The sequence below is a fragment of the Lepisosteus oculatus genome, chromosome 29, assembly GCF_040954835.1.
Source record: "Lepisosteus oculatus isolate fLepOcu1 chromosome 29, fLepOcu1.hap2, whole genome shotgun sequence".
NCBI lineage: Eukaryota > Metazoa > Chordata > Actinopteri > Semionotiformes > Lepisosteidae > Lepisosteus > Lepisosteus oculatus.
The window spans coordinates 1,160,863-1,218,936 of NC_090724.1; the positions used below are offsets into that span (position 1 = coordinate 1,160,863).

Here is a 58,074-nt window from a genome sequence, read left to right on the forward strand (position 1 = left end):
AACCATTTTCAAACAGTAGTAAGAATGCAGAGAATTTCAGAGAGAGATTCTGTTATAAAGCTGGCAAACAGTTTATTATACAAAGAGAACAAGAAGTTAGGTTAGAACACATAAAGGAGCTGTATTCTGTGTGGGGTTTTTTTGTGTGTGTCTAACAAAAATCTCCTTTAAAACGCTTCCTGTGCTGACCTATATGCCAAGCAGTCCTGTTAATTACATGATATGACTAAATGCTTTTGCTCTTCTGCTTCAATGTTCATAACAAAGCAGAATGTGCAAAATGAAGCAGTTGCTTCATTGTTCAGTGCCCTAGATTGTATTTCAAATGGCATCCTTTAATGTACAGCCTTGCAGTGCACTTTTAGTGTAGTGTAATAAATCTGTTCACTTCTGTGGTCTCTGTGAATTAATTTACTGTACTATTTATCCCGAGTTTAATCAGAACTGTCCATGTTACTTTATTTAAACATGAAAGGAAGGAAAACATATCAATAACAGCAGGATCCGGCACAAACACCCTATCCGTGACAACACTGTACTGTGAGTGGAAGGCAAGTGAAGAGCAGTTGTATTTAAAGGGGGTACTGCAGATCATTTATGAACTAAATTTGTTAACTTAAGCACTGATGAGATTCTTGGATCAACTAAATACCACAAATCACATGAGTCTCCTCTCATTTGCAGATGTTCTTTTGTTCTAGAATGTACATAAAGAGAATGAAGTGATAATATGCTGAAATGAAGCAAATTACATTTGTGAATTCTCCTGTTTTAGAGGTCATATCCAATATGAATATTAATATTAATGATCTTTTATGAAAATGTCACTGTGCTATTTTCTGTAAATGTGATTTAAAGATATTTTTTCTATTTGCCTTAACACCATTTCACCAGTCTTACTTTGACCATTCTTCTTTCACAGAGCTTACATGTTAGCTTTTGTCTTGCAAATTGTGCACCAGGACGTCAGTGACTGATAACACTGATTAAAACTAAATCAGGGAATGGAGGGTGATAGAAAAAATGCCTCTTCACCATCCTTCTGAAACTGAAAAGAAAGCTTCATGTAGAGAAACCCTTGTTTATGAGCAATTGAGTATGGATATGTTTAATATTGCTTTTGAGCTGCCTGTTTCAGCTCCAGTCATGCACGTCAGGCACTGAAAAGGTTAGCAAAACACTGTGTAATAAAATACAACTGGTTCTACACACATTTGATTGCTTAATGGCATGGAACATATCCTGTCAAGGAAATGGGCAGTGAACAGAATAATTTCTTTTGTTCCTGCAAATGATTGTCAGCATATTATATTAAAGTGTACAGTATCTGAGCACACTCAGTCCTAATGCAGTGTTAAATTCCATTTTTTATCTTAGTGTTTATCTAACGATCCACTGGACCAGAAAGAGAATTGGACAAATTTATCAGTTTCCTATGCGGTTGTGGTTGACCGAAGGCAAACCAACTGCTGATACTCTGATGAGATGTGGCAAATATGTACAATTCATCTGAATTAAGGATGTTACTAACTGCACTCAGTTAACTCAGAGAACAACCACAGCAACAACAACAATATTGAAATGTATTTTACTTGGCACTTTTCATCTCAAGGGACAGAACAGGACTTTATCATAAAACACTTATCTTACAAACTCAGGATAATAATAATAATAATAATAATAATAATAATAATTGCTTACACTTATATAGCGCTTTTCTGGACACTCCAGTCAAAGTGCTTTTACAGGTAATGGGGACTCCCCTCCACCACCACCTAAACTACAAACCGCTTCATACAGTATTTCTTACTAAACTGAACACACTCTGAATCTTATTTACATTTCTTGTTTCACTTCCTGCAAAAGCTGTATTTCTTAAGGTACTGTAGATAAGGGAATGAGGCCCATCCAGGTGGGGCTGCACATTGGTGGTGGTGGAGGGGATCCCCATTACCTGTAAAGTGCTTTGAGTGGAGTGTCCAGAAAAGCGCTATATAAGTGTAAGCAATTATTATTATTATTATTATTATTATTATTATTATTATTATTATTATTATTATTATTATTATTATTATATCTGATAATATTTCACCTTCTCTGACCAGGCCTCTGACCTACCCTGGCCAATGTTTTGACACCCAGGAATGCTTGTTTCTGCTATCTGTCTGGATCTCACAGGCCTTCTTCATTCTCTCTTTGACAAGTCCTAGATTTGTGCCAATTAATATAACACTCAAACTTCACCATCACCAGCACTTGGAGGCTTGCTGTGAAGCATGTGAGAGAACTTAACTACCTGTAGGTGGTGCTAGCTATCCCTTCAGGTGCTGAAGTTTGAAGCATGTCTAAAGTAAGGTTTGATGGGTGGGCAGATCAGACTAGCTTGTCTACCCTTTCTCTATGCAGATATAGGAGTAAGTTCTGTGAACCAAAACATATCAGAAACAACTGTTGATTCTAAAGTAGGTACTTACAAAAAATAAAATTACAAAAGAATTATCAAATTAAGAACAGTTGCAGTTTAAGAAGGAATCAAGAATTCAACTGGGATGAAAATCGAACGGGAGAAAAAAGTGATTTCTAAACTTCCTTAAAAATGTTCCTGTCTAGCAGACAAGTACAGCAGATCAAATCTTTACATGTGCGGCCAGCTTTTGTTTTTCTGACGCACTTCAGTCTATGTGCTGTGCTCTCCAGATGTTACAGATTTTTTTTATTGCATGGCAACTGCAGTTAAGAATTTATGCAGAAAACAAACCTGTTTTGTATTGAAAGTTTTAAGCCTTAGTTTGTTTTTATTTTTAGTTTCTTTAATTCAGACCAGTGCATAGTGTTTTTCAAAGAACTGTGATGAAGGTGCTTCTAATTTACCAATAATTACCATAAAAGCTCAAAATCTGATCTGTGGGACAGCTTCATGTTTTTAATCCATTGTTACGATGTGTCTTTCAGGACCCTATGCAGAAAGCACAATCCGGAAGGGAGTGAACAGACAAGGGGGGGAAACGAGGAACTGAGCTGGTAGACAAATGATGAAGTGATGAAGGTGCTCGGGGGGGAGTGGTCCAGGCAAACAAGTCTGAAGGGTGTTCGTAGGGAAATCCGTGGGGCAGCAAATGTCCAGAGCCAGGTGATCAATCCAAGACGAACAAGATAAAGTTAAAAGCCGGAGCAGGATCCGGCGAAGGGTCGGGGAGAAAAAGGGGGAACGGGACCAGGCGCTCCAAGTCCCGGACTCAGCTGGTTCGCACCGCCGAGAGGAGGCGATTTCCCCTTGAGCCGCAGACGTAGGGCGACTCGGTGGTGGGCGGGCGTCCGTGTTCCAGTGCAGAGCCCGGAACAGAGTGAACATCTGGCTTTTAAAGGTGTGCTGGAAGAGGGAGCAGGTGCAAAAATCAACTAAAATGTGAAAGAGCCGGAGCGCCCTTGAGGGGGAGGGATTACAATCGTGACATCCATCAATAAATTATTTAACCCATAGCAGTCAATGGACTTCAGTTTTACACTCTCAAGCATGTTACACTAATACTTGGTTAGGGAACAGAATATGGAAAGGTTTGCATTTTTAATGCTCTACCAAAATATTAGAGAATCCTCTAAAATCCTGACATTGAGCAGACACTCAAACATGGATTGAAACAGCAGATTTAGAATGTTAAGCTTCAAATGTTAAGTGACAAGTATCTGAGGGATAACTAGTGCTTCTCACTTCTTTTCTGTTTATTTAAATTTAGCATTTTGTATTAGGCTATGTACTTTCTTGATGGCTCTTGTTGTAAAATTGTTCATTATCAGCTGTCAGACATAAAAAACATTGTGACCAGACTTTTACCGGTCATTTGTTTAGTTGCCTTTCCAGTCCAAAACTGGGAAGTTGCTGAGCCTAGTAAACAACGGAAATGTTCAAATTTTCCATAAAATGCTTCTTATTGCTATCATCTGTATTACTGGACTGAATTAAAAGAGCAACTGTGTCAACTACAACAGCTCCATCTAATTGTTTTACACACTGAGCAAACTGGAGTCCCATGAGCGCAAAGCCAATGTTGTGTAGCCCTGTGTGAACTTATGTAAATAGTTTTAATATGTTGTTTAAGAAGAATTGTGAATATAAAGGTAATGTGAATATGTTCAGGTGAAACCCAAGTTGCATTTACTTGACCCAGTTGACCTACAAGTACAGTATGTACTGTGCTCATTGAACTCAAAAACGTCTGAGACTGCATGTTGTGAGAGCTGGGGTCCAAAAAAAAAAAGAAAGATGGGGACCGTGTGACACTCTAACAGAAATAGATTGGTTTTCAAATATTGTCAATTTGGGATAGGACGTGTATTGAAATTATGAGGTCTGACAGTGTGTAAAATGAAATATATTTTCATTTGAGATACTGAAACAAAACTTGTGCTCAAAACAGATGCCACTCCTACAATTTTAGCCCATAAGAAGCAAAACAAAAACAGTGTTATCACAATGCCAGTATCTGAGGCAAATTAAAAACAGAGATGTTCAAGAATCCACCTGACAGCAGATTCTTTCCAGTACAATCATATGAAAACTAACCACAGGTATTTTTATCTGATGGGAATTACAGATACTCTACACACCAGTTGGAAGTGATACAATATACAGTATACAGTCTGTTAACACATCAAAAGGAAATTTAAAAACCCAGTATCTATTATTAATGGCATGTTTTATGTTCCTAGGATACCAAGAGCACTTATTATTTTAACTGTACTGAAATTACGTGACCTGCGTGTGTTAAGTAATGGGTCCTCTTTGCACATTTGATGTCGAGACAACAATGCCTTTATCAAATGTAGCATAAACATAGCTCACTTATCCGTGAAGTTGTTAAAAACAGACCCAATTCTCACACAAAAAGTATACAAATATAAACAAATAGACCTGTCCCAGAGAAAAAGAAAAACTGAAAATTCTACTGAAAATAAATACAGCAAAATGCTACATATGATCATGGAATCTGTCTTGCTGTTAACAAAAATTCTAATATTGTAAAAGAAATATCGTAGGAATAGAAATGTTTGATTCAGTTTGGTTGACATTTTTGGGGAACTAACATTTCATTTTTTTTTAGTAAGATTTTTAAAATAACATTTGGGACGACTATCAAACATACTTGCTTTTTAATCATATCCTTATAACGTGTACATATTTAAAAGTGTGCATCTGTTTCCAGATTTGCAGGGGTGTTTCATGCTTAGCAAAATTCAGATAATTAGCTATGCCTAACAAATAATACATGTCCTAGGGTGTGAGCTTCTGTGGTTTTACCTGGAATTATGTCTCTATATGTTGTTCTGCTCCTTTTGCTTCTTAATTAAACTCAAATATGTTAATTGTCAGTGACGACTGCTTACCTTCAACTTTTAATGTCTCAATTATATCCCTCCTTCCATTTTCTAATCTGCATACCCAGTGCAGGGTAATGGGTGTTGGAGAGATTTTCTCTGTATTCCTCTTAAGATACAAAAGACACTCAGGAGTCAGCAAGTGCAGCAACTAAGCTCTTTTTTTATTTTTAGTGCACGGGAGTTACGTTATTTTCAAAGTACTACCTCTGTGTTGGATCATGGTCGTCTTGCATCTTACAGTTGTTTTTCTATCATTATTATTATTTTTGAATTATCAGTGTCCTCTCAGAGCCACTACCCTACAGTTTACTCCTGTTTACGTGTTTCTATGGTGATCGCTTCCTGCTTAGGCCTGCCTGTCACAGACATTACTTCTTTAAAAAATTACAAGAATTTGTCTCAAACAATCCAAAGTTAAACATTTTCAACAAATATACAGTATGTGAACAAGGCCCCCCAAATTACAGTCCCACCCCAAAAAGGAAGAGCCAGAGCCCAACCAGGAAAGCACACAAGTGTCTGGATGCTAGTCATCACAGGGCACACACTCACACCAGGCCCAATTTTCCCAGACGCCAATGAACCTCCCATCATGCCTTTGGACTGTTGGAGAAAAACTGAGAACCTGGCAGGAACCAAGAGGAATGTAACCCAGGGCCCTAGCACTGCAAACACTACTTTTAAGGTAAAATGATCTTTTTGGAAAAGAAATATGCATGTAAATGTACATAGCTTCACAGCCAGTCAGAATCTGTTTTGGAAAATTGGAAAATGTTTGGAAATGTTTATTTTTATTTTGCTAATTAATACAGTTTTCCACTCACTTGCGTGGTACTTCAATAGTAGTAATCACGTTGGCGGATTGAGTCAGTTTTAAAACAGGATACGAGTACCTTCCTCAGACAAAGGAGTTGCAGGCTAGCCTAAGAAGCAAGTGCAATACCACCCAATCTGCATCTAGGGGCCCCAAAATGGCCTGTAATTCCTGTGAACAGGTTCTCTGGTGTCATTTATTAGATTGGCGATGGGTGGAAAGGGACTGTTACAAAACCTCCATAACTGTAGATTTACCACTTCGTACCATGATCTTGCCATACAAAGATCATGGTACAAGATCATTCATTTGAAAGATGTTTAAGGGTGTGATTACTTGGTCAAATTAAAATCCCATGGCACTTCTCTTAATAGTAGGGATGTTAGCTCTTGTGTCTTGGCTGAATTGCACTCTGGTCTTGAACAGTCTGGCCTTCCTCCTTATTTCAAATGAAAAGCAGATCCTCTCTCTTCCCCACGTGATTGTGAGGTACAGTAAAATTATGCTGTTCATAAATACAGATATTGAGCGCTGTGTGGCCGCAGTTCTCAAACTGCCAGACCTCCGCTCTCTGATCAGAAGTTTCCAGTAACTACTCTCTAATGTGTCACTTCAGTTTATCACACCTGTTTCCAATAATCATCCAGACTTGTATATACACCAGCTTCCCTCCTCAATCACTGCTCACTCTTGAACCTTGTGTCAGCCTCAGCAGCCTTGCTTTTGACCCTGGCTTGAACAGACTTCGACTGTAGTGATTGTTTCTTGGCTTTGACCCTTGCCTGGTTTTTGACTATGCTTCTGCCTAGTGATTTTGTTAATCAAGGTTTTGAAGTTTCGGGGACCACTTGCCTGTCCCTGCTGCTAGCAGGTCCTACACAGGATCCTACTCAACTATCAACCAGATTTGCTGTGTAGTGGAGTTGTTGGCACATACAGTAGGTACTGCACTTCAGTGGTGGATGAAATGGATCTCTTCAACTCTGTAGAGCACACTGGAATTCATTGGGATGAAAAGTCCTGTATAAATGCAATTACATAATAAAATTTTATATTAACTATATATTATAAATATATACAGTTAAATAATATTTTTAAATACAAGAACTAACCTTGCTGCCAATCTGTATTGTTTCTACAGAAGCAATGTCTATGGTGATTGTATTTTATTTTTTACTTGTAATTAAGATATGCTCACACAAGTTAAAAAGTGTTTAAGGGAATGTGTTTTGTAAGCAAGACATGTAGTAAAACAACTGAATATTTCAGGAAATAAGACACCCTCAGCTCATAGAATCACAAATATTTTTTATCATATTAACATCTTTAACACATTTATCCGTTGAGTTAAATAATCTTTTTTTTTTCAATTGACTGAAAATGCGCTACAAAACTATCTTTTCCATGTTAAATTCAATATAAAGTTTATTTGCCACATCAAGACAAATGCTTTAGACAGAGTAAGGTGAGGTATCATGTGGATTGCAACATTTATAAGTTGAGGCCAAGTTATGTTCTTTATTACAGTATACAGTATATGGCAGGAAGTGTTCGTTTCTTCGAGATGTCATTGCCCCTGTTTGACTTTTTGAACTATGAGGATTTTAATTATATTTACACGTGCCTGGTAGTAATTAAGAAGTGGTGCCTGGTATGTTAAATAGAGCTGGCAGCTGTCCGATTTCATAATTACATGGCAACTTTCAGACTGCTGGAGACTGAAATCGGCTACATCTAAGACTCAGAATTTATTCACAGAGTACATCTGTGTCCTCTCCCTCTGCCTCTAAATGCTTGCAGACAATTGGACAATATTTACTGTGTGTGTGTGATGTTTGGCACTCAAAAAATAATAATATGCAATATTCTAACTTTGTTTTTCTAGTGGACACATAACAGTCTCTGTCACAGACACACTCGGGTTGTCCTTCGTGTAAAGGACAGATTGCTTTTGGAAATTTAGAACTAATGACTCGCATCTTGGCTCCACTGAGCACCAGACTACTTATTAACAGTAACAACTCTTACATTACTATTAATCTTCAAGCATTACCAAGGACATTTGCTGGAGGGGTTCTACTCCTCTAGAATATTTTACTGCAGGCAAAAAATATCTTGCAAAGCTCAGAGGAGCAACAGCACACAGTTTCTGTTCATGTGCTGTTGCTGTGAATGAGGGACTGTGGGTTTTCTTTCAGTTTTTTTTCCCAATCTGGAGCAATACTTCATCTACTTTTCAATATACAGACTAAGATTCTCCGATTGGCCCAGTCCTCATAGAAGTCATTTAGTTTTGGAGACTAACCAACATTTAGCTGTAACAGATGTCTTTTTAACTAAATAAGGGACATGCAAACATACATTTGCTGGAAGGAATACCTCATGCATAATTGATAACATAAGTGTGTCACAATTAAAGGGTACCATTGTATTTTAGGTACCCATTTGTATTGTAAAGCAAGTAAAGCTGCTATATACAGTAATGCATGAAAAATTTAACAGTTAATTAACATCAGCTAAATTAAAACATAAATTCTAAACACAAAACACTCTTCTCTGTACTTATCACTTTTTATGTAATAAAATATAAAAACATTTAATCTGACTTGTTTACAGGTCAAGGGATAAACATAACTTAAACATTAATTGAAGTGGCACTTAAATTGCTAAAATGATACTTAAAGAAATCAAAAGATTGAGCATCTTATTACAAATCATGAGAGTGAAAATCAAGGACAGCACTCACAAAAAGAAACATTTCTGAACTTTGTCTTTAAATATTCTAATTTGGGGTTTGATCTGTTTCTCATCTTTCCTACAACTTACTGGTTACTTTGTGGGGGATGAACAAACATTCCAGACTCCCTAGAATCCTTCAAGTGCCAGAAGGATGAAAGCCTTCAATCAATAAGCTACTAAAAACCAAATGAGCAAGAGAGGCTGACAGGCCTCCTCACATTCGGAACAGATGTTCTTATACATTAATCTTTCTTTTTGGACGAGTAGAAAGCTGGCAACAGTCCCAAGCACAACTATAGACTGCTGATCCTTTAAGGCTCAATGTATTTCTCACTCGATAGACTTTTCTGGCCCATTGGAACCTTTTTGTTTCTGCATTGCAATCTCTGGTTACAATCTCACTGGAGGTGGGTTTTGCCTTCCAATTGCTATTTTAAAATGCTATCAGATGGAAGTAGTTATTTTTCTTTTAAAGTGCAAATAACATTTAACAAGCATTTCACCTGATGCTCTAGCTATAAGCCATATGTTCTTATAAGGTAGAAGTTTTTAAATGTTATAAACCGAGCCTCCTGCTATGTTACAATTTGTGATTGTACTTACTATTAATTAGTGCCAAAGAAGGCTCACACAAGAAGGCTCCACAGCCAAAAGTTGTGTTTCCTTTCTTCTCTTTTCAGCATGGAATAAACCTTTACTTGTTCCTATTAATTAGTGGCCATTATCTTTCTTAGTTTGATCAGTTGTCAGAGAACATACAATCAGTAAAATTATCATATTCATTACATAATAAAGGTGAGAATTAGATTTAAATGATCATCCTTTTATTTTAAACAAAAGCCAAGCAAATGAAGACAAATTTGTATTTCAGGTACAAGAATGACTCCAATAGGTTTAGTCCATGAAGTAGTACAGAAAAGTTGAAACCAGAGGCTTCAGCATCTGAACAGTACTACATTATTAAGCCTTCTGATATTGTTTCTTTATCACATACTGTACAACATGTTGTAACATGTTGTAAAATTCTGTATATACACAGTATACCATATGTATATCATATTTTAATCAACACTAAACTAATGCACTAGAATCAGTTTATACACTTGTGCCCATTTTGAGGAGAATACAACTTTTTAAAGTAAATACAGTATTTATAGAAAAGATTGAAGTGTTTATTGCAATAATTCTTCTGATTTACCTGTAGACAAGATGATAACTGATTGACAGATGCCAGGGAAGCACGGAAAAAGTACAAGTATTTTGGGAATCCTGTTTAAGATAACTACAGCTCCACCAACACTTTTAATTGGCTAATTATAGCTGGAATCCAGCAATGTCTGTGTCCTGGAGCCCTTCCCGTCTGCTTGGCAAACCTTCTGACTGACATGATACAAGGCAGTGCCTTCATGTAATTAAAGAATCACTTCATCTACTTTGGGGATTAATGCTCCATTGCAGTCTATAGCAGTACACTCATTTAAAAATGAGTCCTAACTATGAGACTGCCTTAAAAGGATAAACCAACTATTCTTCTAAAGCTAACTTCACATATTGTACATGCACCCTGTTTCAGCATATAGTGTAACAATATGCCAGTGTGAAACACATGCATTATGTCTCCTGACAATATAGCATTACATACAAACATATTAAAGAGATAAAAAAATGATCTCCAGTAAAATTAAAACACACACAGTCTGATTCCTTATGTTGTACAAAAAGAAAGGTTAGATATTACATGGCATGTTCAAATATATTTTTGAAATTGCTAGATGGGGTGTTAGACCTGCTGACCAGAAAACCAGAAATATTTGAAAACTATACAAAATGGACAATGAATTAGCTTGAAGTCTAATTAGTAAAATTAGCCATGCACTGACAAAAATCCACTTGTTTCTTGCAATAGTGGCAGTAAACTGGAGACGATTCCAGAAGCACTGGGCTCCAGACAGCTCACCAGTCCATTAGAGGACCAAGACACAATTCGGAAACCTATGAACCCAGCTGGCATTGGTTTTAATGTGGGACGCAACCAGACCACAAAGAGAAAACCCAGCAGAAAAAGGGCACTCCACACAGCAGGCACCACAGGTCAGAATCAAACCCAGAGCACAAGAGCTGTGGGCTCTGTGAGTGTAATGTAACGTATATAGTAAGCAAAAGTAATATTCTGCATGGATTTAGAAGGAGTCCTTTAAAGAATCAAAGATAAAACTCGATGAGATAAAGGCTTAGTATGATATATCTACATTATCAAAGAGTTCTTGATAACAACCCACATGATTCTTAAGAAGTGGGAAGACAAAACAAAGTATGAATCAAGCTTAAAAACTTCACAGATAACTGTGATGCGAGATTTACTTACTACTTACAGTACTATCATCTGTGATAGGGTTTTATATTCTATCTCATTGGTTTTGACTTATATCACTTCAGCTGCAAAAGATAGCTCCTTAAATGCACCTGTTTGTGTATGGTGATTTATCTTTATACTGAAGGCTTGCTGCCAGGAAATACAGAGATTGGAAGTGTTTAATCTAATTCTCCAATTTGGCTTCAGACGTGAAGTGAACAAATATAGTACTAATGTATGTCTAGCTGAATAAGGTCGGTATGTGTTTTTCTCCATTAATTCAGCTTCAAGTGGAGGAATGTTTTGCGTATGGTGTTCAGAAAGCATGTTTAACTGACAGTTATCTCCTTTTATGGACAAAGATTTCTTACATTGTAAGAAACTGCAGTAATTTCCTATATTGAAATGCGACTTATTTACTCCTATCATTGTTTTTTTAATTGAAAACAAAACCTAATTCAGACCAGAAAAAACACCCTTCAACAAGGCCCTCTTAAGTATGTACTTTATATTTTAATGTGGTAAATGACTCAAGATGTGAAATAAACGCTGATTTATTAAACTAAGCACTTCAAATGTTCTAGTAGTTCCTAAGAATGTTGGCTAATGTGACCTTCTCAGATTAGCAAACAAAAATGTTTTAGGAAGTTTTATTTTTAAAGCAATGATTTCCTATATTCATAGGAAAAGATGGGAATGACTGTCATTCATTAGCAAAAACAAATTTGTACATGCAAGTTCTCACATGTGAAATGCATTATTTAGCAGGAGCCTTGTGAAATGTGGATGCTGTGGCTCTCCGCAGATTCATCTTTACTTTCACACACTTTCCAATATTCCAAGCCACATCTGCTTTTCTTCATTTGTCCCAAAGTCTTGAGTGTCTGCCATTGTCTGAGAGTCCAGCCTGGTGGGTAGACACCTGAACACCTGCTTTTAAGGCCTCATAGAAAAAACGGTAGGATAAACTAGCCTTTAGCAGTGTGCTTGACTAGAGTAAAAAGCAGACAAATGCCTCTTTCTTATTGTTGTAGACAATTAAATATCCACCTGGTCCAAATATACTGTATATCCCTCCAATTTCTAACCACTTGATCCAGCAGAGGGTCATGCGGGGAGCCTGTGCCTATACCAGGCATGCAAAGGGCAAAAGGATAACAGTCCATTGCAGTGCACACAGCAGGTCCAGTTTTCCCAGAAGTTAATTAACCTACCAGTCTGCCTTTGGACCGTGGGAGGAAACCAGGAGAAAACCCACAAAAACACAGGGAGAACATACAAACTCCACACAAACAGCACCTCAGAAACGCTGAGGGGCAGCAACGCTGACCACTTTACCAACCTGAAGCAAATATCTCAACCTGTATTATCATCCCAACTATTCTTTTTATAGTTTTTTTTAATCTGCTGGATTAGTTTTGCAGACACCCTTGATACAGGGAAACAGACAACAACAACAACAACAACAATAATAATAATGATACACTTTTATAATTATAACCCAAGAGAGACAAAACTTCCCACTAGTCCTGTGGCCTTCACAGAGCAAAGTACCCCCATCTCCCGGCCACTCTCTCCTGACATTCCTCCCCTGCTGATCTTCCATTTAGGAAACAAAAAAAAATCCTTTCAAGTTTTCGCATTGCTTTTTGAATCTTTTAGTTCTCTTATTTTTCTGCAGTGCGTTTGTGAAATGATTATGGACCGATTGACTGATAATGTCCTTGTTGGACTCGGGCGTCTGATCTTCATCTCGGTTATTTCGGTCAGCAGACGCTGAGCTGTGTAAATAGCGCTTTATCATCTTGCAGTTCCACCGGCACTTTGCGCTTCTGCTCAGCGCTGCTGAAGTGTGACATTCATTATGAGAACATAAAAAAATACTGCAAACGAAAAGCGGCAACCCGGCACGATTACCTGGGTATACAGTACAGTATATTATGCCTAATTCATGCGAAGGTTGTATCTAGCTGTCTTCATGAAAGAAGGGGTATTAGCTTCAGCTGCATACAGTAGCTAGGTGGTTAATTTCCGAACCCACAACTTCCCCCGTTTTGTAAGCGCGTCCTCGCCTTCTGGGCCATGCGAGCCCGGAGGGATCAGAGGAGAGACGCAGAGCAGCTCGATAGTCCGGAGTCAATTTGTGCGGGGTGGACCGCTGACGTATGCAGCTGTAGTCCTGTGTCTTTAAAAGCATGCAAAACAGTTCGGCATTTCAGAGAAACCGTTACGTACTGTACACAGTAACTCCCTGTACTTCACAAGGAAAGAGGGCATTTATCGGATGTATAGAAAGTAGGTTTATTTTCCCCTTCAAACGCCTAAACTGAATTTCTTCGTTGCTGCTGGTTGAGTGGATATTCACAGGCTGTTTCGTCTTAGTAGGTAAGATACTTCTTTAAAAAAAAAACTTTTTTTAGTACCATTTGGGACCAAGGGCAGTGTGTCTGTAATATATTGTATGATGTAAAGTACATGCGAAACAATTCTATAGAAAGAAAACACAACAGAATCCAGAATTATATCTTAACCTTTAAACTGAGTTAGCTACAGAGGATGTCCAATATGCTTTTATTTCTACTGGTTTGGAGGGAAGAGCAAATAGATTCAAATCTACACAAAATCAGTAAGATTTGTTTAGTTTTAGTTTAAAAATCAATGTACCATTTTCCCATCGACACCGATGACTGAGTGTTTCATTTTTGTTTGTTCTAAAAACAAAATAGTTTCTTTTGAGATTTTTACTAGTTCATTGAAACTATTTCCTAATGCCTTGGAATGATTGCACTACAGACGATTCCATACATTTTTCACAGGGAATGAGTGCAACATGTCTGGGAGCATGCGTGTACTAACTACAAATCGTGAATTACAAGGGTAAAGCCAATTTAATAAAATCAGTTGCAAACAAGAGAAGGCCATTATAGCTTATTATGTTTTCAGTAGCTTAAGTTATGTCCAGCCATTTCTTGAAGGAAGCAAATATATCAACATATCAGCAACATAGCTTGTTCCAAACTCAAACAATGCATTGTGTGAGAAATGACTCCTGTTCTCTGCTTTAAATGCACTTCCCTTTGGTTCTCATTTGTGTCCTCTCGTTTATGTTTCAGTGTTCATTCTAATAACATCAGTAGGGTTGGACAAGAGTATCCATATCCATCAACAAGCCTTTGAAGATACTGAGCACTTTGATCAGGTCTTCTCCTAGACTTCTCTTTCCAGAACTGCAGTTGTTTAGTTTTTTTTACTTGTTACCGAAGTGTTTAAATGAGCAGGTCTGATTAAGAGTAAAAGTTACGATACTGTAGTTTGAAGGCATATCCTGACTTCCCTGGTTGATTTTATCTCTCAGTTTATCTTCTCAGTTTCAAAATGGAAAATTTAAAGTTCTGTAGTAAATCCCACTTGGAAGGGGATTACTTGTTAATGAAGAGATTAGTTTCCTTTAACCTCACTTCACAGCAGGAAACCTAATTCAGAAAAAATAATCTGCAGATATCTCCAGGTTAATCAGGCCTTGGGGATACTGTGGTCAATTTATGATATCAGTTTAGTTTCACCCTCTGCTTTTGCTTTCATTCTGTGAATTATACCAGACTTAAATAAATTCACCTCCTTTTTCCCAAAGATCAAAGTTTAGGAATGCAAGCACAGTTTTCAGTGTAATAATGATTCAATATCATGTTTTAGAATTTAAATTAAGTCCAGCAGTTTATTCTGTATTGTAATGAAGCATGAATTCTGAGCTTCTTAAACAAAGTGTTCATTGTCTTCCATCTAACTATATTGGAAATATCCAGATAAATACAAAATACTTCTGTTTTGAGTCTTTCAAAAATTGTCAATAGGAATGAATGTTACATCTGGAGGACACAATGTCAACCAGATCATCCCTACCAGAAAATGTCAGGAAGTACATTTTCTGCTGATTCTTGGCAGGAATTATGAAAATTACAAAAAGATTATTTCTTTTTTTTTTAAATGTCGACACTACATCTGAAAAAACACTAATGCAGCTTTGTTTCTGAAGTTTTGGGTCTTTTGGGTTTCTGAAGTCATTGATGGAGCCTGTGGCACATTAGAAAACAGACTCCTGGAATCTCAGTCAGTCTTTCTGAGTCAAGCCAGAGACATTCCCACTGTTTTTATCACGACCGTGCCAATGTAAACATCCTAATTAAGAGTTTAAAAAATATCTGCCTGCTACAAAGTCCAGACACTGGTGTTCTTTCTACACTGACATGCTTTGCCTGGGTAACACCCTGCCAGGGAAGAAACCTAGTGTGATATGGGTACTGTACTGTAATTGTTCTTACACCATTTGAGCAAGCTGGCCATAGAAGCTACAGTAGTCCACAATGTCCGGACACAATAACCTAGAAAGGGTATTTAAATCCCACGGCCTCCTGTTGATTCCACTGTATTTTTGTTTCTTCTTATTTATAGTCATGGTCTTCATTAGAGTGGCAACCAGCGAAATCCTTTCTCCTTGAAACCACTACAACGTTTTTGGATGATGTGTTGTTGTTTTGAGATAGAACCCAGACAGGAAAAAAGATCAACAAAAAACAAAATTAAACTCATATCCTGAGTTCATTTGTCGCCTTTTGTCTTCAGGGATTTCCAATAGTGAACCATTATACAAAACGCCTAGAATTTCCAATTTACACATGCACTGAAAGATTGAAAAAATATCAGTTTCTATATAAAGCAGTGGAATATTGGCACGGTCAAAATGGGTGTGTTTGAAACTGAAAATTGGAGACACGTTTTTGCCAACGAGTTGTGGTTATTTGGAGCTTCTCTTTCAACTTGATGTTTATATGCACTGTTTCAGAAGACAATGCGAAACAGTAGGATAATCATACTGTATCATAGCATAGCTACCTAAAACTACTTAAAAACATGACACTACTTCATTGTAAATATGATCTCAGATCTCAAGCAGGGAGTTGTATTGTACCCATACCCAGTGCAGCTAAGTGAAAATGTTTTTTTCCTTTTTTGAGGTACTGTATAAATGTGTAAAAGTGAAACTAAAAAGGAGAACCATCTAAGAACACTCTCACACTAAGGTCTAACAACATTGCCAGCAACTATCTTTCTGCAATGATTCAAGTGGGGAGCTGGGTCAGAATGCACTGGAGGCAAAAGAACAAGTAAAGGTTAATTATATCCAAAAATGTAGAAAGAATAAGCACTACTGTACATGTTGGCTGTTAAGTTGAAAAGAAAAGGGCTCAACAGCTAAAACCTTGTATTTCTTTTTTTTTTTGCTTTTCATCATTGAATTGGACTTGGTACCTTACACTGCCAAGTTAAAACAATAGTGCCTTCACCTGAGCCTGGATCACTTCATTAGCCAGCTGTTTGCAGGAGTCCCCAGGCAATGGTGCTCAATGGACAGAACACCACCCAGGTTTGGATTAAGGCCAAGGCATTCTTGGCTTTTGGTGAAACAGCAGCTTCCCAAGTGGAGCAGACATGTAGTGATGTCAGTGACAGACATGCCACTCCTGCACTCAGTACTGAACACACAAGAACATAAGAGCATTGGCCATATCCCGCCACAATCAATGCCTCAGTTGTCATATAAGTGCCGAATATGAATTTTAAGCAAATTTACAATAGTATGAACATTTCTTCTCTAACTCAATTAAGAGGGAGCTTTGCGGAGGACAGATTGTACAAACTGAGAAAAGAAATAAGACCGGATATCAGGAATAATGGCATAGGATCTTTAATGACCAAGTTGTCCGGACCTAAATTTAATCTACAGCACAGTGTCCCCAGTTACCATTCTGGGGTTTTTGTTTGGAAATTGTGCTCCAGAGAGAAGAGAGCCCATCTACTGGTCTACCAGCACCACTTACAACCCAACATGGTTTAGTTTGTTTTACTACTACACCTTGAACTTCAGACTAGAGGAGAGAGCTGCACAGGAAGAGGGAATAGAGGATTGGGGATGGGGAGTGATGTGAGGGGAGGCTTCTGTGTACTTTAGCCTTAGTGATCTCCAGTACGATGCCAGAGACCATATAATCACACAGCTTTGTACATCTGAGCATTTGGGCAGAACAAATATAAAGCAGATGATAATAACATATAATAAAAAGAATCTAAAATCTAAAAATATATTTTTGGAAGAAGAAAGTTGGACAAATTTTACATCGCAGCAGAATGTTTTTAAGGTCTCTTAACACATGGAGTTGTATCCTGACAATTACTGACATCTGTGAAAACCATCACTACTGGATTCCATTTATCCCATCCACATGTTTGTACTGTTTAGTTCGTATTATTTTCTTCTGTTGTTCAGGCTCCTGCGGTGTTGTGAGTCATCTTCTGTATAGTTAATCCCTTTGGTGTCTGTTTGTTTTGGTAGCATGGTTTTGCTATCAATTAGTCTTATGAATCACTTTTCAAACAAGAAGGAAGTGAATATGCACCAAACTGGTACAAACTTAAAAAGACTTGTTGCCCACTGCAGGCAAAATAAATTAGCACTTAGGTTACTGTAGTGACTACCACTCCTCCTGTAATGACAGACAAAATATCTCTAAAAACTGTATTATTGTACTTTTTCTGTTCTATTAATAGCTAGTATAATGGTGTTTCAGAATAAATTCTGTTTTGTTTTTGTGATTCTATACCTGGAATCACAGCATTTTAGCAATGCAAGAAGAAACAGAATGTTTGGTTCCACAGCACACAGTGGAAAGTCCGACACAAGAGAGGTTCGGATGAGAGGGTGTGCTGAAACCGTACAGCCCGTTAGTGAGATCACATCTGGAGTCCCACATACTGTAGAGCGCTAGTAGACACTTCATAAAGTGGCTCAAGGAGCAGTAGAGAACCAGCTGGAATGAGCATCGGAACACAGCTCAGAGCTGAAGGAGATGGGCATTGAAGACTTGGCAGGACCTTAATCTTAAACATTAGTAAGACTGGAAGGAAATTTAACTGGTTTGCAAAAACCTGGTTCCTAGTAATAACTTCAAAGTCATTGAAGAATAGCACAACTATTTAACTGGAAGCTTGACCATTTCTCACTGAGATCCGAAAATGCTGTGAGTGATTTATTGCATGAAATACATTACTGAGACATAACGGAGGTAGAGATGTTGATAGTTTTCAAGTTCCTGTCTGTAGCTGCAATAAATTAAATCACTATCTATGCAAATGATAAGAATAGTTGAATAAATTGAACCATTTGTTCTCTATTTATACATCTTTTGATGGATCTGCAGAGAAACAGGATATACATTGCAATGTGAGCTTCACACTTCACAAGTGAGCTCAGCTTAGATTTCAAAGCAATCTCTTCTGTAGACTGTTTGCTGTTGTGCCATAGGTTCAGAGACAGGCCCTTCAAAGACTAGTTATGAAAGTGGAAGCATTTTCACTGACCTTTATTATAGTAACAACTGCAGTCTCCCATGCCAAAATTATAAAGGGAGTTTTACTATCTGTGCACCAAAGAGCTCTTGTCTTAAATATTTACAATTTTTTCTTTTTCAGTGTAATGTAATAACAGAACACTCCTCATAACTATGCACTGCTTAATTCTGTCTGTTGTTAAAAAAAAATTTTCCATAACTCAGATAAGTACAGTAGTTCACCATGTTTATACCTTATCTTGTGGGCCTTAAAAGGCAAAATCAATGGTTCAGCAGCCATGGGTGTGCTATGATGTCAGTTTCCAAATGTGGTGATGAAGGCAAAGTAGGGATTAAAGTGCAAATTCATGGCAGATGGGTCACACAATCATGTCAGGTGAAAACTGACTGAACTTTTTTGACTTACAATTCAGAGCCCAGAATACCTGATGTATTAAGTACAGTATCACTACAGGTAAAACTATTACAAGCTTATATGAGATAAGGGTATCATAGCCAGCCATCTACAATGGGTAACAGTGAAAATGTTTGAAGAAAAAATTACTTTCATTGTTATTCAACAGAAAACTGTTGGTTGTTCAAAAACTTGAAACTTCTTTTAACACCTCTAAAATTACAATACCTTTCACATTGTAAGAAACTGCAAAAACATTGATTTTCAGTTTTCTTTCTCTGTTCAGAAAGTTCTGAACATATTTGTGCAAATAGTATTTAAGCTGTGGGCTTCAGAGCATAACAGTGTTGGTGGCTATTTTGAAAAGATATTTTTCTTAAGATATTTTCTGGAAAAGTCACCCCCAACAGCGATGGACACGAAATAGTGCTGAATCCATAATACTACAGGATTACATAATAGAAAAATGATAACAGTAGAAACAAATATTTTACATAAATATATCAGTCAGATTTTTTCTTTCAAAACCTCTGAGTAGGATAGACAAATTCAGCTGTCTGTAAGAGTGTAGGGAATACCCTTCATATCCTGATCTGAAACAACCATTTCCAGGAATGATTCCAGTATGATTAAATCTGTGTGTGGTGTAGTATGTTTGCTCTGTGTGCTCTTCCCTGCATTCCTGTGAGCAGTGAGTGTAATCAGCAGGGCTGTTTTGAATGTTTTCACTCTGATATTGTAACGGGAGCCAGTCCAGGCTCCTGTGAAGCATAGTTCAGGACCCTATGCAGACAGAATAATCCAAACGTAAGTGGAAAAGGACATCCAGGGAAGGTACAGCAGGATAGTAGGGTAGAGAGACAGGGGACATGACGACGGTGATCTGGCGCTCGGGGGGCGTGGCGACAGCAAACAGGTCCAGACAGTCCAACACGGGAAATCTGGTGTACAGTCCAAAGTCCAAAACAGGATGATCCATCCAAGACAAGACAGGGTTAAAATCCGTAACAGGAACAAGAAGTTAAAAAAAGTAACGAGGCCAGGCGCTCCGACCCCTGTACCTAGACGGTCAGGATGCTGTGAGGAAGCCTATGCAGTCAGGTCTCTCCTGGATCTGCTGGTAGGCGGGCTTCCGGGCGTCCATCTCCCAGTGCTGAGCCAGGAATAGCAACAGCGCCCGGCTTAAATAATGAGACACAAAACAGGAGGCAGGTGCACATAATCAACTAAAATACAAAAGGGTCGGAGCGCCCTGAAGAGGAGGGATCCCGATCGTGACGGATATTTAGGTGCACCAAAAACAAAAGATGACTGCATTAGAAATCCATTTAGGACGAGCAGAATCATGACACCATAGAAATTCTTGAAAACATTTCATGCATTATTTAAATCATCTAAAGTTTACTTAATATAATGATTAATATGCCTGATTAGGAGTCCTTCCCTGTCTTTTTCCAGGTTGAGAAGCTGAGCTTCAGAGAAGCAGAACACTCCCAAGCTGGATTAAGAACTACACTATTTTTTAAGATTTGTCTCCAGAAATCATGGGAACCTCATCCTCTTCAAACACTTCAGCATTAAGCTTGTGCTTCCAGAAAAACAACCCGCCTTTCAACTACACCTTGCCCATTGCCTCTCAACACTTCTCAACTGTCTTCACCACACTAGGACTGGCCTCCAACCTGTTCGCCTTTGTGGTGCTGGTCAAGTCCTACCAACGGACACAGAGTCGTTCCCGGTCCTCTTTCCTCATCTTTCTAGGTAGCCTGGTAGTGACAGACTTTCTGGGTCTCCTGGTAACTGGATCCATCGTCATCTCTTTCCACACTACCCACTTCAACTGGAAAGAGCTGGACCCAGACTGCCATTTCTGTAACTTCATGGGCATTTCCATGGTCTTCTATGGATTGTGTCCCTTACTTTTGGGGGGGACCATGGCTATAGAACGCTTTATGGGCATCAACCAGCCTTTTTCCCGCCCCACAAACATGTCCAAGAGGCGTGCCATGTCCACTGTGCTCGTGGTGTGGGTGTTCGCTGGCTGTATTGGTCTCCTACCTGTGCTGGGCCTGGGGAGTTACCATATGCAAATTCCTGGGTCCTGGTGTTTCTTCAGCATCACTTCTGAGCCCTGGGACCTGACCTTCTGCCTCATCTTCTCCATGGTGGGGCTGCTGTCCTTGGCAGTTTCCTTCGTCCTGAACACAGTGAGTGTGGTGACGCTCTTCAGGGTGTGCTGCAACCGTGAGTCTGTGCAGCGGCGGAGGGACCATGAGGTGGAGATGATGGTCCAGCTGATATGCATCATGATCATCGCATCTGTCTGCTGGTGTCCCTTGCTGGTGAGTGTTCTCCTGGCACTCTACACCTCGTGCCACAGTCGTACGTGACTGAGGGACCTGTGCAGTGCACTGCAGGGTCACATCACAATAATGTACAAGACATTTGTAGGAATCTGTGTTGATCATCAGACAAGGAAATCAAAAGCAGGGCCTTTTCAGCTAGATAAATCTGAAATTGTGTATTACCAAATAACCCCAAGATTGTATTAAATAGCCCACAAGACAATGCACTTGGATCACTCAAAATGATTTGTGTTTCGGTTTACTTAGATCAGGGGTCTTCATTCCTTGTCTCGGGAGCTTCAGTCCAGTTAGTCTCATACTGTAGGTCACCTGTGTTTAGAGACAGACTTTAAAAACCTGTAAGCTATTGATGAATCAAGCAAAAACTGTTAGATGAAAAGAAATTTAGGATTTTAATCCTAAATGATACGTCACTTTTATGATAAAATTACATTTGACTTTCCTAAAAAGATCATGTTACTAAGAGTGTTAATATAGAAAAAAAAAACACGGAATTTGCTAATTTGTATTTAATATTTTCACACACAGCAGTGCAAATGATTTCACATCAGAACCATCATGGACAGAGGTCATCCGTTCATATGAGTCAGCAAAGAGATACAAACTCACTGACTTTAAGGAACAAATCAAGTTAAATAAATGAGAAAATATTTGTTTTATTAAGGTTTCAATTTAGTAACAGAGAATACAAATGAGTATATATACAGGTTGTCCTGGATCAGGTCTAATAATGCTTCTTATTCTTACTCGTATTCTATCTTATTACAACATTACCTGTAATATACATTTAAGGAGATCTTCAGAGTTTAATTTACAAATGCAGAGAATGGTATTCTCCTTTCTCCAAAGCTTTTCTTTTCTAATGAATATATAGATTTAATTAACAATGGAAAGCATTTTATTCAGTAAAAGTTTAAGTTTAGCTGAAGGGAAATTTTTAACATTGGAATATTGTGGTATACTGATGAAATATCTTGTTCCTCTCAGAAGAAAAAAATATCTATTCTGTATTTTCAGCAAATTAGCAAAAAGAATCTGTAGAATAAAAAGACGTCGCTTTCTTAATACTTTTCTGTTCACTCACGTGGCTGAGGAAGTGACAGTGCTGGCCTGTCACATCCCCCTTACTTGCAAGGAATGAAGCAGGGTAGATGGTTCAGAAAATACATAATGCTCAGAAATTAGCTTACGCTTAGCAAACGAGACTTTTTTTGCACTCTAAGAAGAAAATGAGGGAGACCGTAAACCCCCCCCCCCTTTCTTTACAGTTTCAGTTTTTTAGTATTTCAAAAATGTTTGCCAGCAAGACAGAGGCCTGTTTGGATATTCCGGAATGTCCTGGAAGTCATAGCTCTTTAGATTTCCTTACTGCAGAGTGGAGCTGGCCAGCTCTCCCTCTCTCAGACCACTTTCCTCTGCTCCTGCAGCAGATGTGCCAGCGTGTGTCCTCCTTTGATATCCCTGTGGTTGCGGTTATCTTGCTCTTCACATGCACACAGGCCATGACAGGAAGCCCTTTATTTGTTTCATGCTTTCTTTCTTCCTCCCAATCTATGTGCAGCATGAGATGACAGTTCCACACTCCCTACATGCCATGATGTTCATCGGTTCAAACCTGTCTAGAACATTTGTGTTTTTTGTTGGTAAATATGTTACAGAAAAACAACAAAGGAATACGGGAAAGAACACAGAGAAGGACAATCACAATGATATCGGGCCAGAAATGTACTGTAATGTAAAATAAAATTATTTTTTCTCCATGAATAAGACTCCGATGAGATCTGACCAGAGATTTAAAAATCCTGAAAATAAACTGGCAAGATCAAGCCTGCAGACAGACACATTTCCTGTAAACTTGAAAAAGAGCCAGTCATTATCCTATGTACAACTAATCTCGGCACAAAAATAGAAGAATATCCTTCTTTACACAAAGCCTTGTGGGTGTGTGGAATCAGATGCTGACTCTAGCAGTTGTTGGGGGTTACTTTATATCCATGTTAATTACTCTGTTATTAGGGAAAGGTCTGGATACTCTCACAGGTGTCTGTAGTGAATAATACAAACTCAGTGTCCTAATGACTACTAAAAACACAACTGTCCTATTCCATGGCAATTCTGGTCCTTCACAATGCCTTTTTTATCATAGCAGACTGCAGGTTCTCTCTAACCCTCTTTGCTTCTCCTACACAGATCTTCATTGCACAGAATGCAATGTCAGGCCTTCTGGTAGACCACATATCCCTTTTAATGTATGTGCGGTTTGCCACCTGGAATCAGATCCTTGACCCCTGGATTTACATCCTTTTTCGGGAGTCCTATCTCAGGCGAGTAAAGTCCCAGATGACCACTGCAGCTCTGGCCATCACTTTCGAAAGGAGAAGCTTTGGTTGCAGTGCCCTTGGTCTTGAGTCATTACCTGCCCTGCTCTCATCTTAATAAGTACTGGAGAGTGCCCCATCATAAAGTCATCTGCCTTGGCTTCATTCATCAGTCTTCTCAGCATGTTTAACCTTGGCTGCATCGTTAGGCTGTCACGTTTGCATTATAGATTACACAACCGCAAAAATTATTTGCATATTCATCTCTCAATCCAACCCTCATGATTTACAAAATACCAGCCATCTTGCTCTTCATTGCTTAACAGTCTTTTGGAATAAGGTCATCTTGAGTAGCACATCTGAATACCCATCATTGCTTCCATATCCTGTCTTTTGTCAAAATGCCACATTATCATTCCATCTTTCTAATTAAAATGTTTTGTGAGCGCTTCTGTCTCTATTTTGAAGAGTGCTACTACTGAGAGATACCTCTGGTTTTAAACTGCTTTTCTTCCGGGGCCTGAATTAGCTTCTTTAAGTGCCACAGTGGAAGTAACATTTTGAGCACTATGAACACCGTTTTGTATTTGCGTGCTCAGTACTGTCTATGTATATTTCAGCTAGCTCTATGAAAGCATAACACACGCTGCAGTAACTTACAGTCTAAAAGTTATTTGGGTGGTAGCTGACAAGAGGTTAGCTATTCAAAACCTGAATCCTCAATTTGAGGACATCTATGGTAAGATAAGTTACAGTAATTGTCAGCAAAAGCTAATTAGAAAAAATTTAAACATGTCGACTGCCTAAGTATTTAGACCAGTGAACTCCATATCTGGTGGAAGCACCTTTGGCATCGATTTCAGCAACAAATCTTCTAGAGTAAGTCTCTATTGGCTTTGCACACCGGCCTGATGCAATGCTGGCCCATTTTCTTTGGCAGAATTTCTCTAGCTCTCTCAAGTTGCTTATGGGTAGCAGTTTTCAAGTCTTTCCACAGGGCAACGAAAGGACATTTGGTCATCTTGACAAGCTTTCCATTTCCTGTTGATGAGATGCAGAACTATAACATGATGCTGCCATGCTGTCACCGCCATGCTTGACAGTATCACTGTATCACTTGCAGCATCACTAAGGTGTTTGTTGCAAACCCTGTGTATGATTTAAGATGCTTGTTTTCACTTCAAGCCTCTTTTCTTACATGACAGGAAAAGTTTATACCCATAGATATATCTATAGATCTCTGCCACTGAACTCTTTCAATGTTCACTGCTGTCGTAATGGTGATATCCCAAACCTTGTCCAGGTTATGAGTTATTTATGAGTTGTTTTGAAGGCTCCTGGGTCTTCATGGTTGAAAACATCCATCCATTTCCTTTTCTTGCAACCAATAATTTATCAAATTTACTTCTTCCATGCAAAATAATCATCAAATATTAATGGATCTTACTGGAATGCAGCAAAATAGGAGGATCATGGGTGCAAATTTTACAAGAGTGCATTGTGAACAAAAACAGGAGATACTGTATTACATTGAGCCTAGTCCTGCAAGGCAGCAATGCTAACTGCATTGTCACTGTACTGTACTATGGTTCAATCATGGTTTCACACCTTACACAGATGGGTGTATTTATTCTGAATCATGAAAACCCATTACAGAATGGCGTTCGTAACAAAGCCGCATCAATGGACAAGTAATAAGTCAGATATCTCACCTTTTCTCTAATACTAACCTGCTTTAACCTTCTCCCCCCCATAGGTGTTTATTGCGCAAAAAGTGCTGTCAAATACCCCCCTCAACATCTCACGCCTGCTGCTCTGGATCCGCTTTGCCACTTGGAACCAGATACTCGACCCCTGGGTCTACATTCTTTTCAGGAGGGCTGTCCTGCGGCGGGTCTACCCCAAATTGAACAGGTCTCGGGCCTCCATCATGACTTTGTATCCCAGTTTCACCACTACACTCACAAAACTAACTCGGACATCCGTGGACAATTGATATGAACTGATTGATTTGAACTACAAAACGCAGGAAGAAAGGAGCTCTGTGAAATTAATAAGGGGTACAGTAAGAATGAGTTGTTCTTGTCAATTATACCTCCAGTCTTTGCCACCTTGCTTTGCAGTTGGTCTGTAGCCAGTTGGTATCAGTGTTACAGATGGCTGCAACTTATATGATGTATGATGTATACCTTAATGATACTAATATATATTTATGCTTATGTGGCATCTATATCAAGCACATCCCCACCTTCAAAGTGTTTGAAGCTTCGGAGATCATGCCTCTGGATGAATCACTGCTCCATTGCTTTGTGTTCAGCAGAGGGCTTATATAGAGCTTTGTCACACTGCTGGCAGGGCCACATGTGAAGAGATACCATGCAGCTGGGAAGGACTTAATTTTTCTGACATGCAACATGATGAAAAATAGATGTACAGCATGATTTTTCTGGGGGGTGCGGGGCTGGGACTTTTAGGAATTTACTATAGCACCATGAATCTCCAAGGAGTATTATGAACACCACTTCATTATTACATATAACATTTTTCCCTCTGCTCCACATAACTTTAAAGAGTGTGTTTCAGAAAACATAAGATTGTACGTGTCTACGTTTTGCAACAGATGTTTAACATGCCTGTCATTTTTTTCCATTAATAAATTCTTGACATTTTTACATTAAAAAGGTTTGACGTTTATCACTGTAAGTTTTCAAAGCATCTTCTCTCCTGCACTGTTTTGCAATTTAGTGGGTTTTTGCGTACCTTTCTTCTGTGCTTTTTATCACAGGAATGCTAAAGAGAAAAAAGAAATATAGTACCATATACTGTGTAACTACAGTGGAGAATTTAATTTAACTAGATTGGTGATAAAGAAGTGGGTATAGGATATAACATCCATGAGAGAGTGAGAGGTGGCTTTAAGAGAAAGCCAGCTATTAAGTAGAACAGCCAGTGTAAAATGAAGCACACCAGAGCTAATTTGAATAATTGATATTCAGAGAGAGAGTGAGATTCCACATGAGGGAGAAGAGCAAATAGGATAGTAGTTCAGGTGGGGAGCTGCGTCAGCATGCGTAGGCTGCAAAGGAACAAGTAATAGGTTTATTCCATGCTGAAAAAAAGAAGAAAGAGAACACAACGTTTCGGCCGTGGAGCCTTCTTCAGGTGTGTCTGTTTGGAACTGGCCACTCCCCCTGGACTAATGGCAAGTTGTTTAAGAACATCCTGGAGGAAAAGGGTTTTAGTTCGTGTTAAGCCTCCAGCATGAAAGGGGGTTGTGTTTGCTAGAGGGGAAGCCTTCATAGCAATGGATAGAGCTGGCTTACAGGCTTGTAGAACTCAATGAGTTAAGGAGGCCACAGAAACTATTGTTAGACTATACTTAGGGCTATACTTATCACAGGTTTGGACAGGTGGATTGTAGTGGGAACTTTGTTCACCAGGCTCAATGAAGTTGAAAGGGTTTGCTGGGAGATATTACTGTCTACAGGAGTAGTGAAGTGCCTGGCAAGGTAGCAGTGTATTGTCTCTCCATAGCTCAAAGTGAAAGGAGTCTAGACTGCACAGTTGGAGTTATGAGTACTCTCTGGCTAGATTATCAGCAGACAAGTCTATGGTCTCTGAGCGGGGGTGGAAACCTGGTGGCTGCTGCTGTCAGGGGTGTGAGTGGTTGCTACTGGGGACAGAGATGCATCCCTGGCCAGACAGGATCAGCTGGTCTACTTAGGAATGAAAAGACTGACTGACTAGGTTACTGAATGCTGATTAGTGAAGACCTGGTGTTAAGGAAAGATCTGAAAGAAGAACAAAGGCTGCCTTTTCCCTTAGAGGGGGACTAATGAAGCATCTAGGAGCCTGAAGGGGTTTCAGCTGCTGGATACTGGATAGTTAAAATGTGGAAATTTAAGGTGACATGCTGATTGGGCTGTTATCATGGTCACAATCCTGTTTACAACTAAAGGGTAATTTGTGATCAGCCATTCATAAGAACTTCGTATTGTTAGGTGGTGCTTAAATTTTAGTAAAATGGGCAAGTTGAAGGAAAATCTGCCACTGCTTGTGGCATCACTGTTTCAATCTGCTACTTAATACCACAAATCGGCTTTTACTGCACTCCAGAGGTGGACCTTTCTGGTTACACAACATGGGTGGCCCTCAACATCAATTTAGCTTTTATTGCTTGACCTCTGCACCGCTGCAAGTCTGTGAGAACAGGAGGCCCGCAAGCCTGTCAAGGATGGAGAAAAAGGGTGAATATTGCTCAGAATGGCAACACAGTAGCGGGGATAGCCTAGCAGATGGAAAATAGTACATGAACATTCACTGCACAAATGGTATGGCATTTTTTTAAATTCAAATGTTGTGTACAGCTGTCTAAAGTGTTTTTACACTGCTTTTCATTAGGCATTGTCAGTGATCCAGATAGTTATTATAAGAATGTAAAATGCCATGCAGCAGTCTAAATATGACCATGAACTGTATGTGTTGAGACATTTTCTTGTAGAGTTGCACCCTTTTATTTCCATAAATGCCGGCCGAGGGAGATTAAAGGAGTTATTTCTGGATCAATGGCTTTTTTCCCTTCTGTCTTCATATGATACAGTACAGAACAATTCCCAAAACAAAAAGGCAGGAGTTCTGACATTTTTTTTCCAAACCTACTGTATATGGCTTGCCTTTATGTATATCTTTAAAGCTTTATTTACTTTTATAAACGCTTCTGTAAAATTTTAAAGGTGTCATACCTAGATTAGGAGGGGAGTAATTTATTTGTCTTTGTTCTTTTAAGGTTTGAGGAAATTGCTTGTACTTTATTTGACGTTAAGAGGATATCCTGCAAATACTGGACTGGGAATAAAATGGAGGAAAGCAGTGAAGTTAACATCCTTTTTAAGATTATGTAGTAGCTTCCGAAATGAATTATAAAGTTTGTTAGATTACCAGTGTTTACGTTCTGATTACAATAACGTCTTCCTTCAATGTATCTTGACTGTGAGACCTGTCGCTTCACCCTGGACTGCAATGGAGAAGGATTACACTTCAGCTGTGGTAGAGAACTGCCCAATTCTGATGGGATTGAAGTACTGAAATAGACCTGTTAAAACAGCCTGATTGAAGAACAGCTGCAGAGAGACATTTGTTGCTTTTGTTTTCCCTTTTTGGACAATATAAAGGGTGTTATGGTGCTATTTGTCTTACAAATCCTGATGTGCATGTTCATTTTTTTCCCTGTGGATTGGAACAAGGTCATTTAGTCCATCTTGCTCATCATAGTTTCTGCTAATATGAAGATCCAAGAATCACAATAAGACATTTTTCCTGTTTTCTGCCATGATTGTTTGCAAATTTTTGCCCCAGTTCTCATGATGCAGATATAAACATCTAACAGTCTGTTATGAGAAAGTAGCAAGAGAGTCTGTGGCAACCTGGGGTCTCTAGTGAAACAACTGGGGTGCAAGGGGGGATAACGCACCGGATGGCCAGTCCATGGCAGGGCTCACTCAAACACAGATGGACAAATTAGAGACACTAACCTTGCCAGCACCTTCTGGACAGTAGCCAGAGCGTGTGAAGGATGTGACCCCAGAAAGAGCATGGAGCAGACAATCACCACGCCACTTTGGTGGCCTGTTCGATCTGTGCTTTATTGTAGTAGTGCAGGAGACCCATCGATTGTGTAGATATCATCACCAGTTTATGATAATGAGACGGCTGCCAGCTGCTGATGCAAGGCCTGTTCAGGCTCCTGAGAGGGTCTACACACATTAAGCGTCTTCCAACCTTACACGGATAAAATATGTGCCTGGATTATCAGTGTTTGGATTCACTGATTGTGATGTAAAAACATGCAGTATTTGATTCACCCTCACTCTGTCCAACAACATAAACACATCAATATACACCATGCACATTTTCTCAAGTGCATCTCGTCTCATGTGCATCTCTTTCTCTACTTCATGATTCTGCAATATTATGAACACATACTGTACTAAAAAAGCAGAATTTACATGTCTTTGTTTTACAAAGAAAATGGGTTATTGAGGTTTTTTCCCAATCCCTGGAACAATAAGCCTAATCAAGTCCAAGCAGCTATAAAAATGTCTTTAGTACAAGAAATACTTCTAATGATTAAGTGTATCCTATGTATAAACAGGAGATCTTGGCATAGTGTACAGTCCTGTATTTTAATCTAAACTGTACAGCATCAGTGGGATATTAGTGAGATTATTGTGTGAAAGGGAAACAAGCAGGATACATATGGACCGATGCAGAAAAAAGATCCCCTTTGTATTTGAAAACCAATTCCTATTTAGTAGAGCCTGCCATTTCTGTTTAGTAATAACAGGATGAACATGTATATAACATACTTTATTTCAATGTAAAACCTTCGGTTTTCATTTTGATTAACATCTGAGACCACCCACTACCTACCAACAATGGGACTACAGAGAAATAGAACCAGATGAGCTCAATGTGTCTCTGTTATCCCCATCTTTGTTTTCTTTGGAAACCAGGGGCTTCAGGAGCTAAATTCCACACGGGGCTGTCTGGACTCAGGCCGATTGTTCCAGCATCCTCCCTCCAATTAATGGGCTAATTCCACCAAGTCCAGGATATTTAAGCTTTTCTCGGCCACTGATCTGGTGCTCTATCATTGAGATTCCTTCAGACCTACGTAGTGCACTCAAGTATACTAACCTGCGTCTGAGAGGGAAACTCAACATTAATCATACCCAAAACATCCCCTGTCCATCCTAAAACTGCTCTGCCTGAGCGTAACCAGTTGCTTTCACAAACACCAGACCAGTAGTACAGTTCTTCTCTCAGCCTGTAAGATTGCCACAATCTACAAGAAATTTGATGATTTTGTATTTTAACATTTAGAATTTCTAATGATATTGAGCTTGAAGGAGCAGATACTGTAGGGTGTTTAGGTTTGTAGGCAAAGTAGGGAAAAATACAAGGGCAAACAGAATATTAGGTTATATGTAGTCTATTAAGCTTTGTGTATGTTGTGTAGAATGTAAATCAAGGGATGCAAAAATTATACAAGGCAGTTAGAAAATCCCATTTAGAATATTGTGTACAATTATGGTCATTTGTGCTCTGGAATCAGTCCGGAAAAGAGTTACCAAATACTTTCCCAGACTTAAAAGAATGTGAAATATGTTTAATCCTGGGCAATGAAGACTGCCCAAGATTAAACATATTTCATATTCAAGCATTCAAAATCCTCAGGGGCACAGACCAGGTCAACCCAGTGAAAACCCAGTCAGTATTTTTCATTACAAGCCTTTCATGTAATAAGACTAGCAACTAAGAGGTCTAGCTGTAACTAATGTGGATCCAAACCCCTTTTATTTATGAGCATTCCTCCCATTCATATTCTAACAACTTATCAGGTACTGGGTCCCCAGAGCCTATCCCAGCGAGTAAAGGCTGAAAGATGCGTTACACCCTGGATGGAACTCGAGTCCTTGGCAGGTCACACACACAAACACAGATACACAAACTCACACCAGGGCTGCTTTTCCTTTAAGCTATTTAACCTATCAGTACTGTAAGTCATTGGACTGTGGGAGGAAACCAGTGCACCCAGAGGAAGCTCATATGAACCCAAGACGAACATACAAATTCCAAGGAAAACATACAAATTCCAAGGAGATAGCACCTCAGGAATTGAAGCCATGGCCTCAACACTGCAAGACAGCAAATCTAACCATTGCACTTACATGCCACCCACAATGAGCATTCCTTCTACTCCAAAATCACAACTGTGGTTCACATAAATGTAATAATATTCCCTGATTCACACACATCTGTAAAGGCCAGTTTATAAGGAGGCTGCTGTAAATGAGTGTAACTTTTTTTAATAGCAATGTAAGAACACAAAGAAACAATTCAAAATCAAGTGCCTTGTACAGTCAGGTCTTCAAAAGATTGAGCTCACAGCAAAGTTCATAGATTAGTCTTTCATGAGCTAAATACCTGATCCAACAGCATCTACCAGAAAAGAATTAGTCGGTCAGTAACTGCAAACAGATCTTCACATTATTTTATTCTTGTGGGAAAGGGTCAGGAAACTACCATACAGCAGCATACAAAGCACAATCCCATCTTCTGTCACCCCCCTGTCTCCAAAGCCCTCCTCCCTATCTGTCATCGCTGCACAGGTGGAGACTCCCCCCTCCCCTGACCTCGGAGGACCCCGTAATTCCCCATCAGACAGCAGTATCGAGGGGTGGGGTCAAGAAGCTTTGACGTCGTCTGCTCCTGCTATCCAGCCCCACTCGTAAACCGCAACGAAGTTGGTGGTATTTTTATTAACATTCTTCAGAGTCTACACATGAATGCCCTACACTACACCATCTTGAGGTTATTAAGTTCCTTACGGAGAACCCAGTTGAGTCCAGAAATGTTCAAGTGTTTGTTTTTGCACTAAGAAAATGCTGGGAGAAATGGGCTGACAATCTCAAAAAGACCCCAAGCTAAAATACACTTAATTTTTAAAGAATCTTAATTGATTTATTTTAAAATAGAGGACTTGTTATTTTTGGTCTCTTCCAGTATTAAAAGCGTTTTCCATCTTTGATCCATCTTTGACTTCAAAGAGACAAACAACAAATTGGACATAACATTTACAAACTGTCTTTTGGACATTTGTAAATGTTATGAAAATATTGAAGTAGATTTGGGAAGAAGTAAAAACAGTAGTGTGTTCAAAGAGTTTAGAACTAAAGACTTTGTTTTCTATAATATTAACATATACTGTTTTATTTTTTCTTAAATGTTTTGGTCTGCTGATAATTTTTGGACTGTGTTCATTTTTGGTCATTTTTCTGTTCAGCAGTGTCTTCCAGTAGTAACAGTGATGATGCAAGCTGAGACTTTGGTCATTACCTCCTTCTGGAGAGCGAACTGGACACACCTGATGGCCCAATTTGGATTGATTGGTTCCTTATGGTAATTGGACATTCCACACAATTAGCCATCAGGTATATTAATAGCCAGGTGAGGGTAGGCTAGAGCTTTGTGTCTGAGCCCTGCAGTTCAGGGAGACAGTGGTAGTTTGGACTGTAGTAGGTTTAAAGCATGTATGATTCCTGTGCTGTCCTATCAACAGGTAGCCATACAGTATCAGTAAAGGTTTGAAGGGTTTGTGAATGTTAATGAAATAGGTGCAAGGATTTTGTTTTTGATTTAATTGAAGCAAGATGGTTCCAAAGGGAATTTTAGCATATTCACTATGGAATGTATTCCTGGAATTAGTCCTAAAAGTCCAGAGTCTCTGTGGGGTGTTCATTGTTGATTGTAGTGGATTATGTATAAGGCTAAGTCTTGAAACCAGTTGAGTGCCAGGGATACAGTGCGACAAGAGCGCCTGTGCTAATATCTTGGAGAGACAAACTGAACTTTGGGCTCTGCAGGCTTCTCCACAAGGGGACTGCTGGTACACCACAGAGACCTGGAGGGGTTTTGGACACCAGATATAGTGACAGACCACTCACATGTGTACATGAGATCAGATTATTTGCAGAGATGAGGCTACGTTTTGTGGTTCGGAGGATTGTCTTCACCACAGTATCTTAATAAATTGACAATCCAAAACTCAAAATTAACATTCCAACGTAAAAATATTGCAGGCTACCTATCATGAGAATGTGGTGAAGTGGCAACACTAAGCAATACATGTTCAATAGTGAAACCTGCTGTGTGGAGTTTGTATATTAACACTGTGGCTGTGTGGGATTTCAGAGTCTTCCAGTTTCCTCCCAGCTCTAAAGAGTTAGGTTGTGGTGTTTAAACCTTCCCCATTTGTGTGTGTGCCCTGCAATGGACTGGCCTCCACTCCAGTTGCATTAATGCCTTGCCCACTACACTCTCCTGATGCTTCAGGCTGATGTGATCCTTTGCATGAATATTTGGTAGATGTTATTAAATGCAAAGAAGGGGGATCCACTGTCATTTGTTTTTCATCTCCAAAGAAACTGTTTATTTTGAATCCCCTTCAATGTGGTTGAAGTCGTAGTGAAGGAAGAATGCTTGCCTGGCTTGAAATTGTGTTGCAGAGCAGCGCATGACATTAATGTGTCATGATGTTTTCCAGAATACAGCAACCATGGCAGCCTTGAAAGCAGGCACTGATTGTTTTGTGCTAAAGTAAAAAGCATGACAGATTTAAAACAAGAGCTTTAAAAAAGTTGGATGTGGTTGTTTCTGCCAACAAATCAGTCTGCTCTTGCTTCTGTCATCAGCTGCTAAAATTGTTAAAGTTTTTTTTTTGTGGAGTTCTTGTTTATGGTGCGTGATCAATGTTTTTAGCAATATAACATCTGAAATGAGTGTTTCTTCAGTCAGAACATATTTACTACAAAAAATAATTCCTGAACATACAGTAGATCAATGTAAATGCTGAAAAATAGTTTTTGTTTCTCCTCTACCTAAGTGATTGATAGAAATTTAATGATGCCCTGCTTGAATTTACAGACTTCAAATATTTTCATTCATATTCAGTAATTACAATATATGAATTCATACTTGATTAACGCAGGTACTATTATTTCATGTGCCTTAAAATTGTGTATGGCGATAGTGTGGCAGGTCTGGGGTAAAAAAGAAACTATTGTTGGAACTCCTGTAACTCCATTCATTCCAGTAATTCAGGCAGTATCCATGGACTCCAGACCCCTTCCTTGAGCAGATAGATGATGAGGCCCTTCTTTCAAATTCTTTTTTACCCAGGCTGACAGTTCATGAAATGCTAGGCTGGATAGAAGTCACTCAGTGACATGAGAATAATAATCACAGTCAGGTCACTCTCTTTCATTTCTGTGCTTTTTCTCATTCATTTATTAAAGAATGACTATTGCCTTTCCATGTTTTTCTAAATAACCTATTATTTTACAAGAAAACATTTAAGAACAAAGTTGCCTTTTCAATGATGACTTGGACGGCAACCATTTCCAGGAAAATTACTAGAACAATTTGAGTGAAGTAACATTCAAAAGTACAGCAGCCGTTTCCCACTGAAGTAAGAAATATAATTTGTCCTAAACCATCAATCCCACTTTGCAAAGCTAAAGCAATAACTGTAGCTTGGACATTCTGTTCTGTTTGCAATGTTGTAGGATCAGGTCAGTTTTTTGTAATAAACAACAAAGCAAGCAGACCACAGCACAATAAATACAAATACTTGTGGATAACCATTTGTATACAATTTGATAATTACAAAATGCAAAGGAAGCAAGTTTGGGGAAGTCCTGGGGGTATCAATTTGACAAACAGCATGAATAAAAAGACTTGTATCTAAGTATGACACAGTGCAATTGCAAATTTTAATCATGCAGAGGCTGGTGGAAAGACCTTTTCCAGGTCAGTTACAAGACAAACAGGGGAAAAAAATATCATTCCTCTCAAAAAGAGAATTTTCCCAAGCATTTGCATCTAACATGTTATGGTGACCCTGTTAGAAAACACCAAATTACCATCCAAAAGATTTAAAACTTCTGATCGTATTTTGTGTTAAATCTGAACATTATTCTTATTTGCTTTTGTCTTCCTTATATTGACCACAGCCCAAAGATAACAAAGACTGTTTTTCTCCAAGAGCAATATACAGTACCTCACACACATTGTGAGTGTAAATGGAAGACTGAACTGTGGAACTGTGGGATGTTTCTGTCAGGTGATCTCAGACCTTTAGGTTGAGAGAAAAGGCAAAACACTTACCTCTGTGGCTGTATATGACTTACAGCATTGTTAGTTTTCTTTAATTTCCAGTACAACCTTCCTGCTGATTTTTAGTGGTGAATCGTGAGCTGCTTGGTGGAACTACAGTTATGGTATTTCACTAGAGACAAAATCCAAGCACTGAACACTTTGTGAAAGTGTGGAATACTGGTGAGAGAGGAGATTAGTTAATGTGGCCACAGCACAAGGGGCCTTAAGCCCCATTCAGAAGGAGTGAGCCAGGGGGCAGCTGCAAGGTGGAGACGAGGTGGAGAAGCTGTACTTCAGTCAAATGCAAGGGGTGGCATTGGTGTCCAGTGCATAGAGCCAATTCCATAATGATGGTGATTAGGTACAGCAGCATGTGACTGACATGTTATCCCTCCAAAACTTCAGTTAACTTCAAGTGACAGTGACTAAAGATTGAATTATATTCCAAAGCAGCACCTAACCGGGGAGCCATCTTCATAACTAATCTCTAAGCCCTGCACCACAAAGAGTGTTTAAATGATTTATACAGAAGCAGAGGGGGACACAGGCTCACTGGCTTCTTTTTTAAACTACATATAAATATCACCATTCAAGCTCATTGGAAGCTTGTAGCCAGCTGGTTGCTCACTGCCTTTGTTATCCCATCGTCCACCCCACTGCTGCAGCAGCTCCCTGGCTCATTCCTCATAAACGAAGGCAGGGGGGTTCCAACAGCCTCGCCGCGAAGGAAAGGCTGCTGTTTTCCTCAGACAGGGGAGTTACGCAAAATAATTCCAATCATGGTTTACATAGGGGTTTGGCCAAATTTGCTGAAATTACTATACAGGCCACGTACAGTCATGTCAATAGCATACTGACCAAGTTCTGTCACAGTTGAATGATAGAAACTTACCAATTATCATGTTTCAGAAAAAGTTTCCACTTGTGTTAACTCTCAATCATTTTTTACTAAATGTTTTTCAACCTAAATTTAGATGAGGTATGGGTAGCACAGTGGCGCAGTGTGAAGCATTGCTCCCTTACAGTGTTGGTGTCCTGTGTTGAATTCCAGACCTGGGGTGCTAACTGCAAGGAGTTTGAATGTTCTCCCCATGTTCACGGGATTTTCCCCTGGGTACTCCAGTTTCTTTCACAATCCAAAGCCAAACTGGTAGGTTAATTGGCTTCTGGGAAATCTGGTCATGTGTGTGTCTGTCTGTCTATCTGTATGTCTGTTCTTATATCTATGTGTGCCCTGTGATGGACTGGCTTTCTGTCTAGAGTTTGCCCATTGCTTGCTGGGATAGGCTTCAGCTCCCCCACGACCCTGAATTGGATGAAGCAGTTAGAAAATGTATTGATGAACATGAGGCCACATACAGTATGATGTAAAAAACAGAAAAATGAATCTGCTGTTTTTGTGGATACAGGAGAAAAGTTAGATTGTTCAATTCAAAATGAAGACCTTCATTTTTTTCAGGCACAGGTATATATAAGAAGAAACCATTTTTATAAAGCTTCACAGTTAAAGTAAATTACTGTTTTTTTCTGCCATATATGTATCACATAACTGAACATGGGACTGGAGATTTTCCCATCATTTAGGTTTTCTCCTGGGTTCAAGAGTATGTTTGTTTGAGGGTTTCTGATTTAGTTTGGCAGGTTTTGTTGCTTTTAGTATTTTCGTATGATGTGTGGGATAAACTGCCCCTGCTTTTCCCATTAATCTGGAGAAATCCTTGCTTCCCATGCTAGAGTGATGCAAAAGACAAAACATGTCCCTTTTACCCCATCCCTTTCACTTTATCCTCTCTCCTTCTGGAGACAATTTCTTTACAAAAAAATCTTAAATACAGTCTGTATTAAAACAACACATCAACCCTGTAGTTTGTGTAGTCAGGTTGCCATCAATCACTACAAGTGGAGTTCTAGGGTGAGTAAGTGCTTCTGTCCAGGGCATCACAACTGATCTGTTGTACAAAACAATAAGCTAGCATATCACTCTACATATCTACACCACTGAGATGGTGCACTCTCTGAGGACTCTACTCATAACCTTCATTCATTGCTGCAGGACTTGACTCCACTGCTCACAAGTCCACCTCAGGTGTTACTCAAATATACCTACGGCACAAAGGTGTTGTTCTCTTTATAAGCAGGGCCCATTGATTCTTTTCCTTCTGCCTTCATCTTGCTTGACATTCAAGCAGTCTCCTCATCATCTGTGCTCTCTCACTAACAAGCACTTTAGTACTGAAGTAACTGTCAAAGTCACTCAAGTGTATCATGGTTAGTCATGAATGATCAATTAATCAAAATGACAAGGAAAACTATTAAAACTATTTAATTAAATTCTATTATTTCTGAATACCTCATTTTTCTAAAACTATACTAGCATAAATGGAGTGATAAGTCTCTTTTGATGCTTTTGCGCAGACCGCCACTATCGAACAGTGGAAATTCTGTTTTGCTACTGCTGGATATGTTTTGTTTTGTTTTATTTAAGCCTTATTTTAAACTGATTGATTTTTACTAACAATAAGGTGCTTAAAACAGGTTATTCATTCAGGTCTGTATTAAAATAAGTAAAGGAACAGGGATACTTATCAAGGTTGCAGCTCAAATGCGAATATTAGCATCAGTGAGGAATGGGATTCCATTGCTAGAGGCCACACAGTCAGGGGATCCTGATGGAAAATTGGATTTACTGTAGGGGTGTCCATAAACTGCATGTCCAACGCTGCTACACTCGGCCATTCTTCACATCTCCTATGGCCCCCCACACGTCGAAAAGGAATACATCTGGGAAGGCAAAGTCACCCAGGACCGAATCCAGAGCTTCTGCAAAGTCATCCGGGTTCTGTTTGTCTTTCCCAGCTTCTACAATCGTTGCCGCTGAAAGATAGAATTAACACCTTAGGTGTGGTACGGCGACACTACCTCTCGAGAGAGAAAGGCACTGCAGAGAATGGTGAATGTGTCCCAGAAGATTATTGGCCGTGGTCTCACAGAGATTAAACAGCTCTATGAGGACTGCTGCAGTGGTAGAATTCTGGCCATCACAGAGGAAAGTCACCACCCCGGGCATGAGCTCTTCACCCCACTGCCCTCAGGCTAGAGATACAAGAGCATACAGACACTTACTACCAGATTCTTCAATAGGTTCTACCCCCAAACAGTGCAATTGGCGAACACATTTGGCCATGCCCCTCAGACCACACCTACACCATATACATCATTTTAATTATGTATTGCACATCTGCAGTCATTGTTTACATGTCTGCATTGTTTACATTCAAACTGTTTACTTGTTTACTTGTACATCGTCTACAGTTTGTTTGCATATTGTCTTGATGCACTGTCTGCACTTTGTGTTTTTTACACTTTTTAACAATCGAGAGACTTTCTGTAAGTAAGAATTCCAGTACATGTACCTGTTACATACAGTTTGGCAATAAAGTTCAAATTCAAGTTATGTTATTTCCCAAAATATTTTAATCCATGGAAAATCACTGGTGTCATCACTGCATTTCTACTGGGGCAAAACATGTACATCCAATATTTAAGACATCTATGAAATTCGAACTCTATCAAAAAAACCTCATTGAGAATGATACAAAAGGAAATGGGCCTTAGATTTTTGCTACCATGGAAATCAACCCCCAGTGAAAGGCTTTGTGAAAGGGGACATTTTTGTTTCCCATTTTTAAGGCTCTGATTTCAAGCTGCTTTTCGATATTTTTTTCTAAGAGAACTGAAATTAAGAAAACATTACTATAAGATGGTCTTTGTTTTCAAATGTTAAATTCAAGACATAATGAATGACTGCAGTGGGAGGTTATAAACCTAGCCCGGTGAAAATCCAAAGACTGGCCAAGTGCAACAAAAGTGAGGAGGCACTTGTGTCCATTCACACTTTACACTAGCGACTTCCTCCCGCTTTGTTTAGATGCCAAGCAGATGTTTTTCCTAATGTGTTGACATGCTTGTGTAAGGAAAGCTGTGAGGTCTTTGGTGTGGGTGGGCAAGTTCAAAGCTTCTACATGATATCTTGCGTCAGATGCTCTGATGAAGTTTATTTCGGGACAGAAGTTTGAGAAACCAGGCACGGAGAAATAAGAGCATGCAAGCTGTAAAGGGCTGCTGAGCACTATATCATAGATATTCAAACATTCAAAATCTATATTTTATGATTTAGTGCTCAGTGACCTGTTGAGATAAGAAAGGATACTATGTACAGAGAGATGCCTCCATCACAAACCAAGGACTGAAATTCTACAGTAACTGATGCCGTCAATCTTGTGATAACAGAATGATGAAGCATCATAAAGAGCTCATTTAGCACGATGAGTCTGTTGTGGGGATATTAATCCCTATGGTCTTCATCCACCCACATCGGTGTGGGAGATTGATGATACTTTCCTTTGTGTTACACACTATACAGTATGTATGTATTTGAGCACTGTGGATAGGGATCTCAGAGATATGCAACAGACGGCCTTCAGTTATTTCAGGGAATTTCCAGTCATAGTTTTGGAATATTACCCATGAGAACGCATAGGGTCTAGTTTCTCTCTCCTGCCATTCCACGGTTCGTCCTTTCCGAGATCCCTGACATGAGGCATGTAAATGTAAGGCATTCATAACATTGGAGTTGTCTACTGATCTGCCTTAATGATTAAGTATCATTGCTTTTTGTATTACTACCTTGTGTGGCCTCTTGTACTGTGACTGAGGGGACCTTCACACTAAAAACACTGGAAGGCAGCTGTGTTAAAATGGCCCAGGGGGTTTTTGCTTTTTAAACAGAAATGTTTCTGCACATATAAGGAACACAACTGAATAAGAGAGAGTGACTTATACCTCCCCTTCTATCTACAAGCAACCCAACCTCATGGAAGAATGAGCATTGTAAATGTTCACTTTTAAACATTCTAAAGCCATTTAATTCTAAACCATTATTTGATTATATAATGAGATCGTTACACACAGTGAACTATTTGCAAGTGTAATTGTGGTTTGGCGTTTCTAGTGGTAGATGTTTTTCATGGTACCTGCAGAAACCTTTAAAAAATTGCATTTATATTGTTTCCCATTTCCAGGATATAGATGCCAAGTTGATTTTCTGCCAGTATTTCACTAAATGAAATTATAAAGACTTATACTAATCAAGTTTAATATGAAAGTTAATAGAAGCCAGGGCTTGACTGACTGTGTCTTGTTTAATAAAGTCCCTCTACTGTTCATTCTGTTTGAATTCTGGCATGATCTTTCACCACTGGCACAAAATCTGTTGTGCCTTGGTTGCATTCCTCTTATCTTGAGGGAGGAACATTTATATCTTAGAACGGATAGTGGGATGATTAGCTTTGGATTCGTCCTTGAACCGCAATGTTGCTGTCCTTGTGCTTTGGAGCTACAGTATGTCAGACTGTGGCTCTGTACTGCCTCGAGGAACAGATTGCCTCTATTGGAGTGGACTTCAGCCCTCTAATGACGAAAGGGCCGCTAGAAGAGGCTTGTTCATTGGGGAATAGTGAACTTGTTATACTGTAGGTGTACTGTATAGATATAAAGACCTTCGAATAGGCATATCCACCAACACATGTACGTATATTTGCGTACGTATAAAAGCACCAAAGTAAAGTACAAAAGCAAAGAACATATAGAAAGATTCCTTTACCTTGAAACAGTGCTTTCATTTTACTCTGGGAATTCACAAGTTTATAAAAACAATACACATTGCAACCAAGATGGCTTCTGAAGTTAAAATTGACCAGCTGTAAAAACATCTCATCCAACAGGTTGAAATAGATGTCATTCAGCAACTTTTGACCATTCAGAGGCTTAAACCTTCTCTATAATTAGCATATGTTTTACTTTTTTTTACCTTCAACATTATAAGAAGCCTCTCTAGGACTGGCAGCAGTGAAATACGCATTTATTCATTTCATTTTTTTATTATTTAACATTTTTGTAAGGCTGAGAAGAACCTTTCCAGGTCCTGTCTTCATAAAAATTCTTGCAGATTTTCTTATATCTCTTCAACCACAAAATTTTCCAAGGTAGTAGACACTTTAGAGAAGACCCAGAAAATGAAATTTACATCCCAGGAGTGCCACAGCTCGGAAATTGACTTTTTAAGGTTTTTATACCTGTGTCCACATGTGTGACCACCCTCAGCTGGAGCCTTTAAAGGGGATGAAGTGAAGAAGCCCCTCGGACCACACCTACACCATCTACCTCATTATGATTTCTTATTTATTGCACATCTCCAGTCATTGTTTACATATCTGCATTGTTTACATTCAAACTGTTTACTTGTTTACTTGTACATTGTCTACTGTTTGTTTGTATACTGTATTGTCTTGATGCACTGTCTGCACTTTGTGTTTTTACACTTGTTTTAACAATCGAGAAACTTTCTGTAAGTAAGAATTCCATTGTACCAGTACATGTACCGGTTACATATGGCAATAAAGTTCAAGTTCAAGTTCATTACGCTGCACAGCAGCTATACTGTAAGTGCAATAGCAAGACAGCAACATCCTCCAGGGCTCTTCCACACAGGAGCTGCTGAACTGCTCAACCACAGTGGCAGCAAATGTTTGCACACTCTCTGCTAATGTTTGCCACATATATTGTATAAATATTATATTTCACCTTGCATTGTTTTCGCATCCAAAACCCAAAACAGACACTCACCCAATTCAAGATCCCGGATCCCCATGTAACTTTCCAGGAGATCGTCCACCTTCTTTGTTGCTCTTTCTTCGAATTCGTTTGGCTGAAAGAAGTTCATTATTGCATTAATTCCAGTGGCCTCCATGTACAATTACACCAGACTGAATTTCAACTGAGCATTGTAAAAGACATTATGGGTGTATTCACACAGCAAGTGCTCTATGGCAGTTCCTGAAAATAATGTAAATGTAATAGTAATGTAAAACACCTCAATCTTCACAAGTAAGCTAGTATCCAAGCTTCCTTGCATGGGACACAAGTCCTTTGCAGGGCACACAGAAATGCAGATGCACACAGTCACACCAGAACCAAATTTTCAAGAAACCAATTAACCTACAGTACAGGTGTGTCTTTGGACTGTGGGAGGAAACCCATGTGAACTTGGAAACATGTAAACTCCACAGAGATAGCACTCCAGCTCTGGAATGAACCCAGAACCCCAGTGCTGTGAGGTGACAATTCTAACCACTGGACTATAGCGCCGCCCTTCAGCCTACCTGCATGTAATACGCATCCTGATTTTGCAAAGCACTCTGGGAACTTTTCTCTGCAGTAAATATGTCATGCTTTTAGCTTGTCAGAATGAAAGCTCTGTAATGGAAGCCAAATGTTGAGTTCCTAAAGTGAAACCTAACCTTTTAGCCCTACAGGGCTTCATGATGTCACCAAGCAAAGATCCTTTGAGGATGTCTGCTTATGTTCTGTTACCACATTTCCAAGACTCACATGGTTCTGTTTATTTACTGCCATGTGAAGTGTATATAAACAAGTCGGAGTCTTTTGCAATCAAAAGGATTAGACATAATTAACTGGAAATATGTGTGTATCATATTCCAAACAAATGTTTCAGACATGAAAATGCAAGTTTATGGTAAGGAGGTAGGAATCCCAGAGAAAACATATTGATGGTGTTTGACACTGCTTATAGAGCATCTATTTTATATGATTACCAAAGAGAATCATGTGCTTTGTGTTGACGTTGATGTTCAAAACTGATCACCATGAGATTGAAATGAGATCAGGGTTGTAAGTATTTCATTATTCTTAGATTAGTGAACATTTCTGAGAAAAGCATGTGGGGTCTTCATCCCTCTTGTGACAGTTTAAGGACTGTACCAGAAAAGCTCAGATGATTAACAAATACCCATTCCAAATCTGTGTGCACAACAAACAAATTAACAGTTCAAGTTGTTTTTTTTGTAGAAAGAAAATACATTGTCACTCTTAGTGCACAGTCATTAAACCATAGTCACTGTATGCGTGGTTACTGGGAAGAGTCATTATGATTTCCTTTAGCTATTACACATTTAGCCACATAATAATACAACTATCTACTGCTTTACAAATCATGTCATTTTAATTGTATTAGGCACTATCGTCACAGACAAGGGACTCCTAAAGTTGGTGATTCTATGAGAATGTTAACAGACACAAATACAGATACAGATTTATAATTTCTAAAAAAAGCACATTAAATACAAAATTGGACCTTATGGGATATGTCTCTCACCACCAGAATGCCAAGTAAATCTTAAAATCCAAGACATCCTGTTAGTGTTCTATAAATAAATGCCTGCGCAATGCGACTGGAAGGTGAAGAGCAGACACTCACCTTAATTGTGTTTCTTGCCTACCAGCTAGAAAATCAACACTGTTTTACTTACTGCTTCCTGCACAGACGCAAATCCCTTCGATCTCAAACGCAGAGTTTCTCTGCCACTTCCCACCTTCCCTTCGCCACAGGACTTGGCTGACTTGGTCCTCTGTGCGATCATGTCTGTGGAGGATTTAGACCAGGGCTTGTAGACACAAGAACTGCACTGTATTTGCTCAACAGGAGGGCTCCCAGAAACAGTTTCTTAATTCATTCATTAGATATTGACCCATCTCTTATGCAGCATAATCTGACCCATTTTTAAAACACACCTATCTTTTGAAATTTACTACATAAATTTAATCTGTACTATGTATAGATATATTAACCACACCTCTACATTATCTTCCACAATAGAGAGTATTAGTATGAGTGGTGGATTTGAAGCTTAGTGACAGTATAAACTAGTAAAGTGATACACATTACTGGTCGTCCACATTCAAACATTTGCCTGGTGCTTATGCTGACTGAGGTTCTAATTATCTAATTTAGCTGATTGTTTTCTTACTTAGATCATATTTTCACTGTCAGGGATTAGGAAGTCATTAATATTCCAACGCTGGAGTTTGAGAGTTTCACAGGTGATAGATACATATTATAGAAAATAACAGACTGCTGTTGTCGATTAATTTCAAGAGTTTTTATCAAGCTCTTCCCTCTTTGCATTTGAACCAATAGTTTTACTAAGGGATTTGTGTTTGCTGAAGTTAAGGTACCAATTTTTTTCCAAATTGTATCCAGGTTTCAACTCCCAAAATGTAAAATGTGATTCATGTCGAAATTTGCTTTAACTAATTACATTGTTCTCATATGGAAGCCATTCACATCAGCCTTTAATAAAGGCCTGGCCTGTTTTTACACAAATTTCAGTTAAATATGATATTTGAATAGCTTGTAATTCATGAAAGAATTCTTAGCTAAGATAGTTCAACAGACTTAAGTACTAAATCATCGTTTTTTATAAAAAAAGAGTAAATAGAATTGGTTAATGGACTTATCTCCAATGTAATGGAATGTAAATAATGTGCCTTGTATACAAGTGTTTTAAAACATTATTTACATTTTCTAGACAATATGGGGGAGCAATTAAAAAGAACAATAAAATGCATGTTACATCAAAGCTGTGTACAATTTTGGACACCACATTTTAGAAAAGATATTTCTTCTCTGGGATTAGTCCAGAGAAGAGCAACAAGATACATTCTGCGACTTTAAGGAATTTCCAACACTGACAGACTGAAGAAACTGAAACATTTTAGCCTTGATCAGAGGAAACTGCAAAGTGACTCAACACAAGGATATGAAATCCTTAAAGGATTTGAAGTCAGTCCAGCATATTTCTTCTGAATGAACTGTGAACCATGAACCAGACACACGAGAGGAAGCCACATGGAAGAGCGTTCAAAGCCAAGAACGGGGACACTTGTTTACCCAAAGGGTTCCAGGGGGAGTCTGGAACAAGAGACCCAGACATGTTGTTGAAGCTGCAACCCTGGGTTCTTTGAAGAAATGACTGGATGAGATCTTCTGATTAATCAACTACTACTTACTAAACAGACAGAATGGTCTCCTCTCAATTCTAACTTTTCTTATGTTGTTTTCTTTGGTGCAGCGTCCAGGCAGATAGCACTGCCGTGCTGTCTCTCAGGTTTTGGATCCTGGGCTCAGTTCTGGTCTAGGTCACTCTCTGCACGGTGTTTGCGTGTTCAGCCCATGTCCATCTGGGCTTTGCCTTACGCTGTCCGAGGAAAGCCAGACTAGCTGTTAGAACTGCAGACGTGCCTGAAAGCATCAGTGTAAAGTATATCCCCTCTTGGCCCCTGGACCTGCCACGTGAGGCTCCTGCTCACTACAACCCTCTCCAGATGAAGCTGTTACTGAATATTAATTTATCAATTTCTCAACTGTTTCTCTAAACTCTCTCCTTATAATGAAAGCGTTAACTGTCCTTTAATTGGTTCCAGGTTCCTGTGCCCCATAAAATCTGCACACATGAGGCCTTGACATTGTAACCCTTCATTTTAAAAGCCAAAAATTAGATTTTTGTATCATCTCAGGAGGTTTTGGGAAACCTGTCCAGCACCTGCTCTTTATTCAAGTTTAACCAGGTACCCACAGTACTGAGTTGCAACACGCAGCCTATGTTCAGCTTGTGTGAGCACTTTCAATTAGGTCAAAACCACTTCGGGTTTATCATAGAAAAGACGTGATAATTCACTGGAACAAAGCAGTGAAAAACAGATAAGTCTCGCTTGTGCCTGTGATTTTTTTTACAATAATTAGCTCTCTACAATTTCCTCATGTATGTCACTTCCTGTTATTCTCTGTCTTCTGTCTGCATTATCAGCCTGGATGTTTGCCAGCTTGTCTGTACAGACTGTTCTCCTCCCTGCTTGTTAATGCACTGACCAACAACTGAGGCATGTGAATTTCCAATTGTGTTTCAGGATCCATTAATCCCAGGCTATCCATCAAGTAACAACTGCCTGATTGCGATACCAGACAAGATCCCGAACATATTTTTAGCCATTGGCCAGTATGTTTATTTGTTTGATAAGGTGTTTTTTCCCCTATGTAAGGTGAAAGATTAAGGTAACAAGGTTTGGGAGTGGATAGTTTTTTATGGAAGAAATCAGCTGGACAAATTTTTAAGTAGCATCTGAGACTGCGAGCATTTTTGTTGCAGTGATGAAGATTCATTTAGAGATCAAGTAGAAAATAAAATGGCAAGAGCTGGGTACCCAGGCCATTTCAATTGATAAGCAGCAAATATCTTATGAGGGAACACTCAGCAGTGTCCCAATATACTGCAGTTATTGAGTCAATATTTAAGAAATAAGAAAGAGCAAACCAGTTTGAAAATCTAGTGATGAGAATGGGAAGAAAAGGCTTGGTACCTGTTTAAACTTGTTCATCTTAAAACAAAGAAAACCCATTAAATAGAAACACCAGCATCACATGTACTAAGAGTAAGACAAAGGTCAAGTCTGCAGTAGATGTCTGCCTTAGAGGCAATATAAGGTATATGTACTAAACAATGGAGAGGCCAAGAGACTGCTTATCTTAAAACCAGTATAGTGGATCTCCAATGTAGAGGCGTGAGAAACAGTGTTTTTCAGAGCTCATGGGTACTGAGGAAGATAAAAATGGAAAAGAAATGTGACAGCTCCTGAAGGACTTTGTGGAGAAACAACTGAAGATATGAGCTGAAGCGGCTGAAGAAATACAGTTTGAGGAGGAGCACAGGCTTGGGAAATGAAGACCTGGTTCCAACAGACCTCGACTCGTAGTGACAAAATTCTCTAGTTTTAAAATGCAGCTGCATGTCACAGATAGTGGCAGTAGAGACCCTATGCTAGCAGGAAAAAGGGGCAACACGGAGGTTAGCCCAGGCTCAGGGGGACGGTCAGTATCGGGGTAGAAACCTGTACCCTCAGGCCACGGACGTGGGACAACCTGGAAACGAGGCAGGTCTCACGACATCCGTACCCTCAATAATGAGCCAAGAGCAGAGGAGACACAGGAAGGAAAAAGACTACACACCAAGACACACCGGAAAGACATGAATAATCACAGGGAACTAGGAAAAGGACAGATGTGCAGCGCCCTCTAGGGGTTGGAGAGGAGCGTGACACTGCCGGTATTCCGTCATGGCAAGCAGCTACAAGGTTTGACATATTCCAGGAATGAATCATTTCCAACAGGAATAATGGAGAGAGGCAGAAGAAACTTACACCAATGATGATAACATATAAAGTACAAAAAATCTAAGTGGCCAAACGAGTACCTTCAAAATAAATACACTGCCTCTACTGGAAAATCATAGGTCACTTTACCGATTAAATTCATACAGATTCAGAGGTAAAAGATGTAGCTGTGAATACCCAGAATACCCAGTGTGAATAATTAGAATTTACAGAAAAAATACAAAATGTTTAAAAAAATAAAGGAAAGTGTGGTAGGTTGTGTAGGAGTCAGGGAAACTTTATCCCCTTTCAATTCCTTGTATTTTTATGGTTTTGGTTAAATTCCTTATGTGATGTTGCGTTCTTTTATTAACCTGACTATTAACATTTCTAAAAGGCAATCCATCAAATTAGTGTTTAAATATACAAGCAATTTGAGTTTGTAAATCTGAAATCCCCTGGAGTGAAAAAATTGTTTTTGTACACTTACAAGAGTAATCTCTTTTCTGTGGTTTAAGGAATTACATTAAAGATTTAAATTGAAGCATTTTGTCTTTGTAATTTGTGATTATGCTGGGATATTAACTTGTAATGATAAATGGGATGGATGGTTTGCCAGACCATTGACTCTCATTTAATTAGCTCAAAATAATTGTTTAGCTGGAAATTGATAGTGCCCTGATTAATTGCAAGCTGCTTAATTGATAGTGAAACTGTTTGGTTCTGTTTCAAAAGGGAAAGGATATACACAGTTCTGCATATTGAATAGGACTACTACATAAAAATTGCTTTGAACTGCATTGAAAGTTTACTAATTGTTACAAATAATTTACTATAACAGTTAGTAAACTTTGAACAGACATGTCTGATGTAATTACAAAAAACAATTAAATTGCATGTACTGTATAACCCTGACTTCTCCTGTTGGAGGTATAATTCAGATGGAATAGATTCATTTAACTTAAAGTTTTTAGGGCCACCATGCAGTCTTAGAGTACACTATATAGAATTTATTTAAGAAGAAATTATGGATCTGCAAGGAAAACAGCATAATATATTTGATATTTGATATTAATAGCTCATTGGGCACGCACTGTACATATTGTTATTTCCATTTAATTTATTAGCAGAGGTATGGTACTAGTGTAAATTGTGGATTTATTTCCAAAAAGCTTTTGCTGCAGCTGAATACAGAGATCAACTAAATATAAGGATCATGGTTAGCACTCTCTGACTCAGAGAATCAGTTGGATTCCGATAGATGATTTGAAATAATTTGAACATTCACAATATACAACACATTCAGCATAATTTGAGATGCACTTTACTGGCCATGTACAGGAATCATTTGATCTTGACCTCCATTGTGTTTTTTATAAAATTACATTTAGGACTGGGAAAATGGTGTAAGAGCAATATAGCATATTTAGCATTTGCCTGAACACTTGAATTAGCTAACTAGAACATTAACATGTCCGGGAGCCAGCTTTTCTGGCTTCTTTTTCTTACTGTTGTAAGTAGCCAATTCCTGCAGCAGCTCATTGAAAGGAAAAATAATTAGTTATTCCTTCTTCCTTAAGCGAGACTAATGGTTTTGTGTTGGCCAGCAGTTTTATTTTAATTTGTGTTCCAGGATGGATCCTGCTGTTAGTAAAACTTTAAAAGCATGACTTTGGAACTCTGATCCTAATGATTGAAGTGACTATTAGTTTTCAAACTTCCATGCTTTTAAAGTATTTTTATGTGGTTAATTGAAGAAGCAGATCTCTACATCTTTATCATTGTTATCAACTCCTTAAAGGTGACAGGAACCTTTTAAAGTAACTAGAAATATGTGGTGCGTTAGGTTTAGAAAAAAATGAGAATGTTCCAATGAACAAATTGTAAAATACATTTTAAATTTAATCTGTCTTAATACAAGGGCAAAAAGCATGTTAAACTGGATTATTTCTGAAGTAAGAGAAGTGAGGAATAGCTTTATCAGGTGCAGTAGCACAGGCACAGTAGTCACCAGACAGTAAAATCCTGAGTTAGAATTTACCATGGAATAACCTTTGCACTATGTTCTTGGATAGGCACTTTCACATACACAGGTACCCAGGACTTCTAAATTAATTCAGTAATCATTTTTATAAAAACTGCTGCACTTGAAGGCAGCACTTCTGAGATTCCTAGGTTTCGTGTCCAAAATGTAGATGTTAGACAAAAAAGTCCAATTAAATAACATTTTGGTAGTGCCTACTATCTTAGAACTCACCAGTAAAATGTAAAACATGTTTCTTTTTCTTCAGTATGTTAATCACGATACTGCACAGCTCATTTTGTAGTATTTGTAAAATACTTTAACTTAGCCCCCTTCTTTTCAGTAAATTTGTACACTTTACGTAAATGAACATTTGTGACTTATTGTATGGCTTCACCAGTGTTTGTATAAAAAAAATTAAAAGCTCTTTTTGTAAATCTCCAGTAGTGCTGAGTTAAAAGCTAGTTCTGTTAAGTACACAGTTCCATTACACTTCACTTTGAAATATTTGCAATTATGCATCACGCCTGTTTATGTGTTGAATTCCACAGGGATTGACCTTCTTAAACATATCCGCCTGCTTCCTGCTCTCACTGAGATGGCATAAGCAATGGATCACAGTCAGGATGTGGAACAGAAATTTTGTTCTCCTGTATTGAAAACATGCACTGGCTCCCAGTCTCTTATAGAGCCTGTCGACTTGCCAGGCCCTGAGCTACCTTCAAGAGTTACTGTGTCTCAGTTTATTCACTTAGTTCTTCTGGTTTCAAGGACTTCACATCATACATGAGGAGATCATTCTTTTCCAGCAGTAGCCCCTTGTCTTTTTGTCTTTGGAATATTCTTTCTGAATAATTTCTTATAAATGCACCCTCCACTGATGTTTTTCCTTAAAATGTACTTGGTTTTATCAATTCTTGTATTTGATTGACTGGCTGACTGACTGATTGGTTGTCAAGAACTGTCAGTTCTAATGCTGTGGAGGACAGTTCTGAAGACAGCTTAGAACAATGCTGTCAAGTACATTACAAGACCACTCAAGAAACAAAAATTATAATGTTTGTAAAGAAGTAAATAAACTAGTGTTTATTATGTTGATTGAATCTTTAAATTCAAAAGAAAAGGGTATTTTACAGGGAACAAAGTATCACCTGACTGACAATCTGCACTATTTATATTTCATGCAATGGAATATAACTGCATTTATCAGTTTCATGATTTAATTACAGTAATAAAAACTCCATTCACACCCCGAACAATCTCACAATAAGTGAAAATAAAACCCTCACATACCTTTCACACACAGTTGGTGTCTCTTAACATTACAATTCTCTCAATTCTCTCCCTTTTTGTCAACTGAAAATGTGCAGAAATACAAGGCTTAGGCTGAGAAATAGTGGCCTATATCTGCACATCAGTACATCAGATCGGTGGGGGTTGCTATTCCTGAAAGAGCCACTGGGAGGGGCTGCTGATCTTTCAGTTGAATAAAGGAAAACACAACAGCAGGGAGGAGACTGAGCTCCAAGTGAAAACCTCTCTGCCAGTACTGCATTACATGTAGAAATGAAAGCATTAAGCTTACCTGTGGTTTCTGTTTTTCATATTAGACAAAAAGTGGGTATGAGATAATATTTCAAGATGGAACCTTTACGAGAAGGTTAAGCCAAAATGTCAAAATGTTGTCCACAGTCTAGGAATTCTAAGATACATACGTGTAGTGTAGGTTTTCATTGTTATTATGAATTGTCATAAAAGTAATAATAACTCTTAATGTACTCAACAATTTACAGTTCAATAGAATACTTTTATATGAAGATACTCTTTTCTAGATCAGTATTATTTATGTTTGCATTGGTTTTAGTCCCAGTCCAACAGCTTGCGCCCTGGCCACTACCTGGAAAACTCACAAAGACCTTGCAAAGCCCACACCTTGCATTAGATGAGCTGCAGAGGCCACTATAACTACGTAAAATCAGCACTGGATTAGAGTGCCACTGTCCTGAGGAGAAACAGAAGTCACGTACCAAATGCTTTCTTGGGCTCTACCAGTCTCAGCGTGAAAGGTGCTCCTCTGGGGAGCTCCTTCAGCATCTTGGCCACTTCATAGTGCCGGCAGCCCACGATGCTCTGGTCGTTGATGGCCTCAATGTGATCCCCAACACACACTGACTTCAGGTGGTCAATGGTACTGCCTTCCTTTATCCTCTGGGAGTGGAGATAGGGGTTGTAAAGAAACCAGACACAAATTAAAAAATAAGTATGTGATCTGGCCATGTATTTCTTCACTTCAATAGCAATAACACAAGAACAGTTCCAAACGAGAGGAGGCCATGCAGCACATCTAGTCCCTGTGGTAGTTAGTAGCTAATTGAACCCAGGATCTCATCCAGCCATTTCTTGAAAGAAGCCAAGATATTGGCTTCAACAACACGGCTGGGAAGCTTCTTGTTCACTCAAACAGCCTGTGATCAGGATGTGGGCATGATGTCCATTAAAACCCAAACTCCACAACAGAATGCATTTTAAAGTAAAAACCCAACTCTGTGCTTCTTAGAAAATGTGCCTGGGGTTCTTTGAATACTGAGAACATAAATGTCCCTCCCGGATGGAACAGCTCCATTCAGACCAGTTCAGAGTTCAAACCAGGTAGTAGAAGACAGGTCAGGTACCAAAAGATTTTTCTCTTTAACCTTTCACATAAATAAAAGAAAACACACAAACTTCCCCAACATGACAATTTTATCTGTTTTGTGAACTAAACAGTTCTATAAACATATAATTCAAGTTAGGCTCTGTTACTGTTTTTCACTTCATTGGGACTCACCTCCAAACACTCTATCACTGTTAGACAGAGCAGTCCATTTCTGTCTGGGAGAACTGAGCGACTGCACACACAATGAACTGTTTCCCCTCTTTATTTATTCAGCTTGTTGGCCTATTTCATCAGAACGCTCTGAGGGTTCAAGGTGGGATATGTGAAACAGCTGTTAAGTCACTGTCTGTGATTGGTGCAGGGGGCAGTACATTATGTTCCTGGCATCTTTGTTGGATTTAGATTTAGGTTTATCTGACATCTGCGGTGCATCAGTGTCCCTCTCTGTGCTTGCAGATGATTGATAAACCCTGATGAATGATTTTACACTCTGAACACTGATCCTGAGCTGTGTCATGTCGGAGTCAAAGCCTGAATTATGTAGTTGAGTTATTTCAGGTTACTCAATTCTGATCGGTGTGTCGCTCACATTCTAGTTTTTGTTTCCATTCAGCTCACAATTACAGATTATACCCTTGAAACACAGTTTTAATTGCTAACATGGTTTTTGTAACTATTTTCATCTTGTAACAGGGTCACAACTCTGCATTGACTGTGCTTTCACATCTCCCTTTTATTAAGTGTTAAGACCAGGAACAGGTCTAACAATGCTATTTGATAGTAATAACAGTGTAATTTTCCTCTGTATCTGTACATCATTAATCATTAATTAAATATTGTGAAGGATTGCTTAGATCTCTTTTTTAAAGATTAAGCATTGTTTAACTTGCTACATTTCTTGGTAAGCATGAATAAAAACTAAGAACTGAGTGTTTATTCTCAAGAGTAGTTATTTCTGTTAAAATGACTGGTAATTGATAACTGTTTTATGAATTTAGAATAATTGTATTTTTAACTGTACACTTATTGACTTTTCATTATTGGAAATTAATCCAATAACATGGTTCATGTATGCATACCTTTAATTGATGTATACTAAATATAGATTAGAATTGTTTTTTTAAGAATTGATGAGGAAAATATGTTCTAAATATTCTTTAATTTGTATCGGGCCTTTGGAAGGAATATCAAAAGTCACAGAGCTTCCACTGTGACGGAGCTGGATGTTCAGGGTCATACTGTACTGTATAGAGAATCTAATGAGGTCATTAGGACATACTGTATACAGTACCTTGATGAAAGCATATCCTGTTCCATTATCAGTAATCGTCAGCCCAAGAGCATCCTCTGTCTTTGTCACCTCCACCTCTTTGGTCTCCCCTCTCACATGAGCGAAGATGAAGTCCTCCAGGCCAATCTGCCCCCCAAGAAGCTTCTGCATGTCCACTTTGTGGGAATTCAGGGTGCAAAAGAGAATCTGGGAAAAGGAACGGTTTCTGGGTAGTTAAAAGTTAAACTCAAGGAGTCCCAGGGGAGATCTTCTAAGGCCAGAATCCTGGATTTAAATCAGTTTTAACTGGAACTGTTTAAGCATTTTCCATGTGCACAACTGTTGTATCACAATGTTTACAATTCCCATCAAGTCACATCCCTACTCTTTAAATGTAAAACAATAAACAGCCTGGGGGTGCATGCACAGCTGTCTTCAGCCGATCATCCTTGAGGCAGTAAACACAGTCAGACAACTATACTAATTTCTTAACCAAGTTTAATCCATTTGTAGATAAGTCATTAAGCCAGCATCAATAGAGACGCAAGTATATAAGACCACACAGAAACAGAGTCAGACAGAAGAGAAGAAATAGAAGTGGGAGTAGAAACAACTGGACTGTGAGCTAGTTATCTCCTTTATTGATTGTGAATACAGAACTTCTAGGTCATTTGAGCACTTAATAAATGAACTCCAGATCTTAAGTAAGGGCCTGTTGTTTTATACTTGTCGAGACATTGATTTTCTATTTGTGGTTTCCACCGTGTTATAGGAATTTCTGACTTGAGGCAAGTATCCTTATCAATGACTCTCAGCATTTTTATATGCTCTGACTGATTAGCACTGATGTGCTGATTAGATCAAATGAATAATGTGGGTGCAACATGTTTCTTGTCAATCCTCCACTCAGTCAGTTAATGCTCAAACAGTCCCCCCTTTGGGCTCCCACAAAATCCTAATAAATCATAACAGCTGGGCCGTCGATCAGAGGGACTCAACCAGTACAGGTGACCACTCAGTGAGCAGACTGAGCTATATTCTAATGGATTAGGTCATTTCCTCTGATAGTGGTTTTAAGTTACTGTAGTTATATGGGATGCCATCTTTATCTAAACAGACTAGATAGGCTACAAATGAGAGAAGTACATTCAGCTCTTCTTACAAAAAGGCAAACAAAATGTTAGGATGTATAGTAAATGTGCAAAATTCAGATTCAAGGGATGTTATGTTAAAAATATGCAATGCACTACTATGATCACATTAATTTTTTTTTTGCAATTTTGGTGTGCAAAGAAGAACAACTAGAACTTCTCCTTCTGACATCAGTAGCCATCCTAGTCTGCATCCTAGTGTCAGCTGTCCTGATGCCTAAAAGTGTCCAGGAAGTGTCCACAGCTGCCTGCTGGGGAGCTGGCAGGGCATCACAAGGCTGGACAGGACTGTCCACCGCTGCTCCTGGAAAGGAGGGGAGTCTCGGTTGATTTTCAAGGCTTTAAAGCAGCAGTACCTGAAGAGCTTGGAAAAGTAATTAAATTGGTCCAGGTAAGCCAGTAACTGCACCAGCTGTTTAGCTTGTCAGGAGCTGGATTCTAGACAACACGGGCTGCCCAGGACCAGGACTGGACACCCTTTGGCTAGTGTCCACATTCTGCAAGTGAGCCATGTCTGTCAGCAGCTGGGGATGTCAATAGTGGGAGAGTATAGAGACAGAAATAATGGCCAATTCCAACTGTATTATGGAGACAGCCAGGATGCTCTAATGGCTATAATGGCCGTTTTAATGGCTGCAACACTTCGTCAGCCTACACTCAAACGTGCGAAAGCCCCCTCTGCTGCCTCCTTTCTAAATCTCAAAACACATGCAGTCCAAACGCTAAACGATGCTCTGAATTTCTCCCTGGCATCATGTCCCTGTCGACAGGAATATGCCTCAGAGTACAGAATGTACAGATGAGTACCAGTGAAAGGTTTAACAGCTCTGAATTTCATTACAAGCTTACAAACAAACAAAAATTAATAAATGAACAGTCTTCCCATTCAGTACTGTCTGAATCAGTCATCCGGCAGGAGCTTCCATTACACTCCTCTCTGCACAGCGACTAATCTTTGGTTTACTGAAGGGACATAGCAGGAAATAAAATGTGAGTATTTATTCAGCCTGGAATAAATATTTAAGAATTAAAATTTTAAGAAGGATTGCTTTGGCTCATATTTCTTAGTGAAGCTGTCCAGGAGCACAACGCAAAATCTACCATGCTGTCTTTCACTCACATCCACCCCAAACCAAATAATAACCTAGAAATTGCAGTCTCTTCCACTGTTGCTTATCGTCTACCTTAGGGAACAGATTCAACTCTAACGTCCCATCTATCTAGGATTTTGAACATAACAAGTTATTTGTTAAGAAAGAATACAAAGCATTTCTACAGTGAGCAAAATGTACAGGACCTTGCTTTTATTTGTCTGAAATGAACACACAAACACTTTCTCATTGCTCAATTTGCTCAACAAATATTTATGAAGGAAAAAGGCTTTCCTAGTCAAATACTGCAACTCTGACTAGGAGGTGCCTTAGTCTATTCTGAGACATGTTCACAGGTTCTGTCTTTGTAGCAAAAGGCAAGTTTGTGAAACTGTAATCTTAACAACACATCATGTATTGTGCAAAAATAAAAAGAACAGTAAAATTCAGAAAACACAAATTTCAAAACCCCCCTTTGCTGTGTTTGGTTAAACTTATTTGATTAAATAATTTATTTGTAAAACAAAACATTCACTATTTGGAAAATGCAGAGACATAAAGAGAGAGGAAGGTATTTGAGGAATCAATGACATTGTGGTCCTACAGATTATTCCTCCTGATTCATCAATGGGAAATCTCATTTTTAGAATAAAAGCAAAATTACCGTTTTTCATTCAGTTTTGGGAAATGTTTAAAATGAGTGATTTGTCATTGCTCTGTTCAAAAAAGGTATTACTGTGGAACAGCATTTGAATATAGGTGTTTAAATTGAATACCATTTGCCACGGTTATTTTTAAATTTTATTGCACTGCTTGCACCCTGTTTCTTGAAAAAGTCTTTAAAATCATAAATCAAAGTGTACAAATTCAATTTATTTCCCCGAATTTCGCAGTAACCTGGAAATCACTTTCCCAGAGTTCTAGTCAAAAAGGTCTGTAGAAAAACAAACCTTTTATCTAATCCAGATTACTAATGGCTATGAATTCATTTAAACACTAACAAAGCCTAACACTAAGGTCTGTTGCAGATACAGTTTGTCTGAGCAGATCAACCTAGGTGACATTATTATTATCTTCAGAAAACTCTAGTACTCTCTACTATATTACAGGACCTGATCGACAAATTAAGAATGAAGTGAGACAATTAAACACCTTTTAATCCCATTTGTTGAAAAGCAGTAACTACAATGTTCATTCTTCATTGTGAGCTGAGCTCTGCTGCTATGATATGTTGAAAATACCCCAAACCAAACATTTGCAAGATTAGTGGAACTGAACCTTTAAATGACTTAATGTCTTCCGAAGTCTGGCCACAATCTGTAGTTTAACATATAAGGATGTGACACAATATTTTGGTCATATTCTAACAATGTTGTTATCATCTCTAGTGGTTTCTAAGATATCCCCACTGTTATGTATCTTTTCTTTTCCTTTTTCTAAAAGACTTAACAGAAATACCTGATATTGTGGAATCCAGGCCTTTTAGGCCTCATTGGGTGAGTCAAAAATTCAAGGAAATGTTTTTCAACCCAAACAAGAGAAAGACAGCCTTCTGACATCATCCAGACAACTAGCAAGGAATATAGACCTACCTGCACTCCATTAAAAAGGAAACCACGGACACAGCAGATGGTTGCCTACCTCTGAGGGAGAGATGTCAAAAACCTCCGCGATCTTCGTGTACAGCTCCTTGACGTTGGTAAAGCCCTGGATCCGGCCTGTGGGGCTGCCGTGGGCCAGCTGGGTGTGGAAGACTAGCCTGGGCCTCGAAGGGGGGGGAGGTGAAGGCAGGTTCGGTGGAAGTGAGGGTGGAGCGGGTTGGGGCATCTGCTTGGAGTTTTCCCCGGACCCCTGTGGACGCTGTGTCTGTGGGCTCATGGGCTCTCCGTTCTGCATCGGCCCCAGCTCTCTGTTCTTCCTCCTGGACCCCTGCAGCATGCTGCTTGTCAGGCACCCAGCGCCTGCCTGGCCACTGAATTAATGATGACCATGGCCAGGTAATGGGATAAAGGCTAAGGTTACCCTCGCAAGGAGGAAACTCAACACCCATGGAACAGGTGATCTTTTTGTGACACCCGAGAAGGAACTGAAGACTGTGGCTAGTTCACAAAAACAGAACATTACAAAACAACTTTGTGAAAACAGAGACAAAACCAGTCAGCCTAGAAGAGTCAGACTTGCTGCTGCTGCAATTGTGAACAGAAGACACCCAGAAGGACTCCCTCTGATCATGGTGTGAAGGCTTGATTGTTTATGTCTAAAGACATGGCATGACTCTCCACATGTCTTCCTTGCAGCTAGTTTAAAAAGCTACAGGTAAGCTCGAATTTTAAAGCAAT

General features: G+C 38.9%; 2 protein-coding genes across 3 annotated transcripts; one reads left to right on the top strand and one right to left on the bottom strand.

Moving 5' to 3' along the window:
• Positions 1 to 13,074: 13,074 nt before the first annotated feature.
• On the top strand, positions 13,075 to 28,325 carry tbxa2r (thromboxane A2 receptor). 2 transcript variants are annotated; one of them, XM_069185879.1, is made up of 4 exons: positions 13,075 to 13,667; positions 20,538 to 21,421; positions 23,636 to 23,769; positions 25,520 to 25,762. In XM_069185879.1, the coding sequence occupies exons 2-4, from the start codon at positions 20,624 to 20,626 to the stop codon at positions 25,671 to 25,673; spliced, it is 1,086 nt and encodes a 361-aa protein (XP_069041980.1). In that variant the 5' UTR covers positions 13,075 to 13,667; positions 20,538 to 20,623; the 3' UTR covers positions 25,674 to 25,762. The 2 variants fall into 2 exon arrangements, with proteins under 2 accessions (XP_069041980.1, XP_006639964.1); XM_006639901.3 differs by lacking the exon at positions 23,636 to 23,769 and having other exon boundaries at positions 13,094 to 13,667; positions 25,520 to 28,325.
• Positions 28,326 to 34,582: 6,257 nt separating this feature from the next.
• Positions 34,583 to 57,688, bottom strand: gipc3 (GIPC PDZ domain containing family, member 3). The gene is made up of 6 exons (XM_006639902.3): positions 57,377 to 57,688; positions 53,515 to 53,700; positions 51,595 to 51,775; positions 43,869 to 43,981; positions 42,166 to 42,247; positions 34,583 to 38,355 (listed from the first exon to the last, which is right to left on the bottom strand). Exons 1-6 carry the CDS (start codon positions 57,671 to 57,673, stop codon positions 38,204 to 38,206), a joined length of 1,011 nt encoding a protein of 336 aa, XP_006639965.3. The 5' UTR covers positions 57,674 to 57,688; the 3' UTR covers positions 34,583 to 38,203.
• Between the last annotated feature and the right edge of the window lie 386 nt (positions 57,689 to 58,074).

Bases quoted from the DNA above. Each gene is read 5' to 3' on its own strand.
- tbxa2r (XM_069185879.1), top strand. From the start codon at position 20,624: ATGGGAACCTCATCCTCTTCAAACACTTCAGCATTAAGCTTGTGCTTC. The intron at 21,422-23,635 runs GTGAGTGTTCTC...TCTCCTACACAG, and splicing joins TCTGCTGGTGTCCCTTGCTG to ATCTTCATTGCACAGAATGC. The intron at 23,770-25,519 runs GCGAGTAAAGTC...TCCCCCCCATAG, and splicing joins TTTCGGGAGTCCTATCTCAG to GTGTTTATTGCGCAAAAAGT.
- gipc3 (XM_006639902.3), bottom strand. From the start codon at position 57,673: ATGCTGCAGGGGTCCAGGAGGAAGAACAGAGAGCTGGGGCCGATGCAG. The intron at 53,701-57,376 runs GTAGGCAACCAT...TCCTTTTCCCAG, and splicing joins TTGACATCTCTCCCTCAGAG to ATTCTCTTTTGCACCCTGAA. The intron at 51,776-53,514 runs GTACTGTATACA...CTCCACTCCCAG, and splicing joins CAGGATATGCTTTCATCAAG to AGGATAAAGGAAGGCAGTAC.